The sequence below is a fragment of the Phyllobates terribilis genome, unplaced genomic scaffold (assembly GCF_046119375.1).
Source record: "Phyllobates terribilis strain yellow unplaced genomic scaffold, ASM4611937v1 Scaffold_94__1_contigs__length_6153435, whole genome shotgun sequence".
In the NCBI taxonomy this organism is placed as follows: Eukaryota; Metazoa; Chordata; class Amphibia; order Anura; family Dendrobatidae; genus Phyllobates; species Phyllobates terribilis.
This window is the reverse complement of record NW_027362854.1, coordinates 5,792,606-5,864,694: the sequence shown is the minus strand read 5'-3', so window position 1 is coordinate 5,864,694 and position 72,089 is coordinate 5,792,606.

Below are 72,089 nucleotides of genomic sequence, written 5' to 3'. Positions count from 1 at the left end.
AGGCACTTCAGAATGCTTGCTGCATAGACCCGAGCAGCGGAGAACAAGGAGGAGAGGTGAGTATTTTTTTTTTTAAATCAATGAACACATTGTGGTGGTCATAGTACTGTATAGAGGACTATGAGGAGTGCATTATACTGTATGGACTATATAGGACCATGGGGAGTGCATTATACTATATGGAGGACTATGGGGAGTGTGTTATACAATATGGAGGACTATGGGAGTGCATTATACTATATGGAGGATTATGGGGAGTGCATTATACTACATGGAGGACTATTGGCAGTGCCATATACTGTATGGAGGACTATGGGGAGTGTATTATACTATATGGAGGACTATGAGGAGTGCATCTTACTGTATGGAGCACTGGAGGAGTGCATTATTCTATATGGAGGACTATGAGGAGTGCATTATGCTATTTGGAGAACTATGGGGAGTGCATTATACTGTATGAAGAACTATGGGCAGTGCATTATACTATATGGAGGAGTGCATTACACTATATGGAGGACTATGGGGAGTGCATTATACTATATGGAGGACTATGGGGAGTGCATTATACTGTATGAAGCACTATGAGGAATGCATTTTACTATGGGGAGTGCATTATACTGTATGGAGAACAATGGGGAGTGCATTATACTATATGGAGGACTATGGGGAGTGCATTATACTATATGGAGGATTATGGGAAGTGCATTATAGTATATGGAGGAATATGGGGTGCATTATACTGTATGGAGAACTATGTGGATTGCATTATACTATATGCAGGACTATGGGGAGTGCATTATACTATATGGAAAACTATGGGGAGTGCATGATATTATATGGAGGACTATAGGGTTCAGCACACTATATAGAAGATTATGAGTTTGCATTATACAATATGGAGGAATATGGGGCCCATTATAGTATATAGAGGGCTATGTGGAGGCTATTATAATATTTCGAGGGTTATGTGGGAGCCTTTATACTTTGTGGAGGGCTATGTGAGGGCCAATATACTGTATGCAAGCAATTATACAGTGTGAAGGTTTGTGTGGGGACCATCATACCATGTGGAGGGCCGTGGGGTCATTGCACTGTTTGGTTGTACTGTTTGGAGAGCTAGTGGGGCCATTATACAGCATGGTGAGGTGTGGGGCCATTTTTTTGTTGGGTGGGGGGTAATTAGCCCTTCTGCTATGGGATCCCATGATTTCCATGTACACCCATGTCTATGGGCCTGTTTACATGCAGTGTATTTTCACAGTCTTGGGGCTCATTCACATGTTAGTTTCTGTGCTATCACGTATTGTGCTATTTTTTATTTTTTTCACAGGTAGCATGTGTACCTATGACAGTCTATGGGGATGCTCACATGCCCATGATTTTTCATTGAGATATGTTTTATATTGATTCAAGTGTCAGATCAAATTCATCAATGAAAGTGTCCGGGTCTGTTAAAAGATGGGCCAGAACTCGGATGAAGTTTGTCCGTTTTTGACTGACCGATGGGAAAAGTACTGATGTAATTCTGACCAACCTAAGGTAAAAATCACTGATTAAACTCGCTCCATTTTTCTCGTACATGAAAAAACCTGATGTCTGAATGAGGCCTAAGTGGTCCACACAAAATTATATACAGTATCACCAATGCAAGTCTATTAGTCCGCAAAAACTGTGGACAGCATTTGGATGTCATCTGTGTGCCAGTCATGAAATGGACTGTTGGTTATGAGAAGGGGGAGAAACATTCATCAGTTTTATTTTCAGCTGAGAAAAGCTAATGAACCCTGATCAAACTGTGATGAAACTGATCAAAAACACTCATCACACTTACACCATTTTTGTGAGTAGAAGACATATCACTGTTGTATAATTCAGCACTTTACACACTACAGGGTTAACCCAACAGATTAGCTATGTAGCATCCAGAAGGCGGGAGGAGAAGAGTTAATATAAAGCTCAGTCCCAGGTTTGCCTTTAGAGTAATTAGCTTGGAGGAGCAGAGCAGCATGGAGCAGGGTGATGGCTCCACATTCCCTCTTATCCCTCAAGGAGGAGGATAGGAATTTGTCCTGATCCTCCTCCGCTGCAGCCGGCTGTGCAGGATGGGAAAGCATGAAGATGATGGGAATGTGCACTACACGGAAGGAAGATGTGTAAGGTAACTGGAACAATGAGGCCCACAGGGGAGTTACTGCCCTGTATGGAGGGGAACATACTATAGGTAAAACTGCCACCAATGGATAATGACCGATCAGTAAAGATGAGCAAGACTTTTGAAACTTACATTTGCAGAGTTTTCCCAGGAAATTCCATTCTCTGCAAATGTCTTCCAAAGCCTCTACTTGCCCTGAAAAACATGTATGACGCCATTCCCTTTTTTCCTTAACACACTAATCCCCTTCACTGCATTGATGTCGCCCTCTCTCTCTGTCTGTTTTCTATCATGTTTCATGGCTTTCTCTCCCTATTTCTATGGCTAGGCTGTGAGCTGTGATGTACTTTTCTCTATCCAGGTTCACCACAAAATGGCTGCTTCCTTTCCTGCTTCTGCTTTTATACTTGCTATAATAGTCCTTCTTAATTGTCTGAGCTATACTATGTTAGGCCTCATTCACATGTGCATTGTTTAAACATGTACGTGAAAAAATGGTACCGGTGTCCTCAGTTTTCGATCAGTGTTTTTCACCGATGGATAAAGAAATTACAAAGCTTCTCCTATACAATGTTAAACTTGTACAGGACACTGATGGCACACTGACCGACCCATAGACCACTATTGGACCTCCATGTCATCCGTGCTGCCGGAAAAAAAATGGACATGGCTCTGTGTGTTCTGTATGGACACAAGGGGTGTGTAAAAACACTGGTGTGTGAATAGCACCATACATTGAGTACACGTTCTATCCATTAAAACTGCTACAACTCGTGCGTGCAATGCAGATGAGACCTAATATGATGGCAGCAAGGCATTCTGGGAAAGCCCGTCTTCTCTGACTGATGCAATCTTCTGCAATGTCTCAAAAGGTGACATTCATTTTAGGCACAAAAATTCAACATGAATTTGATTCCCGTTGAATGGATTCGCTCAGATCTAGTCATCAGAAAATGTTTAAATTAGTTTGTTTTCCGTGTGTTTTTTTAATGTTTTCATACTTTCTTCTCACAATCTTGCAGTTCTCACACTGGCCACCAGGGCTATTTTAGACATTTACTTCTGTCCTTTCTGGAAGAATTTTCAGCAAAGCTTTTTATCAGAGGCCGGATTACAATGACCGGTAACATACAGCTGATAACGCAGGTTCCACCAATCACAGTTGATGTCACACCTGACCTTACTCCCCTTCACCCAATGATCTTTGTACAAGCTCATTGGGCGCTTCAATGCAAAACAGAGGCCCTGACTTCAGACCGGTGGTGTTCATGCTAATCTTGATGAGGTCGGTGTGCTAGAGTCATGCAGAGGTCAATGAATCAGGACTATCAGAGAACTAGCGAGCGCCTTGTGTGTCTCCATGTGTGCCTTGCCAATAATCTTACTCCAGTCAGTGACTGGAGTAAGATATGTCGCACAGAGAATGCCACAGCTTATAAAATTTTGCTGGTGCCCACTTTATCAGGGCTGGGTGAAAATGGAGTGTGAACGCTAAAAAGTCACAATTTCAGCCCAGCTTCGAGTTGCGCTAAAACTTTGTGACTTTTCAAAGCTTTTTACACTAGTATTCTGGCTTTGAATGAGGCCCATAGTGTCTAAGTGAGTTTATTGCTGTTAATGTAGATTTCCTGAAAGAACAGGACATATGAACATAGAATAGCCTCAGGGGTCAGTGTAAAAAATTCTAAGATTTCTAATTTTAAATATAAATTTTGATATGGGAAAATATTGCCAATTTTTTTGAATGCATTTAAAGAGAACTTTTTTTTATGATGCCTCCCCTTTAATTTTGCTTATGAAAATTTGGAGCTCTGAATCTGAAAAACTGAGCACCAACTACTATGAGGATTTACTGTTAGAAATGAATGAAAGGCAGATAAATTCAGAATAACATTTAATGTTTTATATGAATTTGACCCCTTTGCATATATGGGCGTAACTGTACGTCCGCGCTGAGGTGACCGCATGTGGAGGCGGCTCAGGAGCTGAACTCCTTCCACACTTGTCTGATGCAGACTGAAATAAAGGGGTTGTCCATTACTCAGACAACCCCTTCTTAATTACGGTTTCAATCATGTGAAATAGCAGCTATGCTTTCCTCTGGTGCGGGCGCCATTCCAGTGATGTCGGCGTCTGGTCTCCTGGAGCATGCATGACATATCACGGGAACCCTGCAGCCGACGCCATTCCAGTGATGTCGGCGTCTGGTCTCCTGGAGCATGCATGACATATCACGGGAACCCTGCAGCCAACGCCATTCCAGTGATGTCTGTGTCTGGTCTCCTGGGGCATGTGTAGCACCCCGAGGGTTCGGTTGCTACAGGGGTATTGCACCTCAACCAGAGGTGTGATATTCCACTCCCAGGTAAGGATGGAGTGTGGACCAGGGCTCAGTTAGCTGCACACGCACACACTCCCCATTTCCGGGGGAAAGCTCGATGGTGCTCCCATTTTTGCAGGCACAACTGACCATGTCCCTGGCTGGAGTGGGGAGGGGGTAGAGAACCCAGTGGTGTAGGAGCAGAAGGGGACGGTTTCTGGAGCATAGAAAGGAGCGCATTGGGTGCAGGTCACCTGAGCTCAGCACAGAGAAGCAGATATAAGGTGGGAGCCATCTCAAGTCTAGGAGAATAGTAGGAGTAGTAAGAGAGAGAGCTGACAGGGAGCAGCAGCTCAGCCTGAGCTCAGCTCCATGAGGCAGGCCTAGAGAGAAGGCCGGGGCCAGAGAGAAGAAGAGAAGAAGGAAGGAAGGAGAAGAGACAGAGGAGTGGAAGGGCTCCAGAAACAAGAAGGCAGGAGGGATCCTAAGAGTGCAGAACGGCCAGCAACCATTGCAAACCCCATTATACCGGGTGAAAGGGTCAGGCCGTGGAAAGGTACCGGATCCCTAAGTTGGTGGAGGCGAATCTACCCTCAGCCAAGAACCGGAGGTTGTGACCATTTATTGGTGCGACCCCCCTGCTAAACCTGCTAGGGAGGCACCATATAGGATAGCGGGAAGTGAAGGCCAATGCTTACCCGACACGGTCCGCGGTAGCCGGACAGAAGTCAGGACACTGGTGGGGCACGAGAGGCCAGAGAAAGGACAGAAGGGGGTCCTGTGCCATACTCCTGAATTGCCTGGGGGTTGACCGAGCTCCTCACCTGGTGGACACAGCACGGCTCGGGCAGTCCTTGCTGACAGAAGTGACTTGGATATCAACTGTGAGTAAAACACCCTGGACTGCATCATTGGACTCTGTGTCATTTATGCTGCGCCTGCACCATCACCCCCAGCATTCACTTTCACTGCCCTGAGGCTACACTTTTCCCATGGGGAGTTATCCTATCCCTGTGCTGCACACTAATACCAGCCTCAGCGGTCTGCCTCGCAGCGGCGGTTATCTCTGACCGCAATCCACGGGTGGCGTAGTCGGACATTCACAAAACTATAAATAGACTGCCACAGCATTTGGTCTGACCACCCTGAGCCACGGGATCGGGTTGCCACTACTACCCCCATCAGCACCGTACACTAGAAGGCCTAGTTCCGGGTACCCCACGGCTCAGGGGGCGAGTCACATGCATGACTAATCATAGGATCCCTGCAGCCAATCAGTGACTGTGACTCACCCCCTGGGCCGTGGGGCACTTGGAACCGGGCTTCAGTGTGATGATGGGGGTAGTAGTGGCAACCTGATCCTGTGGCTCAGGGTGGTCAGACCAAATGTTGTGACAATCTATTTGTAGGGTTTTGAATGTCCGACTACGCCACCTGTGGATTGCGGTCAGGGAGGACCGCCGCTGCAAGGCAGACCGCTGAGGCTGATGTAGATATGCAGCACAGGGATAGGATAACTCCCCACGGGAAGAGTGTAGCCTCAGAGCAGGTAATAGGATGCTGGGGGTGATGGTGCAGGCCGCAATAATAAAGGTCCAGAGTCTACTTCAAACAGTCCAGGGTCTTTATTGTAGGTGGTACTTATGACCCAACAGGAGTACAGGGTAGGAATGGGCCTGGGTGTCTGAGAACATTCAGGCGAGCCCCACTGGTCAGGGTGAGTGGGTAGGCCTACCGTTCTCTCTGCCCTTGCTGACTATCTCCCCCTTTAGTGGTGTGATAGCCCACGTCCCTGAGCTGGCCGTGTACTACGCCTGTATGGCTTGCGACTCGGGCCTTAGGTACCTGTTGCTTCTCTGTGCTGTACCAGTCCCTCTGTGTGGCGGAGCCTCCAGGCTTCTCAGGCCCAGGGATCTAAAATCCCTCGCAGGTAGGTTATCTGCTGCCGGGCTTGCAACCCTGACAGCCTCGGATCCCAGTGTCCGGTTATGTAGTTCTCTCTCTCAGGGTCCCTTCTGCCTTCTTGTTTCTGGAGCCTTTCTACTCCTCTTTCTCTCCACCTTCCTTCTCCTTCTCCTCTTCTCTAGGCCTGCCTCGTGGAGCTGAGCCCAAGCTGAGCCTCAGCTCCCTGTCAGCCCTCTCTGGCTGAACTTCTTCCCTCTCTGAACTAACCGACTGAACACTCTCCTAAGATGGCCCCCACCTTTTATCTGCTTCACTGTGTCTGAGCTCAGGTGACCTGCAACCAATGAGCTCCTTCCTATGCTCCAGAAACCGTCCCCTTCTGCTCCTGCATCACCGGGTTCTCTCCCCCCTCCCCACTCCAGCCAGGGACATGGTCAGTTGTGCCTGCAATAAATGGGAGCATCTGCGAACTGTCCCCCGGAAATGAGGAGTGTGTGTATGCAGCTAACTGAGCCTTGGTCCATACTCCATCCTTACCTGGGAGTGGAATATCACACCTCTGGTTAAGGTGCAATACCCCTGTAGCGACCGAACCCTCTGGGCGCTACAACTGCATCACTCTCTCATCCTTTGAACAGAACTGACAGCCAGAGAGCAGCAGCAGATTACACTTCTTTAGGGTGTCCCTTTCGTCTGAAGGAAGTGAGAGTGAAATGGCTACTGACTGCGTGATATGAGGTCACTCGAGTCCTGGGAGACTAAGCGCAGACTTGGGTAGAACAGCAACAGCACAAAAGGTGATTATAGCTGTTTTATATGTAGGAAATATTGTGATTGAGAGCTGTTTGAGTAGTGGACAACCCTTTCTATATAGCTGACATTTTATCTCTAACAGTCGCAGTCAGAGCTTCGTTTCGGCCGCAGCTGTTAACTATTTAAATGCCGCTGGCTCCCATTGGCGCTCTGGGATGAGGCCGATGAGTTAAAATGAAAGCTGGTGGCATGCTGAAGGTCCCTGTCTCGACTATATTTGAACTGATCTGAATCAGAGCTTTGAAGGAAACTGGTATTTTCACTATATAGCATAATAATGTGGTATTGCACCGTGTCATAGAAAATATTGCAATTTCTGAAGCCACTAGTAAAGGAGCATTCCTTCACCCCTCTCACCTCCTCTTTTGCAATAGGACAAAAGAGGGCAATCTAAGCAGCCCATATGCAGAATGCCCAGTTGACAAGTAGGAAAATTAGATGTAGCTGGATAGTGAACTATGGGGGAAGGCATCGGCGAGATCTTACAATATCCCACCGCTGCCACCAATTTGTCAGGGATTTGCACACACAGACTATCCTGATTACTCACTATGTAGTTACCGGCAAGCAAGCCGTGAGCGTATGGCGTACACGCCTCCGAATTTCAACGCATTGAATGTGTATATGCCCCCATACGATCATTGCCAGCTTCACGATAACCCAATTAATAGTATTCACTGCCACCACCGATCAGTTCTAAATACAGGCCTGATCGGACTCCTGCTTTCTGGTAGCGTATGGCTTCGGGGGAGGAATGATTACAGAACAGAAGAAACAGGACTAATACATTTTATATTTAATCCAAAAGGAGGCAGGGTTTATGAAAAAATATACAAAGGATTTTACAAAGAGGGACAGTACAATACATATACAGTTACACAAAATAAAAGGTATTAATGGAAGAACTTACTAGACAGATCAGAGACTATTCAATTTACCTGGAGGAGAGGTGCTCCAATGGACTGTTATGGAGCAGGACCTGTGCTTACAAATATGTATCTCACGGCATGAGTATAGACCCATATTCAGCTGGATCTTTTATGCTGAAGGGGTGGCCCTGCCCACACACTCCCCTGTGATGACCTCACGTGGGCTCATCTCTGTCCATCATGGTTTTATGAAATCTATAATTTCTGCAATAACTTCTCACTGGTTGATCACAGAAGTTAGCAAGTGATGCCATCTTTTTTTAATGTGATTTTTGCCTTGAGAAGAATATTGAAAATTTAACCCCATGTCAATCATTGTGCCCTGTTTGGCGGGATTATAGAGGTCTACAGCATACAGTTGTAACTGGACACTTCTGCAGCTAAGAAGGGAGGGGGCAGAGAGGCAGCGAGTGACAAATGTCTCACAGCAGCTCTCAGCCAAGAAGCTGCCACAGCAAGACCCCCTTTGGACCCCAGCCATGCAGCATGCCCTTTGTGTCAGATACAGTATTCCCATAACTCGGTATTGAATTATAGCATGTCCTAGTTATTCATAATCTAGATTTTCGAGATCCCAAGAGAATGGGAAATGTCACGGTCATAGAAATATTGAGAATCTTTCTCCCCCTCCGAAATCCCACTCACTCTTCCCTCCTCCCCTATCTACCATTTGTCAAAGGAGCAAGAGCTTACACTCTTCCCAATTGCCCATATGCAAATAGCGGGATCCACCAAGTGTTCAGGCTAATCACCATATAAAATGGAGACAGGAGTGATGAATTGACACCTGGGTGAAAAGGATACAGCTCCTAGAATTCCTTTAAAGCTTAGCTCATCTCCATTTGCACATGTATTCAAGCTGCAGTCTGGTAGGCACTGAAATGAAATATGGAATATCAGAGTTTCTATAACACTGATTGTGATAGGATACATATTTTTAGTGGCAGGGTTAGCTAAGGAACAATATACATATTTTTCCTTATCTGAGAACAGTACGGGTGCGCTATGATGCAAGAAGGCAGGAATGACCAACCGAAGATATGTCATGTCTAGTCTCTAAAGAAAGGTAAATTTGTAATAAGAAATGTGATATTACATGGAAACTTCTGCGATCAACCAGCGCAGAGTTATTGTGGAAGTTAGAGATCTTAATAAAACCATGAAGTGGTGCCAAGCCCACAGTGAAGTCATGACAGGGGAATGTGTGGGCAGGGCCCCTTTCAGCATAAAAGTTCCAGCTGTAGTTGAGAATATAGTCATGCCGGGAATTATATATTTTATAAGCAGAGGTCCCATTGTCTGTGTAGAACTGTACCAATCTGACCTTGCACGTCCTCGAGGGGGTGCGGAATGTCACGATGGTGCAAATGACAGATCCGTACCACGTGCTCCGTCTCACGTAATTGTGACGTCAGGCAGGTGGTGGGGTGTGGATTCATCAGTTCCGGCAGTGGTAGGATTCTGCGGGGTCCCTCCTGCTGCCAATTTCTTTGCATTGGTGGCAAGCGGTGGGATCAAGATAATAGTGTGTGTGTGTGTAACGCATACTCAGACACTTAAGATCAGCTCAGCACTAGACAGTCCGAGTGCAAATACTGTAAGGTGTGTGTGGGTGCATCAGGTGGCAGTTCGGTGTCACTGACCATAGAGTGCAAGGATGGCCAGTGGCACCAGGGCCAAAACCAAGGAGATGGCCAATGTACCGTATGGTGTTGAGGAGGTGGAAGACCACGTCACTCTAAGAGAAGGGGAGTCCAACTTAGGCCCCCCAGAGAGAGATTCACCAGTGGTCGGTCCTGCAGTGGGCTACCCGCCACCTGACCCCCTCATACAAGTTTCCCTAGCGAGTCTCCAGGTTGGAGACAGGGCCACCTATGAGACCCTCATGGCAGAACGTCAGCTGGAGCACGAGCACCAGAAAGATGTGTTCCAGCTCCAACTGCAGGCCCCAGCCAGTCGCAAGTCCCCTGAGATCCGAGTCCCGAAGCTATGGACGAATGACTTCTCCCTTCTGCACAAAGGAGGGGGCTTGGACACTTTCTTGCTGGCATTTGAAAAAAACTGCCATCAGTACCATCTGCCTGAGGAACAGTGGGTCCGGTTCCTAACCCCTCAGCTTAGGGGTAAGGCCCTGGAAATCTTTGGGTACTTGCACAGTGAGACCACCCTGAGCTATGAGGACTTCAAGCAGGCTCTGGTCTGGCAGTACAACTTGACTCCTGAGTCATACCGGAAGAAGCTCCAGAGTATGCAGTGGTGTCCTGCAGACTGCTGGGTCGATCACATGTGGGCCCTAATGAGAGCAGTTGATCCTCGTCCCAGAATCTGTCCACTGTTTTGTGTGTGAGTGGGGGTGGTGGGAGGTCCCTTGACAACTTTCAGACTGTTACCATAGGTCACGCCAGAGCAATGGGACTGTGAGACACCGGTGCTGAGATGACCCTTGTGCGGCCCGAACTGTTGTCACCCTAGGATTTGATACCTGATAAAACTTTCGCCGGCTCCGGGATTGGAGGCATCAAGCCGGCGCTGTCCATCGCCAAGGTGTATGCGATCAATGCTGTATGAAGTTGTATTCAAACGTTCAAGTAAAGTTCTCTTTTATAAAATGGAGTGGAAGTTCCCTAATGTGTGTGCGGTGGTTCCTGAGGTGGAAGAACCGAAGACAGCAGAGATCTGCGACCAAAACGTGAGTGTTACACACCACATACAGAGCACAGGAGAATTGGGACATGTGTCTTTATCAGGGAGCCAGAGTGTGGGAACACAGCAGCCCCTCACCACAACTACCACCCTGAGCCCCTAACACCTCTCTCCCCATGGGGGACGAGATCAATCAAGTCAGCTGTGATGAGGCCTCAGAATGTGGCCATACGGCAGGCTCGAGAAATTTGTCCTGTGAGGTTGTTGCAGAGGGGGCAGACAAGGGGCAAACAGCTGCAGAGGGGGAGCATGCCATGGAGGGCGGGGCAGTTCCAGGAGAGATAGGGCTCCCAGGTAAGGCCGCATGGTAGGGTTACTCCACAACCAGGATGTTAGAGGGCCAGGGTAGTCCTTTTAGACCAGATGCTTGGTCAGAAGCAGAGGAGAAACGGGCGCTACCCGCGGTCTCAGCGGCCGTAGCCACTGTTGCTTGCAGTGGCGGCACCCGGGCCCTAGTGGCCCCTCGGGAGTCCGACGGCTTCTCCCCTTCCGACCAAGTGGCTGCCGGGTCAGACGGAGGCCAGGAGACGTGGCAGGTTTGTCTATTCTGGCCATGTCCAGTCAGGGGTTTCAGGTGGCGCTAGAGACTGACAGCCTGAAGCCTCGTGAGGAGCGGGCGGCACAGCCTCCCTCGAACTCGGTCCTCCAGTGGGTGGTCTGGGACCAAGGATGGCTATACCGGGTAGCAGTCCAGCGAGGCTCACCGGAGGCGTGGCCCAGGGATCGACAGTTAGTGGTACCCTATCCGTTCAGGGTGGAGTTTGTTGCAGTTGGCACACGAAATTCCGATGGCTGGACATCTAGGGATCCATAAGACCAAGGCCAGGCTAGCCCAGCATTTCTAATGGCCAAGGTTGGGGGCTGAGGTAACTGTCTACTGCCGTTCGTGTTACACCTGTCAGAGGGTGGGGAAGGTGGGGCGGTGGCCCAAAGCCCCACTGGTAACTCTGCCCATCATCGAAGAGCCTTTCAGGAGGGTGGCTGTGGATTTGGCTGGCCCGATGGCCACTCCCAGCAGCTCAAGGAAACTCTTCATACTGATGGTAGTAGACTATGCCACCCGGTACCCAGAAGCGGTAGCCTTGTCATCCATTCGGGCAGACAAGGTGGCTATCGCCTTACTGAAGATGTTCTCCCGAGTGTGTTTTCCCCAGGAAATGCTCACCGACCGGGGAACCTAGTTCATGTCGCAGCTGATGGAGACCCTCTGTAAGCAAATACAGGTGCAAAATCTGGTGACCAGCCCATACCACCCAGAGACCAATGGCCTGTGCGAACTGGCACTCTGAAGCAGATGCTTAAGATGTTGGTTGACTCCTAGGGGCACGACTGGGCGCGGTACCTCCCACACCTGCTCCTTGCCTACCGGGAGGTTCCACGGGCCTCAACGGGGTTCTCCCTTTTGAGCTCCTGTACGACTGGCGTGCGCGGGGCGCCTGGCTCTGGTGAAGGAGGTCTGGGAAGGGGACTTGGCCTCCCCTGGAGTGTCAGTCATTGAATGTCTTACGCTTCCATGACAAAATGCAGGCCTTGGCACAGCTGGTGCACGACAATGACGCGAGCCCAGGCCGACCAGAAGTGATAGTACGACCAAAATGCTTGTGAAAGGACCTACCAGCCCTCCATGTGCTCGCCAGAGGTAGCCTGACCGCCATTAGGTACCGAGATGAGATCCTCAGACCCCTTGTGAGACCTTATGCTGGTGCCCTGGGTGAAACCTAATGCAGGACAATGCCAGACCTCATGTGGCTGGAGTGTCAGCAGTTCCTGCAAGATGAAGGCATTGAAGCTATGGACTGGCCCGCTCATTCCCCAGACCGGAATCAGATTGAGCACATCTGTGACATCATGTCTGGCTCCATCCACCAACGTCACGTTGCACCACAGACTGTCCAGGAGTTGGAGGATGCTTTAGTCCAGGTCTGGGAGGAGATCCCACAGGAGACCATTCGCAACCTCATCAGTAGCATGCCCAGGCGTTGTAGGGAGGTCATACAGGCACGTGGAGGCCACACACAATACTGAGCCTCATTTTGACTTGTTTTAAGGACATTACATCAAAGTTGGATCAGACTGTAGTGTGTTTTTCCACTTTAATTTTGGGGGTGACTCCATATCCAGGCCTCTATTGGTTAATAAATTTGATTTCCATTGATGATTTTTGTGTGATTTTGTTGTCAGCACATTCAACTTTGTACAGAACTAAGTATTCAATGAGAATATTTCATTCATTCAGATCTAGGAGGTGTTATTTGAGTGTCTCCTTTATTTTTTTGAGCAGTGTAGTATAAATATGCTCCAAGATAATTCTGCAGTATTTCACAGTCAAATCCAATGGGAGTAAAATATAAAAAATAACCTTTATTCAATATTTTAAAAAGGATTTTTTTTTAAGTGTCCAAAATCCGTGACAAATTTCCTAAAATTATCCTAAACATAGGACTATTGTGAATGGTTTTAATTTATCTCACCGGCTAACCATTAATATATATATTGTCTTGTTGGGAGGCCAGGGATTAGTCACAATTCCTAGGGGTATCTCTTTATTTATATGTATAACTCCCTTTTCAATTTAGCCTCTGGCTATTAGAAATCATGCCATCTCATTTCTCCTCATTGTGAGTCTGCAGTCTGATAATGGCATTAATAATATTCATTTTACCATGTCCTGTGCTATTCTCTTCAGAACGGCTTTATAGTGCTGCCGTCATATACCGGTGCGGTGCTGGTTTCTCCTGACCTAGGAGCTTTATATTGAGGTAGCCTGGCTAATCATCTCTTGTAGGACTTTCTATAGAAATGCTCAGCCCTACGCGTTTCATCATTCTTATATGAGACTCTCATGGTCATCAGGGGCTCACAGTCTTTGATCTTTTTTGGTTTGATAGTACGATAGTTTTGTAATAAACTTATTGGCAGGGTTGCCGGCAGCGTCTGGCGGCTAAACCAGCGTGACTTTATAGGAGAGTTGGTGCCCCCTCTTGTGCGCCCCCCTTCTGTCATCCAATCGAGTGACTCGGGTGCGTTGCAGGCGTATCATGTTGCGATCATATAATCATGCAGGGACTCGTCTCATTCTTCCAGTAGGATCTTTTCTCACAGAGATGTCTTGGCTGCACTGCGATCTCACAGTATTAATATGTCTTTTATATCTAGGGAAGGAGACTGATATATTGCATTGCATCTTATAATGTAGTCTCTACGAGTTTGTTGCGATATGAGTTGTTAATAGTGTTTGTTCGTAGTTTGTCATTTGTTTGGTTTACAGACAGATCTGCCTGTTTCATGTGCTGCCTCGTCCCACCTACACTTAGATCGATGCAGAACTTCCTTTCATCGTGACAAATGCCATCTGGCTATGTCACTGCTTCCGCACCAGCAAACGCTTGCGGACGTCTATTTCCTCAAAGTTCATTTCATTTGATCGTATCAATATGTCCATAATAGACATTGGGATGACTTTTATTCTGATTGTATCGATGTATCTGTATTATTAAGTCTTCAGATGAGTATTTTATAATATAAAAACAAAGGAAGAAATTCTGATGAAATTTGTCCTATTGTTATTAAACTTCAATTTGTTCAAGAGGTCATTTTTAGTGTTGAGCGAGCATGCTCGACACTGCTCAGTACTCGCCCGAGCATCTCACTACTCGGGATGTTCGGCGAGCACCGAGCATTTCCGGGTTACTTGGGCGGGAGCTCGGGTCTCCGCCCTGTATGTTTGGCGCTCTTTACAGAGCCAATGAACATGCAGGGATTGCCAGCCAGTCACTGTAATGCCGCAGCCATGTTGTTTGTGGGCATTACAGTGATTGGTTGGCCGCACAGCGTCACCTCGAGTATTTAAAACCGGGCGCCGCCATCTTGGACACAGTCGCTCCGGATCAGACAGTGCAGAGACAGCGCTGCTGATTTAGGGAGAGATATAAACTGCGAAATAGTTAGTGTAGGGTCTGTAAAGCCAGCAAAAGCAAATAAACAGTCCTTCTCAGGACTAATATCCATCCCAGATACCAGGCAGGCAGGCTGTATAGGAGACACAGTGGTTATACCAGCAAACGCTGCATTACAGTCCTGTGTGCTCCTGTTGCTGAAATTGCTGGACTTAGCTCCAGGTCTCAGGGGACAGGAAAAATCCTTTTTTTTTTTTTTTTCCTCCTTCACACTGTACAAATACCCATCTTATTAACCTTTTGTCGTCCCCCCCCCCCCCCAAAAAAAAAAGCGTGTCTGATTTTTCAGACACAAATATATCTGTTGAAAATAGTCAGGTGTAGGCTAGAGAAACAGAAGTGTTGTTTTGCACTTCCACGGTTCAAACCTCTGTATTATCCACTTTGGCCCATTTGTATCTAAAAAAAAACATGGTTTGAGTGTGTCGCTCACTGTTCAGCCGCAATTATATCTATTTAAAAAAGTCTGGTATACCCCAGTAAACAATAACTGGTTTTGCCATCCCACGGTAAAAAATCTCTATTCAGGTTTTAGTAGTTTTTACGTAAAGAAAAACAGTAATAGTTTCTCCCTGATTGTTCAGATTGTTTAAAAGAGTCGGGTGTAGGCCAGAGAAATAGAACTGTGGTTTTCCTCTTCCACGGATCTAATCTACTTTTTATTACCCTTTTTCCATTGATAGTGTGAGTGTAAGCTATTTTACTTCCTTTACAATGGGCAAGGCGCGTGGCAAGGGACGTGGAACTGGACGTTCTGGTGATGGTTCGTGCAGAGGACGGGGCCGTGGCCAAGGTGAAAACGTGCCACAACCAACGCCACATCTTCTCGCTCCCACTTCTTGACCGAATTATTAGGGAAGCACAGAACAACACCAGTATTGAGAACTGATCAGTGTGCACAGGTTATTAATTGGATAGCAGATAATACTTCCAGTTACATGGGCACCACCACCTCCGCTCTGTCTTCCACACGGTCAGCTTTTAGTAGCCGTGAGTCTCGACCGCATACTCCTCCTCACCCTGATGCTCCTTCCTCCCACCATGCTGAATGTCGTCAGACAGCAATTGATCCCACACTTGGACACTCTGAAGAGCTGTTCACTGGTCCATTTCCATATTTGTGCCCCTTGCCTGATACGCTTGTGGTGGAAGAGGAGATCCCATGTAGCGATGCCCAAATATTTGAACAGCCACGGCCAGAGGAAGTCGACGCTGCCAATTTGTCACAAGAGGTGGACGATGGCGAGACACAATTGCCAGGAAGTGAGGAGGAGCATCGTGGTGCGCAAGTGGAAGAGGAGGAGGTGGTGGATGATCTAGTAACTGACCCAACGTGGCAGGAGGACATGCAGAGTGAGGCCAGCAGCACACAGGGGGAGGGAGGCAGAGTACCTCAACAGGCAGGAAGAAGCAGTGTGGTGGCCGCAGACAGAAGGCGGGCAACCGTTCCCCGTAACACCAACACGAGGGACGTTGCCAGTACAAGCGGTAGGTCTTCCAGAGTCTGGAATTTTTTTAAAGACTCTGCTGATGGCCCCAAAAAGGTCATATGTTCCACCTGCCATGCCAGCATCAGCAGGGGTGACAAAACTACCAGCCTGACCACCACCAGCATGATCAGGCACATGGCAGCAAAGCACCCGACTTTGTGGGGCGAAACCCAGGGTCCACGACCAGTGTCAGCAGGTGTCACCACTGCTTCTTCTACTGTTGTGCGTGCAATAGAACCCCCTGTTGTGTGTGCAAGGCAATCCCTTGTCCATACTGCATGTAAAGATTCCCCCTCCTCTCAGTCTTCACTTGTTATGGCAGTTTCTCAAGAAACAGCGTCCACGTCCCACCGCAGCGTTCAGTTGTCCATATCCCAGACCTTTGAACGAAAGCGGAAATTCGCAGCTAACGCCCCACAGGCCACAGTCCTAAATTCGCACATTTCACGACTGCTTGCGTTGGAAATGCTGCCTTTTAGGCTGGTGGAGACGGAATCCTTCCGTAATCTTATGGCGGTGGCCGTCCCTCGGTACTCTGTCCCCAGCCGACACTATTTTGCCCGGTGTGCCATCCCCGCACTACACAAGCGCGTGTCCCAAAGCATCGGCCGTGCCCTCAACAATGCAGTTACTGGGAGAGTCCACCTGACAACAGACACATGAACAAGTGCTTGTGGCCAGGGACAGTACATCTCTCTGACGGCACACTGGGTAAACATAGTGGAAGCCGGGACCCAGTCGGACCTTGGGACGGAACACATCCTCCCCACACCGAGGATTGCGGGCCCTATGTCAGTCATAGTTGCCCCCATAGTGTATAGCTCCTCCTCCTCCTCCTCCTCCATCTCCTCCTCCTGTTCAGCCTCCTCCTCCATCTCCCATCTCCATCTCCTTCTCCAGCTCCTCCTCCTCCTCCTGTTCAGCCTCCTCCTCCATCTCCATCTCCTCCTCCTGTTCAGCCTCCTCCTCCATCTCCTCCTCCTGTTCAGCCTCCATCTCCATCTCCTCCTCCTGTTCAGCCTCCTCCTCCATCTCCATCTCCTCCTCCTGTTCAGTCTCCTCCTCCATCTCCATCTCCTTCTCCAGCTCCTCCTCCTGTTCAGCCTCCTCCTCCATCTCCAGCTCCTCCTCCTGTTCAACCTCCTCCTCCATCTCCAGCTCCTCCTCCTGTTCAACCTCCTCCTCCATCTCCAGCTCCTCCTCCTGTTCAGCCTCCTCCTGTTCAGCCTCCATCTCCATCTCCTCCTCCATCTCCAGCTCCTCCTCCATCTCCAGCTCCTCCTCCTGTTCAGCCTCCTCCTCCATCTCCTCCTCCTCCATCTCCATCTCCTCCTCCTCCTGTTCAGCCTCCTCCTCCATCTCCATCTCCTCCTCCTGTTCAGCCTCCTCCTCCATCTCCTCCTCCTGTTCAGCCTCCATCTCCATCTCCAGCTCCTCCTCCTGTTCAGCCTCCTCCTCCATCTCCATCTCCTCCTCCTGTTCAGCCTCCATCTCCATCTCCTCCTCCTGTTCAGCCTCCATCTCCATCTCCTTCTCCTGTTCAGCCTCCATCTCCATCTCAGATATCACCACATCAGTTACAAGCTGGAAGCACTGCAGTACTGCCTCCGCCAAGTGGCAACAGGCTGTGCTGAAACTCATAAGCTCAGGTGATAAACCTCACACTGCTTGTGAGTTGTGGACAGCTGTGAAAGAGCAGGCAGATCTGTGGCTGAGACTGCTGAACCTACATCCCGGCATGGTCGTGTGTGACAATTGCCGTAACCTGGTGGCGGCTCTGAGGTGAGATCACACACGTACCATGCCTGGCTCATGTGCTTAACCTCGTGGTTCAGCGGTTTCTTAAATCATACCCCGAGTTGCCAGATCTGCTCGTGAAAGTACGCCGCCTGTCAGCTCATTTTCGCAAGTCTGCTGCAGCTTCCGCCGCCCTTGCTGTGTTGCAGCAGCGTTTGCAGCTTCCAGCACACCGACTGGTGTGTGATGTCCCCACACGTTGGAACTCTACCCTCCACATGTTGCAAAGGATTTGTGAGCAGAAGAGAGCAGTTGTGGTGTACCAGATACAACAAGGCCGTCGATGTTCAGGTCAGACTCCACACATAAGACCTCAGGAGTGGACCTGGATGTCTGACATATGTACCATCCTGACAAACTTTGAGGAGGCCACCAAGATGGTGAGTGGCGATGACGCCATCATTAGTGTCAGCATCCCACTTGTCTGTCTTTTGCAACGCTCTCTGCAGAGAATTAAAGAGGAGGCATTGCAGCCAGAGTATGATGAGATGGATCAAGAAGCTGTAGTGGGCGATTACACACAGCCCAGCCTCATCTCATCCCAACGTGCATTGGGGGACAGAGGGAGAGGAGGAACAGGAGCTGCTATCAAGTGCTGTAGATGGTAGTACCTGTACAAGTGTTATACCGTCGGTTCAGCGTGGGTGGCCTGAGGACAGGGGGGAGGAGGAGAGCATGGTCAGTCGTCATCTTGGTGAGGACAAGGAAATCTTGCCCATTACCAGTCTAGCACGCATGGCTGACTTTATGTTGTGCTGCCTTAACTGTGACCCTCGCGTTGTCAAAATGTTGGGTGACAGTCATTACTGGTTGGTGACACTTGTAGACCCCCGCTACAAGGAGAACTTTCACTGTCTTATTTCTGAGGTGGAGAGGTCTACAAAAATGGGCCTGTACCAGAAGGCCCTTGCTGCAGAACTGTTAAAAAAAAAATTCCCATCTGAACACGCTAGCGGCAGAGGTCACAGTTCGTTGACCAACCAAAGCGTACAAGCGAGAGAGAGGCAACTCCAATCTAGTAGAGGCAGGGGAACACTGTCAACGTTCTGGGACAGTTTTCTCAGACCCTGAGGCGTGGGGTACTCTCACAAGGAGTGGAAAGTTTCAAAAGATGGTGAGGGAGTACCTTGCCGACCGTACCAGCGTCCTTCGTGCCTTTTAATTATTGGGTATCCAAGCTGGACACTTGGAATGAACTCGCTCTGTACGCCTTGGAGGTCCTGGCCTGCCCTGCCGCTAGCATGTTATTGGAGCTTGTTTTTAGTGCCGCTGGGGGAATTATAACTGATGAGCACACTCTCCTGTCAACTAACAATGCTGACAAGCTGACCCTTATCAAAATGAACAAGGGCTAGATTGGGCCAGACTTCTCATTACCACCAAATGACAGCAGAGTAACATAAAGTCAAATCCACGGTGTTATTTCGGGAGGTGTATTCCCATGCACCACTTCACACCCACACATGGGTATACGCTTCCTCATTTCGGCTGTTTTATGTTCTTCTCCTTATCCTCAGCCTCCACCACCACTATACCACCAGGGTGACCGTGGTCCGTGTTGCCATTATTGAAAGTTCCTCCGTCCTTATTTTTGTCAGCTTTTGCTTGGAAGGCATAAGCAAAGACTGTGGGAGACCCACTCCCCAATAATGGGAATACTATTTTTAAGATGCTGTACTGTCTGGCTCTTGTAAGGGGCATTAAAAGCATCTTGTTATACCACTCTAACCTCCACGTCTCTTCTGAGGGGCATTAACAGCATCTTGTTATACCACTCTGACCTCCACGTCTCTTGTAAGGGGCATTAAAACCTTCTTGTTAAGCTACTGGGACCTCCACGAGTCTTTGAACGGGCTCTGCATTTCCTCCTAATTTTTTGAAGCTTTTGCTTGGAAGGCATAAGCAAATACTATGGGAGACCCACTCCCCAATAATGGGACTTATGTTTGTAATATGCTGTGCTGCATGGCTCTTGTAAGGGGCATTGCAAGTACCTCATAATTTTTGGAAAGCCTTCCATTCACTGCTTAGGCTAACAGTGTACAGGAGACCCAGTTGGTATAAATGGAAAAAACTGTTTAGTTAAGGCCCTCTGACCTCCATGTCATTTCCAAGGGGCATTGGAGTGCCTCAAAATTTTTGGTAGGCATTGCACTCACTGTATGCCCTATAACTGTGTAGCCGAACTGCTCCTTTTTGTTACAGAAACATATCCTACAAGACATATGTGGTTGACTGGCCTGATATTGATGTGAATGGTCCCTGTTCCTCCTGCTCCTTCTCCTTTGCCACTACCTCATCCATCATTTATCACCTGAAGCTTTGTTTTAATGGGAGTCATAGAACTGTGATAGTAGCAGGAAAACATCCAGAAATCCTCGGAGGAGGTAGGATATGCGCCAAAACGCTGACCACCTCAGGCCTAGCCGCTACTACATACATGCGCTTGCATTCCAAGAAAACAAAGCAGATGCTAACTTGTATCATCATCATCATGGTCCTCACCTTGGCACTCTCAACTCCCCTGATGGAGAAGCCAGGGCCCACCAGAGGAGTCTGGTTCTCTGGTGGTCTCGTCCAATGCTGCCCTAAAGCAGGCCGGGCTAAGAAAAGTGTGTGGGGGGAAGTTGACAGGAGAAATAGGGGCGGCTGGGGACCGTTTATGCAAGCAAGCAGTATGGTATTGCAGCCTGGGGGTGGGTGGGTGGCAGGTTGCATACTTGCGCTTGCATTGCAAGGAATGGGAGAGGTACAATTGAACACTGCCCTGGGACAAGGACTTGAACGGGTATAGTTGCAAGTCTGCAACGACAGGTGCAGGGTGGGAGGCATCTTCGCATGTACCATGAACAGGGGTTTGGCATGCACACACTACAGCGGAATAGGCTGTCCTTCCCACTAAATGCACTGGGGAGGGCACAGGTAATGTTTTGGTATACGCGCTTAATCTTATGTATAAGGCACAGAGGGACAAATAGGGGCGGCTGGGGACTGAGTTTGAATACCTCGCTGCCGAAGCAGCCATGAGGTAGTGGCCAGCTTCGGCCTCCTCCAAACTAAAAGGCCCCATTTCAAGTGCAAGCTAGCAGTATGGCATTGCAGCCTGGGGGTGGGTGGGTGGCAGGCTGCACACTTATGCTTGCATTCCAAGAAAACAAAGCAGATGCTAACTTTCATCATCATCATGCTCCTCACCTTGGCACTCTCAACTCCCCTGATGGAGAAGCCAGGGCCTACCAGAGGAGTCTGGTTCTCTGGTGGTGTCGTCCAATGCTGCCCTAAAGCAGGCTGGGCTAAGAAAAGTGTGTGGGGGGAAGTTGACAGGAGAAATAGGGGCGGCTGGGGAACGTTTATGGACACCCGGCTGCCCCCAGGCGGCTGGGGACCGTGTGTGGACACCCGGCCGCGGGGCGGCTGGGGACCCAGTGTGGATGCCCGGCTACCTGGCGGCTGGGGACTGAGTATGGATTCCAGGCCGCCAACGCAGCCATGACGTGGTGGCCAGATTTCGCCTCCATATGCCTAAAAGGCCCAATTTCAAGTGAAAGCAAGCAAGCAGTATGGTATTGCAGCCTGGGGGTGGGTGGGTGGCAGGCTGCATACTTGCGCTTGCATTGCAAGGAATGGGGGAGGTACAATTGAACAATACCCTGGGACAAGAACTTGCACGGGGATAGTTGCAAGTCTGCATCTTCTGACGCGGCAAGGATCATTTCTGATGGGCACACTTTTAGGCAGTGACCTGGGTGTCAGAGATGCTTCCAGGGGTATTCCCCATGCTGTTCCCATGTATTTTCAGCACTGTATGCATGTGTCACACAGCACATGGTCAGATAAGGTTGTAAAATGTTAAAATGACATTTCCCGGTGAATGCATTTGTCATGGTTGAAAGCAATACAAAAGTGCAAAAACGTCTAAAAAATGCTACTTGTTAACATAGCCCAAGGTGTGGAGGAGTATTTTTTGGGGGGGGTTATTTATTTTACCTTATACACAAGTCTTTACCCTGGAAAGGAAGTTCCTTAACATATTTCACAGGAAAGCAGTTTCAGTTTCATTTTTGAATGTTTTAAAAGACTGCCGTCAGTGCCGCGCCAAAAATGCTCAGGTCTCCCATAGACTAACATTGGGCTCGTTGCTCGGGTCGAGCACCCGAGTATCACGGCGAGCTCGGCCCGAGATTTGAGCACCCGAGCATTTTAGTGCTCGATCAACACTAGCGTGCACGGCTGCTGGTCCTCAAACCGGGTGGACCAATCGAAGCCCGGCGCGCCGTACACCCACTCAGGTGCCGGAGGTGGAGGCTCCGCGAGGGAACCCAGCAGAAGGTTCCTGACTTCAGTGCCCGGGAGTGGAGGTTCCGGGAGGGCAACAAGTGGAAGGTCCTCAGTCAGTGCCCGGGGGTGGAGGTTCCGGGCTGAGCAGCTGCTCCAGGGAGGGCATGGCGGGGTACGGAGAGTGTTGGTGTAGGAAGCCCAGGAGCAGGTCGGCGCTTGCAGCGCCTGGGACAGGGGATTTCTGCCCACCTGCTCCTGTGCTGCACACGGCCTCCTGGTATTCAGCGGGTTCCGCTGGGTTGCCGCTGCTGGCATCCTGTGCTGCTCTACACCGTGCTGCAAACTTCTCCAACAGCTCGCTCCTCCACTTGGTAACTGCTGCTTGCTGGGCCCGGTCCACTTGTTGGCTCAGCTCCAGAATCTCACTCTGGAGGAACTCCGCGTCCTCCGGGGATAACTTACTGGCTTCTCCCTCCAGGGTGAGGGGGGTCGCTTGCCACGGCAGCAGGCCAGAGGCGGAGGCTTGATCCTGACTTCCGTCCATGTTGTCTGCCGGGTGCGGTCTGTCTAGACTGGTTAAGACCACACCCTGTCTCCATTCCTTCTTTCCTCCTCCTCCTCCTCTTTCGGGGGCGGTCCCATGGCAATCTGCTGTCGGTCACTCCTTGTGACGGCCTCCCTGCCTTGACGGACACATCTATGCGGACAGTCACAGTTGCAAGGGGCAGGGTATGTTTTGGCGCCATTCTGGGACCCGGCCCACGATGGGAGGTTCCATACTGTTGTCTTTGATCACGCACATAATGGCGCCCGTTCTTCTGGGGCGGGCACCATATTCAGTATCCTTACACAGTTCTTTAGGCACACTTCACCCACCGATAACGGGTTGGTCACTTATCTTGTTCATGACTCCAGAGCTGACGCGCCCCCTGGCAGCTGGGCCTATGGATGCCGGTATAGGGGATATCACCGTGGCTGGCCCGGTCCGTGACCCAGGGCGGTCAGTAAAAAGGGGAAGATATTGGAGGATCTGGGGAAAGGGTTTGTGACGCCACCTGTGGAATGCAGCCAAAGAGAGCTGCCGCTGCGGAGCAGTCCTCTGGAGCTGATGTTACGGCAGCAGGGATGGTGTGGCTCTCCACAGGTAGAGCTTGCTCCTGGGCAGTGAAAGTTGCACTGGGCGTTGTAGTGCAGGGAGGGAAAGATGGCGCAGATAAAGAATGGACGGAGGCAGTGCGATGCAGTCATCCGAGTCTTTTCTCACAGTTCTTATGACAGTTCCATTGGTGCACTGTACAGTTGTCAGCCTCCCCACGTCGCGCTGCGTTCACCAGGCATGGGTTCAGCACTTCCTCAGGTAGATTAGGAGCACCTGACAGAACTCCACTTTCTTTGTTCCTAGCTAGACAGTCTTCACACTGGGTCTGTCTCCCTCCTGCCCTGTGCTTCCCACTCTCAATCCCATTTGGGTGCTCTGAAGCCCCTCCTGTACGTTGGAGTTCCCGGACCTGCTTGTCCCTCACGGGGATTAGAATGAGGCTTCAGCAACTGACTATATAAGCCAGAAGCCTCCCAGCCAAGACCTGGAGTTACACGGCTGGACCAGGGGTCCGTCCCCTTCCTGCGGCTTACGATCCCTGTCTTCTGACAGATGCGGGGCATACGGGTGCCGTCCTGCACTCGCCGTACCCCCTAGGATCCCTTCCTTAGATCGGAGCCTACTCCTCTGCTCCCCTCCTGGGCCTCTAGCACTGGGCCCTGCTTGTGGAGCAGAGCTCCTAAAGAGACTCTGATCCCTGACTGTTCTCCACTGACTCCTCTACTGAACTCTCCTGCCACCCTAAAATGGCTCCCCTTTATATACCTACTACTATAGTGCTCCCTTAAACTACTTCCTCCACCCACACCCACTACTGGTTCCCCCTACCTCTGGGTTCCCCCTACTCCAGCCTGGGACAGGGCTCAGCAGTTGCGCTCATGCATGTTGCCCCTCCAGCCGGCCTGGAGCAGTGTAGTGTTGAATGTGGGTGTTGGGGTTCTGGGCAGCACTCCCTCCTTGTTATGTTCTGCTACCAGAGCTAAGGAAAGAGAGGAGATCTGTCCCTACGATAGAACTCAGCTGAATCCCTACGATGTAACAGGGAACCTGATCCTGCGATCAGACCTGCTAAAGTCCTAAGCTAGTCTGTACGGAGACCTATAGATGTGGGGAAGGAATCCCTACAAGTACTAAGGACTGGGAGGAAAATGGGACACCTCCTAACAGAAATAGTAGCAGACAGACGAACAAACAAAATATATGGAACATAGAGGTCCGTAGACCAAGCAAACTAACAGAGTTAGATACAGAGCACAGGCTAGCTAGAAAGTAGTTATACAATGAAGTCCAGCAAAGCCAGAAGGGCGGAGCAGGATAATATAGGCCAACAAGGTCATGTGACCAGCAAAGGAAAAAACCTAAGAGCAAGGTTCTAACAGTACCCCCCCTTCTAAGAGGATCCTCCGGATCCCCTAGGACCAGGCTTATCAGGAAATCTCCTGTGAAACGCTCTGATAAGTCTGGACGCGGAAACATCATCTGACCTCACCCAAGAGTTATCCTCGGGTCCGAAACCTTTCCAGGCCACAAGATACTGCAAGCTACCTCTATACCGTCTAGAGTTAAGGATGCGAGAAATTTCATATTCCCCGTCCTCCACCACCGGAGGAACAGAGGCAGAGGCGTCACCATCCGACACAACAGCTTTTTTTAACAGAGAGACATGAAATACCGGATTAATTCTCCAGGAGGTAGGAACCTCCAACCTAACAGCAGATTGGTTGACAACCTGGAGCACCTTTAAAGGGCCCTACAAACTTGGGACCCAATTTCTTAGAAGGAATCCTCAACCGCAGATTGCTAGAGGACAACCAAACCATGTCACCAACAGCGAACAAAACCTCCTGTCGTTTCCTATCAAAGTAGTCTTTAGATTTTCTGTTGGCCTCCTGAAGATTACCACGCACATCCGTCCAAACTCTCTCCAAATCACCAGAAAAATTCTCCTCCTCAGGCACGGCAGATCCCAACTTGGAGAACGACCCAAACGACGGATGTCTCCCAGAACAACAAAAAAAGGCGAACAACCAGCAGAAGAAGATGTATGATTGTTCAGAGCAAATTCAGCAAGTGGCAGAAACTCAGACCACCCCTCTTGATTGTCTGCCACAAAACAACGCAAGAACTGCTCAACATCCTGGTTTTTCCTTTCTGTCTGGCCATTAGATTCAGGATGATATCCGGACGAGAACGACAAATGAACTCCCAACCTGTCACAAAAGGCACGCCAAAAACGAGCCACGAACTGAGGACCCCTATCAGAAACAATGTCAGTAGGAACGCCATGAAGTCTGACAATTTCCTTGACAAAGGCCTTAGCGAGAGTTTTAGCGCAGGGCAGTTTGACGAAGGGAACCAAGTGACACATCTTGCTAAAACGGTCCACGACCACCCAGATGACAGTAAAACCCTCAGAGGGGGGAAGGTCAGTTATAAAGTCCATAGCCAAATGTGTCCAAGGAGCACTGGGGACCTCCAAAGGACAAAGCAACCCCGCAGCAGGAGTATGTGAGGACTTAGATCTAGCACATATAGTACATTGACGCACCCACTTAATGACTTCCTTCTGCCATCCAGGCCACCAAAAACTGCGACCCACCAGTCTCTTGGTCTCAGAGATTCCGGGATGACCTGCCAACCGAGATTCGTGATACTCAACAAACAAATCTCTCCTAAAGGTCCCAGGCACAAACAACCTCCCATGAGGAGTGTTAGATGGGGCATTCTCCTGTGCTTTAAGAATCTCATCTTCCAAAACGGAGTCCAAAGCAGCTATCACAACACCTTCTTGTAAAATGTTCTCCTCTTTCTCAGCACCGACTATGGGAGAAAAACTGCGAGACAAGGCATCCGCCTTAACATTCTTAGTACCAGGGATGTAAGTAACGGAGAAATTAAACCGCGAGAAAAACAGTGCCCACCTAGCCTGACGGGCATTCAGGCGCTTGGCAGCATCAAGATATATCAGATTTTTATGATCCGTAAGAACCTGAACGGGAAATTCCGCACCTTCCAAGAAGTGGCGCCAGTGTTCAAATGCGAGTTTAATAGCCAATAATTCCCGATTACCAATATCGTAATTCAGTTCAGTCTCCGAAATTTTTTTTGAAAAAAAGGCACAGGGATGTAATCCATCCCCGTTATCCTGAGACAATACTGCGCCAACCCCCACAGAGGAAGCATCAACCTCAACCAAAAACGGCTTAGTCACATCAGGCTGCATAAGGATGGGAGCAGAGGTGAACCTCTCCTTGAGATACACAAAAGCTTCAATGGCCTCAGAAGACCACTGAACCGCATCAGCACCTTTCCTGGTGAGATCGGTCAGAGGTTTGACAATACTAGAAAATTTTTTTTATGAATTTTCTGTAATAATTGGCAAAACCCAAAAACCTCTGTATCGATTTCAAACCAATAGGCCTAGGCCATTCCTGTACAGCTTGAACTTTAACCGGGTCCATCTCAAAACCTTCGCTGGAGATAATGTAACCCAAAAAACTGATTCTCTGTACAGCGATCTCACATTTCTCCAGCTTGGCAAAAAGCGAATTGTCCATTAATAACTGTAATACCTCACGTACGCTCCGCCAATGAGACTCCAGATCCGGCGAATAAATCAAAATGTCATCCAAATACACAACCACATTTTTGCCGATCAAAGGTCTAAGGATGTCATTAATAAGATTCTGAAAAAATCCAGGAGCATTAGTAAGACCAAAAGGCATAACCAGATTCTCAAAATGACCCACAGGAGTGTTAAAAGCAGTCTTCCATTCGTCACCCTCCTTCATGCGCAACAGATTGTATGCCCCCTTAAGGTCAATTTTAGAGAACCACTTGGCCCCCATTAACTGGTTAAACAGATCAGGAATCAATGGCAGTGGGTAAGGATTGCGTACAGTAATTTTTTTAATCTCACGAAAATCCAGACAAGGACGTAAACCGCCGTCCTTTTTTTTTACAAAAAAAAATCCAACCGCCACAGGAGACTTAGAGGGCCTAATGTGACCGGCGGCCAAACTTGTCTGTATGTATTCCTCCAAAGCCTTCCTCTCAGGAATAGTAAGGTTAAATAAACGACTTTTAGGAAGAGTCGCTCCAGGGACAAATTCAATAGAACAATCATAGTCTCTATGGGGAGGCAAAACCTGCGATTCCTTCTCAGAAAAAACTCTCCAAAAATCCTGAATAGGAACAGGCAATTCTCCCCTATCCAAAGCTGCAATACGCCCGTTACAACACTTGTCATAACATTTATGGCTCCAGGATTTAATTTCATTGGTAGACCAATCCAGTACAGGATTGTGAAATTTTAACCAGGGCAATCCCAATATTACTGGAGAAGGCAAGTTATTCAAAACTACCAAATCCAATTTCTCATGGTGAACACCATTAATAGTGAGAGGAAATTCACAGACCTTGAGAGTAATATTCTTCAAAGGGGAACCATCCACAGAAACCACAGCAATGGGGGATGATAAAGGTTCGGGTTTTAAATTGAGTCTTTCCAAGAATCCCCCATCAATTACATTCAGAGTAGACCCACAATCAACAAACACCCGAAATTCCATTAATTTTTCCTGAGCAATCGTGGAAGCAGCTAAAAATACACCCTTGGAATTTAAACAGGCAATACGGGCATGACTGACCATTTTTTTTTCTTTCTTCATACGAAGCTCACAGCCTTTAATCAAATGACCAGATTTTCCGCAATAGAAACACAAGCCTTCAGAAAATCGACGGTCTTTTTCTTGAGAGCGAGGTGCCACCGATCCAATCTCCATCGGTTCACCACTGTTAGTACACACATTCTCATAACCAGAAACTGACATAGCAGAGGATTTGCTCTCATTAACCCTTGCACGCAGTCTCCTATCCACCCGTATAGCTAATTGCATAGCCTGTTGCAAATCTTCAGGTGTAGGATAAGCAATTAGCAGGTCTTTAACCCTTTCATTGAGCCCAGCAAGAAATAGACTTTTCAGAGCAGAATCGTTCCACCCTGTTTGAGTAGACCATCGACGGAAATGAGTACAATATTTTTCCACATTACCTGATCCCTGTTTCAAACGTCTCAACTCAGTCTCAGCTGATGCGACACGGTCAGGATCATCATATAATAGTTTTTTTTCTGCTTTGGGACTATCCACTGATCTGAAGCATGTATCACTAGGTTGCAAAGAAAAGGCCCACTCCTGAGGCTCTGTGCGCAAAAGTGACATTATGAACCCTATGCGCTGGGATTCATCCCCAGAGGACTTGGGTCTCAAACGAAAATACAATAAGCAAGCATTTTTAAATGAAAAAAATTCTCGGTGTTCACCAAAAAATAAATCCGGCAAACATACCTTAGGCTCCAAGAAATGTGCTCCAGGACAGTTACTCACGTGCTGACGGAGCTCGGCCACCTCCAGAGAGAGTCCCTGCAGGTGATTAGCCAAATCCTGAACCGACACCATGATGGAACAGAAAAATCTTTCCTTAGAGAATTTGCAGGCTGGACTTACTGTTATGTTCTGCTACCAGAGCTAAGGAAAGAGAGGAGATCTGTCCCTACGATAGAACTCAGCTGAATCCCTACGATGTAACAGGGAACCTGATCCTGCGATCAGACCTGCTAAAGTCCTAAGCTAGTCTGTACGGAGACCTATAGATGTGGGGAAGGAATCCCTACAAGTACTAAGGACTGGGAGGAAAATGGGACACCTCCTAACAGAAATAGTAGCAGACAGACGAACAAACAAAATATATAGAACATAGAGGTCCGTCGACCAAGGAAACTGAGTTAGATACAGAGCACAGGCTAGCTAGAAAGTAGTTATACAATGAAGTCCAGCAAAGCCAGAAGGGCGAAGCAGGATAATATAGGCCAACAAGGTCATGTGACCAGCAAAGGAAAAAACCTAAGAGCAAGGTTCTAACACTCCTCACCTGAGAGGAGACTCCACACCTCTGGGTGAGGTGCACTATCTCTGTGGTGACTGAACCATCAGGGGCACCACAATTACAAGTCCCATTGTTTTCTGTTTGATTAAAGTGGGCTAATATCTGGCTAATCTAGATGCCCTAACAAATGTTCAGTTCAAATACCCGCTCCTTGTTCTCTAGGCACAAATTGCTTAGAGGCAGGCGATTACCCTCCTCCCCACAGAACACATGAGAACTCATCTGTATGTTGGGAGAGATGGCTGCTAGCCAAATAGTGTATGGCCAGGCCACAGCTATGCCACAAGGACTTGGCTGACTCCTTTTCAGTAGAGAGGAGCGGTGTTCGACTCGAACTGTTCGCCAATCTCAACTTCGAGCTGTTTTGGGCGGTGTTCGAGCCGTTCGGCGAACACGAACAATTTGAGAAAAATTCGCCTGTTCGAGGTTATGTTCGATAACTGTTCGTGCACCAAAATCATAACTGGATTTTTTCTCAGTAATGCTGAAAATTAATGTTAATACACAGTTTGAGTGTACAGCGGGGTGGGGGGAGGGGCAGGGGATGGATCTCTGCATAAATAATGAAGATCTCCATTTTTTTTTCTCTTTCCCGCATTTACAGTAGGGAGGTGCAATCTGTCAGCCTATCAGCAGCGCACACACGGAGCGAACTGCTTTTTTTCACACAAGCAAGGGCATGTGTCATTGGCAGTGTATGTCACATGTCCTTGCCCTATAAGACCCAGCCATTTTCCCCGTCACCACCATTTTCTCACTGCTGCAGCTGCGTGTTAGACGGCACTGCTGTTGCTGTGTGTGCTATACTTTGTGTTAATTTCAAGCCAATTTTCGCACAAATCTACAGATAGCTTGGGAGTAGGGAATAGTTGTGATTGCAGTCCTTTTGAGGACTAGGTTACATCAGTTCCTATCACTTTTTGCCAGGCAGGTCTGTACTAGTGCTGTGCAAGTTTTTTTCACAGCATTTGGCTAAATCTAGCAAAGCAAATCCTTTTTGGCCTCTTGCAGTGTGTGTTAGTCAGTGGAGTAGCCTATCTGTGGTGCAAGCTACACCACCTGTGTATAGAATGCAAATTTTTTTACTGCACCTAGTGAAGGAAAACCTTTTGGGCATAGCATCATTCTATTAGTCCATCTATACTTGCCTACACCAGGTTGGAAATTCAAAATAATTTTTATCTGCATCTAGCTCTGAAAAAAATGTTTGGCTTCGGCTTGTAGCAGCGTGTGGGACTTGTTCTATTAGTCCATCTATACTAACCTCCACCAGGTTGCAAATTCAATATAATTTTTTTCTGCATCTAACCCAGCCAATACTTTTGGGCTAATACCACAGTTTGGCCACTCAGCTCTGCTCGGTTCCCATTCATTGTTTTTTGTGCAAACAACTCCAGAGTTGTCAATTAGTTAACCACCAAAATGAGTGGAAAAAGGCCTGCTGCTTGTGGAAAGGGGAATAGGCATGTTGGGAAGGGAAAGAAAGGTTGTATCCATGGGGTAGGTGTTAAAGCAACAGTAACATCTGCTGAAGAAAGACAATCTTCCAGCCAAACTAAGATGTCTACTTCTTTTAGCGAACAATGTGAGAAGATCCCTTTCTTACGGCCACGCCAATCGCTACAAATTCCAGATGAGGCACAAAAACAGCAGGTGCTTCAACGGATATCAAGTGCTCCTTTAAGTGGGCTCTCCTCCACCTCAACTTCAACATCACAAATACTCCAGTCCTCAGAGGTGTCACCCCAATCGCACTTGCTTCCTCACAGCTCCCAAGTCTCCAGCTGCCCGTCTTAGTATGGGGTAACACAGATGGTGGAGTCTGCAGAGCTGTTTACTCATACTATAGCCTGGGAATCAGAGGTCGGCTCCAGAGCTTCTGTGAATCCAGACGAGGAAATGATCTGCACTGATGCCCAGAATCTTTGAGTCGGATCCAGGACCAGAGGCAGAAGGTTCTGACCATAATGTAGACCCTCATTCCCAAACTGTAACTCCTGTTGGTGGAGACAATGAGGAAGACGATGATGAGACTCGTATACCTGATTGGAGCGACAACTTTAGTTTTTTGTCAGGGCAGGAAGAGGTTGGCTCTGAGGACGACGGGTGTGATAACGCACAGGGTGATGATGATGAGGTTGGAGATCCCACTTACTGTCAACCCACAGTTAGCCAGTCGATGAGGTCAGCAGAGGAGGTGGAGGAGGATGCTAGTGACGACGAGGTCAGGTTGCGCCTTCCTGGACAGACGTAGTACTGGAAGCACGTCAACAACTGCATCCTCAAACACAACTCTGCCTCTGACCACAAGTCGTGGTGGCTCTTCAGGTCGCATGGGTGCTAAGCCTTGCATAGCCTGGGCATTTTTTCAGATCGATAAGGATGACCCAACTTGTGTTATCTGTAACATTTGTCAGCAAAAGCTAAGTAGAGGCCAAAAAATACATAGTTTGAGCACTTCATGCATGAACCGGCACATGGATATGAAGCATAAATTGCAGTGGGAAGCTCACTGTGCTACAATGCGGCCTAGCCGGCCGGGCCAACCGCCGTCTGCCACATCTTGTGCATCCGCGGCCTCTTCATCCTCTGTGACTGGGGGGACAGCAGTCACACCTGTTTTGGGACGCAGACCTGCCACCTCTTTACCTGCAACAGCCAGCGTGATTGGCAGGTCATCATTTTCTTTGGAGGTGGAAACACCAGCTGGTGTTCAGCGCTGTCCGACATCGATAGCACCACCTTTGGATCAAGGCAACATAACATGTCCGCCTGCATCTTCCTCACGGACCGGCAGTTTGCCGGGGACACCCTTCTTAACCTCGTCTAAGCACAACAGCCAGCCCTCGGTCCCTCAGATGTGGACAAGTAAAAGACCATTTCCTCCTAGCCATGAGAAAGCTAAGAGGTTGAATTTCACCATCTGCAAGCTTTTGGCTACAGAAATGCTGCCTTTCCGCCTGGTGGACACAGAGGATTTTCGAGACCTTATGTCTGTCGCAGTGACCCAGTACCAGATGCCCAGTCGGCACTACTTCTCAAAGAAAGGTGTGCCTGCGCTCCTCCACCAGCATGTCGCACACAACATCACCGCTTCTTTGAGAAACTGTGTGTGTGACAGGGTGCATTTCACCATAGACACTTGGACGAGTAGGCATGGACAGGGGCGTTACATGTCGCTGACTGGGCTCTGGGTAACTATGGTGACAGCAGGACAAGGGGCTGCTGTCCAAGTCTTGCCGTCCCCATGAGTTGTGCGTCAATCCTATTTATCTCGAAGTTCCTCCACTGCTTCTGCCTCCTCAACCTCCTCTCGGTCCTCCACCTGCACCCAAAGCCTGTCTGGTCATTCCACAAGCTTTCTAACTGCGCAGAAGGGATCCTGCACACCTCCTTACTATGCTGGCAGCAGGGCTCAACGTCATCAGGCGGTTTTTACTTTGAAATGTCTGGGAAATGTGAGTCATACAGCTGAGGAGTTGTGGTCAGCTCTGGAGAACCAATTTCATGAATGGTTGTCTCCACTGGACCTGAAACCAGGGAAAGTCGTGTGCGACAATGCTGCAAACCTGGGTGCGGCCCTTTGCCGAGGCAATGTCACACGCGTGCCTTGTATGGCTCACATGTTGAACCTGGTTGTCGAGCAACTTTTAGCCCACTATCCCGGACTAGATGGCCTTCTGCAGAGGGCACGGTCGCTGTGTGCTCACTTCCGCCATTCGCATCCCGCAGCTCAGCGACTTACATCTCTACAGAAGTCGTTGGGCCTGCCACTTCACCGGCTAAAATGTGATGTGCCTACCCGGTGGAATTCAACTCTGCACATGTCGCAGCGACTGTGGCAGCACCGACAAGCCCTGGTGCAATACGTTCTGACGTATAGCCTGGGCCAACGAGATCCAGAGGTGGGGCAAATCACGCTGGAGGAGTGGTCTCAGATCAGGGACCTATGCACCCTTCTGCACAGTTTTGAAATGGCGAAGATGTTTATTGCTGACGATGCCATTATCAGCATGACTATTCCGGTGATTTATATGCTGGAGCACATGTTAAACAGAATTCGGAGTCAGGTGGTGGCAGAAGAGGAGGTGGAGGAAGTAGAGGAGGAGGAGTTGCATGAGGAAGGGCTAACATCTGCAAGGTCCAGATGGTCGGCAGCACCAAGGCGGCAGGCATGTGAGGGTGGGGGAGATGGTTTTACCAGGGCGCATGGTAGCAGCCAAACTAGTGAGGGAGGTGCAGGAGTGGAGGACGAACTGATGGAAGACTCATCAGATGAGGGAGACCTTGATCACATTTCTGTTGTGCGAGGTTGGGGTGAGAGGGCAGAGGAAGGAAGCATGATTGTTACCTCGCCACCAACACAACAGGGACTTGGTGCTCCTGGATGCGCAAGACACATGAGTGCCTTCTTGCTGCACTACCTGCAACATGACCCTCGAATTGTGAGAATTAGAAATAATCCTGACTACTGGGTTGCCACACTCTTAGATCCCCGGTACAAAAGTAAATTTGCAGAAATTATTCCTGCCATAGAAAGAGATGCACGCATGCTGGAGTATCAGCAGAGACTGTTTCAGAATCTTACATGTGCTTTTCCACAAAACACTAGTGGTGCACGTAGTGAGTCTCACAGTTCCAACTTGCCAACCGTGGGACCGTCGAGTGTTCAGCACTCAAAACTTAACATAAACACAGTATCTGCTGGTAACATCAATTTTGCGGAATCATTTCACCACTTTTTTAGCCCATCCTTTGCAAGGCCACAGGAGACAAGAAGTCTGACATAGTCAATGCCTAGAGACGATGGTACAGGAGTATCTCCAAGTAAACATTGAAGCCATGACTGTGTCACTGGACCCTTGCTCTTTTTGGGCTTCCAATCTGGATAAATAGCCGGAGCTTGCCACTTACGCCTTGGAGATCTTGTCATGCCCCGCAGCCAGCGTTCTGTCTGAACGTGTGTTCAGCGCTGCTGGTGGTGTGCTGACAGATAAGCGCACGGGGCTCTCCACTGATAATGTAGACAGACTCGCGTTCATAAAGATGAACAAATCATGGATCCGAAACGACTTTTCTACCCCTGTGTCATGCTTGGGAGAGTAAAAGCTTGATGATTTGTTAAAATCACCTCACCAACCGTTATAAGCTTTCAAATTACTAATCATGTTTATCTGTATCTTGGCTGGAAAATAATTTGGGCCTTGTAGCAGTTTACAGCACTGATTCTATTAGACCATCTATACTAAACTCCACCAGCTTTCAAATTAATAATAATTTTTTGCTGCATCTAGCCCGGAAAATAATTTTGGGGCTCCGAGATGCGCAAGACACATGAGTGCCTTCTTGCTGCACTACCTGCAACATGACCCTCAGATTGTCAGAATTCGAAATAATCCTGACTACTGGGTTGCCACACTCTTAGATCCCCCACACTCTACGATCAACCTTTTCATTTTAATAAAGAGCAAAAAAATGGTCATTTTTGAAATTATAAGCATTAGCCGGTTATTACAAACTGTAATCAAACAGTTTTCAACTCAAAACTTTATTCTAGGTGATGTTACATTTGCACATAGGACCCCTTGTTCGAAAGGAGCTTCTGAACTCTCTCGTCCATTGAATTTGTCAGGTTTTGGATGGTTTCTGCTTCAATTGTTTTGCATGAGGACAGAATACCCTCCCAGAGCTGTTGCTTAGATGTGAACTGCCTCCCGCCATCATAGACACTCCTTTTGATGATGCTCCAGAGGTTCTCAATGGGGTTGAGGTCAGGGGAGCATGGGGGTCACACCATAAGTTTGTCCCCTTTTATGCCCATATCAGCCAGAGATGCAGATGTTATGTGCAGCATGAGACGGTGCATTATCATGCATGAAAATGATCTTGCTGCGGAATACACGGTTCTTCTTCTTGAACCATGGCAGGAAGTGCTGTTTGAGAAACTCCACATACATTATGGAGTTCATATTTACCCCTTCAGGGATCCTAAAGGGGCCGACAATCTCTCTCCCCATGATTCCAGCCCAAAACATTACTCCACCTCCTCCTTGTTGGCGCTGTAGCCGTGTTTGCATGGGGTGTCCATCAACCAGCCATCCTCCACTCCATCCATCTGGACCATCGAGCGTTGCACGGCACTCATCGGTGAACAAAACAGTTTTGAAGTCAGTCTTCATGTATTGTTTGGCCCACTGCAGCCCTTTCTGCTTGTGTACATTAGATAGAGGAGGTCGACAGGATAACTTGCGCACAGCTGCAAACCTCTGAAGGACCCTGCATCTTGTTGTTCGGGGGACGTTGGAGGCACCAGCAGCTTCAAAAACTTGTCTGCTGCTATGACAAGGCTTTTTTGCCGCTGCTCTTTTAACCTGACGTAATTGCCTGTAGGAAAGAGTCCTCAATTTTCCCTTATCAGCACGCACACATGTGTACTGTGAATCAGCTACATACTTCTTGATTATGCGATGATCAGGATGAAGTGTCTTGGCAATGTTGATTGTAGTCATGCCTTGACCTAAACAATCCACAATTTGTTGCTTCTCAGCAGCCGACACATCCTTTTTCTTTCCCATTTTGGCAGAAAATGTAGGCTGCTTAATAATGTGGGACAGCCTTCTTAAGAAGTCTTGCCTTTCATTGGACACCCCTGCCAAACTAATTAGCACAGGTGTCTGCAATTGCTTACAGTGATATAAAGAGCCCTGACACACATCACCATCAATGAGTTTAACTGACAAACAAACAAATTCTTCCCTTATCACTCCTAAACACTTTTTGCATAATAATTTGGAACAGTGTACATGTGCTTTTCCACAAAACACCAGTGGTTCACGTAGTGAATCTTACAGTTCTAACTTGCCAACCGTGGTCTGTATGGAGTTGTTCAATAAAGGGCCCAAAATTAAGATAACATAGACGGGAGAGGTCTCTATGAATACGAATTCCTAAGTATTTGATACCCTGTGAGGGACAGGCAAAGGGAAAGTTGGACTGGATGGAATCCTGTATGAATTTGAGGAGGGAGACATCGAGGGCCTCAGACTTCGCTGCATTGATTTTAAAATTTGACCATGTAACAAAGTGATCTATTTCAGCCATAACAGCAGGGATGGATATATGTGATTGAGTGCTATATACTAGGACATCATGAACAAATGCAGAGCACTTGTACTCTGTGCCTGCCACCTCAATCCACCTAATATTGGGGTTATGGCGAATTGATGAGAGCAGGTGCTCCATCACTAGGATGTATAAGAGAGGGGACAGAGGACATCCCTGCCTTGTCCCATTGGTGATTATGAAAGGTGATGAAAATGTTCCATTCATCTTCAGCCTAGGTGACGTATTGCGATACCGGGCTGTGATTTTGCCTATGAAAGGGTCCCCTAGATCCCTACCCCAAGCTTTTTAAGAGAATAATATATGGCGTGCCAGGAGACTCTATGGAATGCTTTCTCAGCATCCAACGAGAGTATCTAATTACAAATTTTTAACTGTATCTAGCCCAGGAAATACTTTGGACCTAGTAGCAGTGTCTGCTAGTCAGCGGATTATCCCAACTGTTAAGCAAGCTGCACCACCTGTAGTTTGGACGCTTAATTTTTTCAAAGGAAATGCCTCGGGCCCCCGGGACACTCAGTGAAGAGCATCGGGGAGGCACCCCAAGGCACAGGGCCTGGGACTGGCGGTAGGACGCCTTGCGGTGGACCGCCGAGCTCGATCTTATAAAAGCTTTTTAACTGCAGCAGCTTTAGTGGACGCTACTAGAGCTGGAATTCCCGCGGCTGCTGGCATCAGACTTGCCCTCCAATAGATCCTTGTAAAAGGATTTAAAGTGTACTCATTCAAATTAGAGAGACAATTTAAATTAAAAAGCTTAGACCTGCCTCCACCGCAGGGGGGCTCGCTCGACCCACCAGCGGACAGGCACCAGTATTGGGAGAGGGTGCTAGCCGTCAGGGTCCACCGCAGCTCTGGCACAAACCCGGCGACACGGAGGTCGCACGGGCAGGAACGGACTGGCCGTGTTAGCTTCGCATTTTTTTGGCTTTAGAAGGGCATGACATGCCTATATCTGTGTCTCCCCCTCCTTTTACTCCTCCACCTCTTTTTCTTTTCGCATGACTATTTGTACTTGTCACTTTTCCATGTGTGTGTTGTGTCTACTGAGCAGTTTGTCAGCTTTTGGACACCTTTTGAAGGTGTTTTCTATGTGTTTTTGTTTGCCTGCCATTGGTTTTAACAGTGTTCGAAGGTGTTCGGCGAACATACGGGTGTTCGACGAACCGAACTCGAACACTACGGGGGTGGCTCAACACTACTTTTCAGATCCTATATGGAGAACCTAATGGTAAACCCTGGATAAATGAAGCTTGTGACCTGGTTCCTGTTCCCCACTAGGTTTCTGGCACTTCTGATAAGACAGACGAGTAGCAGTACTCCGACACTGAGAAGTTTGTTCCCTACAATCCTGCAGGTAACTTTTCCACACTTTGCTGTACCTATTGCCTGCCATTAGCCACTGGCCATTACATTTAATTTTGAGCATCAGAATCAATTCTAATACTTGCATCTGAAGCTGGATGGGGTTAGTGAATTTGTCACCAGGATTTTGCTGCCCCATCTGAGAGCAGGGTGATTTAGGGGCAGAGACCCTGATTACAGTGATGGATCGCTTGGTGCAGTTCAGAGTAAGGCTATGTTCCCATGCTGTGGAAATGAAGCAGAAATTTTCTGCTTCATTTCTGCATGTCCTCTCCCGGATAAACGCATGCGGAATTGCCTTGAGTTTTTAATTGCACTGCAAAGGCAATTCCGCTTGCGGAAACGCAAAATTAATGAGCGTGCTGCGGATTTTTCCCTGCCGGAAAAACGCTGCGGAAAAAAACGCAGCATGGGCATTGAACTTGCGTAATCACATTGGGGACCATGGGGGGCGGATAACATAGCGCTAAAAAAGCCTTTACGCTGCGGAAATTCTGCAGCATATCCTCTTGAAAAACGCTTCGTGGGCACATACTCTAACTGTGTCTGCTGCAGATCTAATTCTCTGAATGCTGGGCTCTGTATAACCCCACCCACACCACTGATAGGCAGAAAGCTACCAATGCACAGTGTACAGAGCTATTCATCAGTTGTGGGGACAGGGTTGGACTACATGGCAGCAGCTTTACTAGTCCTCTGGTGGCAGTCTCCTGCTGGTGGAGGATCACTTATCAAAACTACATCAGTCAGCCCAGAGAGCAACACGTCGCTGGAATTGGGGATCTTTGTCCACACGTTGTGCTGTGCTCAGATCAGGTGGCAATAAACCTAGTGACATTCCCTTTGTCAGGCAAAATGTATTTTTATCCTAGTTTTAAAAATGTTGAAAGGACAGCCAGAGATGTCTTAAATCTCCGTCCTCTGTTCACTTGGAAGGGACCTCCATAGAACTCTACTCTTGCTTCCCCCAAACAAGGAATTTTTATAACCGCCATAAACCTCAGCCCAGGGCAAGCATACTGGTTTACACTGGATTTCCCCTCCAAAGCCCTATTGTGTAACTGTACAAACTTTTAATGTCAAGTTTAATAATGCACATGACTGTCACAAACACATGGACCACATTTTTGGGATGCTCGCCTTTTTCCAGTTATGATGGTGTATCTTTCATAACTGGGAAACCACCAGAAACCTAGGAAATGGTTTCTTAGCTTCTGAACGTCATAGAAATATTATATTTGGTATCAATCTCCGTCAATATTGGTGACGGCAAACTTGCCTTTGGAAGTGCATTGAGGTGAAGGGTGTATTGCTGGAAAAGGGGAAAAAACAAAACCTCTTTAAATCTCTTAATTTGCGAGTGTGAACGAGCGGAGTGCGACCAGAGCGTAAGTGTGTGACTTATTTTTCAGTGACTTGGATTCAGGAAGTTTGGAAGGGAGGACTTTGGACTGAATTGCTGTCTGTATTTCATTAATTCTTTGCTTTTCTTTTTACTTAACATTCTGTCTATTGCAATCCCCATTAGGAAATGAGCTCCATCATTGACAATGCTATCCAGTGTACATCTTGCCACATGTATGCAATCCTGAACAGCCGGTCGTGGTTGCTTACTGCTGCGCGAGATGTGAGCACGTTGTGCGTTTGGAAGCCCAGATACTGGATCTAAATGAGCAGCTGGCAACACTGAGATCCATTGACAACATGGAAAGGAGTCTGCTGCTCACGGAGCAGCCGCTCACTGGGGTAGATGTGGGGGAGGGTGGTAGTCTGGAGCTGCAGGACAGGCCGTTAGTTGGGTGACAGTTAGAAGAAGGGGTAGAGGGAAGAGTGCAAGGGAGGCTAGTCCTGATCTGGCACACCCCAATAAGTTTGCAAAGTTGGCAGATGAGGGGAGTGATGGTACAGGGGTAGCACTGCTGCAGCAAGGCATGTATCCTGAAAGCCGGAGGAGTGTCAGCTCCAGTAAAGAGGGAAATAGGAGAGTAGGGCAGGCCAGGCAGGTGCTGGTAGTGGGCGACTCAATTATTAGGGGAACAGATAGGGCAATCTGTCACAAAGACAGGGATCATCAAACAGTGTGCTGCCTAGCTGGCGCTCAAGTCCGGCACATCGCTGATCGGGTTGACAGATTACTGGGAGGGGCTGGTGAGGACCCAGCGGTCATGGTGCACATTGGCACAAACGACAAAGTTAGAGGTAGGTGGAAGGTCCTTAAAGATGACTTCAGGGAATTAGGCTGCAAGCTGAAAGCAAGGACCTCCAAGGTGGTATTCTCTGAAATACTACCGGTACCACGTGCCACGCCAGCGAGGCAACGGGAGATTAGGGAGATAAATAAGTGGCTCAAGAACTGGTGTAGGAAGGAGGGATTTGAGTTCCTGGAGAACTGGGCCGACTTCTCAGTTGGCTACAGACTCTACGCTAGGGACCGACTGCACCTTAATGGGGAGGGTGCAGCTGTGCTGGGGGAGAAAATGGCTAGAAGGTTGGAGGAGTGTTTAAACTAGGGATTGGGGGGGGTATTCATTTTATAGGTGGGGAAGATAGTGCAGATAGTGACCTGGGCACAAATAAATTGGGGGTGGGGTTAGAACAGCCAATAAAGTAAGAAGGAATAGAGGTACAGAGAGATACATAAAATGCATGTACACTAATGCCAGAAGCCTCACCAACAAAATGGAGGAATTAGAATTAATTTTGTTGGAAAATAATTATGACATGGTAGGAATATCTGACACGTGGCTGGACGAGAGCCATGACTGGGCAGCTAATTTACAGGGCTATAGTCTGTTCAGAAATGACCGTACAAACAAGCGAGGGGGGGGGTGTTTATATGTAAAATCATCCTTAAAACCTGTCTTGCGGGAGGATATATGTGAATCTAATGAAAATGTAGAGTCCCTGTGGGTGGAGATAAGGGGAGGGGGGAAAAATAATAAATTACTGATAGGGGTTTGTTATAAGTCTCCAAAAATAATGGAAGTAGCGGAGAATATCCTCGTAAAGCAAATAGATGAAGCAGCGACTCAAGGAGAAGTCATTATTATGGGAGACTTCAACTACCCTGAAATACGTTGGGGGACAGAAACATGTACTTCAAGCAAAGGTAATAGGTTTTGACAACTATGAGAGACAATTACCTTTCACAACTGGTTCAGGACCCAACAAGAAGGGGGGCACTGCTAGACCTAATATTAACCAATAGGCCAGACCGCATATCAAATATACGAGTTGGGGGTCACTTGGGTAATAGTGATCACAAAATAATACATTTTCATGTAACCTTTAATAAGATGTGTAGTAGAGGGGTTACAAGGACACTAAACTTCAGGAAGGCTAATTTCCAACGGTTGAGAGATGATCTTAGTGCAATAAACTGGGACGATATCCTGAGACATAAAGCTGCACAAAGCAAATGGGAGACATTTATTAGCATCCTGAATAGGACCTGTGCACAATATATACCCTTTGGGAATAAACATGCTAGAAATGGGAGGAAACCACTATGGCTAAATAGAGCTGTAAGGGGCACTAAGTGACAAAAAGAAAGCATTTAGAGAACTAAAGCAAGTAGGTAGTGATGAGGCATTAAATAAATATAGAAAATTAAATTATGTAAAAAGCAAATCAAGGCGGCAAAGATTGAGGCAGAGAGAATCATTGCCAGAGAAAGTAAAAATAACCCCAAAATATTCTTTAACTACATAAATAGTAAACAACTAAAAAATAATAGTGTTTGGCCCCCTTAAAAATAGTCTGGGTGAAATGGTGGATGAGGATGAGGAAAAAGCCAATATGCTAAATGATTTTTTTTTTCAACCGTATTTACACAAGAAAATCGCATGACAGAAAACATGATTAGTGATAACAAAAATTCTCCATTAAATGTCACTTGCTTAACCCAGCAGGAAGTACGGCGGCGTCTAAAAATCACTAAAGTTGACAAATCCCCGGGCCCAGGTGGGATACACCCACGAGTACTGCAGGAATTAAGTAACGTCATAGATAGACCATTATTTTTAATCTTTAAAGATTCAATAATAACAGGGTCCACACGACTGGCGTATAGGAAATGTGGTGCCAATATTCAAAAAGGGGACAAACTGAACTTGGAAATTTATAGGCCAGTAAGCTTAACCTCTACTGTGTGTAAAATCCTGGAGGGTTTCCTAAGAGGTGCTATAATAGAGTATCTGAAGAAGAATAACCTCATGACCCAATATCAACATGGATTTACGAGGAACCGTTCCTGTCAAACTAATCTGATCAGTTTTTGAGGAGGCAAGTTCGGGACTGGACCAAGGAAATGCAGTGGATGTTGTGTATATGGACTCTTCAAAAGCTTTTGATATGGTTCCACACAAAAGGTTGATACATAAAATGAGAACAATGGGGATAGGGGAAAATATATGTATGTGGGTTAAGAATTGGCTCAGTGATAGGAAACAAAGGGTGGTTATTAATGGAAAACACTCAGACTGGGTCTCAGTTAACAGTGGGGTACCACAGGGGTCAGTATTGGGCCCCCTTCTTTTTAACATTTATTAATGACCTTGTAGGGGGCATACAGAGTAATATTTCAATATTTGCAGATGACACTAAACTCTGCAGGGTAATCAATACAGAGGAGGACAATTTTATATTACAGGAGGATCTATGTAAACTAGAAGCTTGGGCTGATAAATGGCAAATGAGCTTTAATGGGGATAAATGTAAGGTAATGCACTTGGGCAGAGGAAATAAAATGTATAATTATATGCTTAATTGTAAAACACTGGGCAAAACTGTAACTGAAAAAGACCTGGGTGTATTGGTGGACGACAAGCTCACGTTTAGTGGCCAGTGTCAGGCAGCTGCTGCAAAGGCAAATAAAATAATGGGATGCATTAAAAGAGGCATAGATGCTCATGAGGAGAACATAATTTTACCTCTATACAAGTCACTAGTGCGACCACACTTAGAATACTGTGTACAGTTCTGGTCTCCGGTGTATAAGAAAGACATGGCTGAACTAGAGCGGGTGCAGAGAAGAGCGACCAAGGTTATTAGAGGACTGGGGGGTCTGCAATACCAAGACAAGTTATTACACTTGGGGTTATTTACTGTGGAAAAAAGAAGGCTTAGAGGTGATCTTATTACTATGTACAAGTATATGAGGGGACAGTACAAAGACCTTTCTACTGATCTTTTTACTCTGAGGCCTGAGACGGGGACAAGGGGGCATCTTCTACGTCTGGAGGAAAGAAGGTTTAATCATAATCACAGACGGGGATTCTTTACTGTAAGAGCAGTGAGACTATGGAACTCTCTGCCGCATGATGTTGAAACGAGTGATTCACTTTTTAAATTTAAGAAGGGCATGGATGCCTTTCTTGAAAAGTATAATATTATAGGTTATAAATACTAGATTCCTTGATAGGGCGTTGATCCAGGGAACTAGTCTGATTGTCGTATGGAGTCGGGAAGGAATTTTTTTCCCCAATGTGGAGCTTAGTGTTTTCCACATGGTTTTTTTTTGCCTTCCTCTGGATCAACATGTTAGGCTATGGGTTGAACTAGATGGACTTAGTCTTCCTTCAACCTTAAAAAAAAAAAAAAAAAAAAAAAATGATGTATTCATCTTGGATGTGGGCCCCCCCCCCCATACTAAGATATGGAAGATGAAGGATTTTTGTCTTGTGCAGCTGGGTGGGTTCACAAAACAGAGCCCCGTGTGAGGTAAACAACATGGGTGTGTCCTAGTGTTTTGCCTCCTTACTAAAAACCAGAACGTCCATGTTGGCTCATTCCAACCCAGGGACGTCAGATGCAAGCACTCCTCGTTGCGTGGAGGAATCACACCTAATTTCCGGGGAGCCGTCCCCGCCACAGAATCTGAGACCATCACCTCGTGGCGCAGGTTTTGCTATTATTTACCCCTTTTATTTTAATAACTGTTTTATGCATATATGTAAATTGTCTCTTTTATAATATCTTGTATATCTTTTGTAAACACTGCCAACTTTCGGGAGTAAATTATTATTTACCAGCTTCGTTCTTCTTGTCCTATGTCGAGCAAACACGTTCCTCACCCGCTAATTCACGTTACCTAACGGGTACCCAATCCACCTGTTAAGAGATCGGTGGTGGCAGCATACGGTGTATTTATGTGATATTGTGGTTGAGGGTGGTGGGATTTAGGTATATATACGTTCCTGGACTGAACTGGTGGTATATATACGTCCTGTCACATCACGAGCCACAATAGTCGACATAAATGAGAGCAGCTGCGCCCTGTTGCTTATCCTCAGTCAATACCGTGTTTGACCAGCAGGATAAGGGGGCGCCAGAGGGCTGCAAAGTCTGACTAAGTTTTCCTGACACCCTTTAAATGCAGTTTAGGGCCATCTCTGTTGCACTCTTACTCTCTATTAGCTGCAGTGTCCCATCTGCCTAATGCTGCCACAGATCTCATGGCTGCAGTATCCAGATCTTCAGCAACTTGCTGACATCGTGTCAGTTAATCCAATGAGTGTTTGCAGTGACAGCAATGTCTGTTAGCTGGGTTTCTGATGCTGCTCAGTTGTGGAGGAGAGCAGACAGATGTCAGTGTGGTGTTCGGAGGCTCCTGAGGCCCCTGCACATGACCTCACGAGTGCCAGAGATCCAGCATGTGATCTTGTGATCTTGTGGTCTTGGGCTCCAGTATACAGGTGGGACTTTGCAGCTATTTGGGGGGGCGGGGGAGAAGGGCACAACACTGACGTGTGCAGTGAAGGTGGTTAAAGTTCATTGACGCTAGATGACTCATTTTGGTGCATTGACCCCATAGGCAAACTAGGAATGTCAAAGAACCAATCAAGAACAACCGAACAAAATTGTCAAATTATGCATAAATAGGAAATTAAAAAACCTATAATAAATACACGGTTAAGTAAGACACCATAGAGACAGGCACTCACACCAATGTACATACAATAGTTAAAATAGAAAAATATAGAATAGATGTATACTACCAGGAGTAGTTCTAGAACCGCCCACCAGGGGTAGTTCTAGAAGCGCCCACCAGGAGCAGTATTAGAACCGCACACTAGAAGAAGTTCTAGAACCGATCATGGCACCAGGGGTAGTTCTAGAACCGCCCTCCAGGGGGTAGTTATAGAAGCGCATAACGGCATCAGGGGTAGTTCTAGTACTGCACACTAGGAGGACTGCTAGAACCGCCCACCAAGGGTAGTTCTAAAAGCGCCCACCGGAAGTTCTAGAATCGCTCACGGCACTGGGGGTGGTTCTAGAACTGGACACTAGGAGTAGTTCTAGTAGCGCCCACGAGGGTAGTTCTAGTAGCGCCCACGAGGGTAGTTCTAGTAGCGCCCACCAGGGGTAGTTCTAGTAGCGCCCACCAGGGGTAGTTCTAGTAGCGCCCACCAGGGGTAGTTCTAGTAGCGCCCACCAGGGGTAGTTCTAGTAGCGCCCACCAGGGGTAGTTCTAGTAGCGCCCACCAGGGGTAGTTCTAGTAGCGCCCACCAGGGGTAGTTCTAGTAGCGCCCACCAGGGGTAGCTCTAGAACCGCACACTAAGAGTACTTCTAGAAGTGCCCACAAGGAACAGTATTAGAAACGCACACTACACTGCGGGTAGTTTTATAATCGCCCACCAGGGGTAGTTCTAGTAGCGCCCACCAGGGGTAGTTCTAGTAGCGCCCACCAGGGGTAGTTCTAGTAGCGCCCACCAGGGGTAGTTCTAGTAGCGCCCACCAGGGGTAGCTCTAGAACCGCACACTAAGAGTACTTCTAGAAGTGCCCACAAGATGTAGTTCCAGAAGCGCCCACATGGAACAGTATTAGAAACGCACACTACACTGCGGGTAGTTTTATAATCGCCCACCAGGGGTAGTTCTAGAAGCGTCCGCCGGGGTTAGGTCTAGAAGCGCCCACCAGGAGCAGTATTAGAACCGCCCACCACGGGTAGTTCTAAAAGCGCCCACCAGGAGCAGTATTAGAACCGCCCTCCAGGGGTAGTTCTAGAAGCGCCCACCTGGAGTCGTTCTAGAAGTGCACTCTGGCACCAGGGGTAGTTCTAGAACTGCATACTAGGAGTACTTCTAGAACCGCCCACCAGTGTTAGTGCTAAAAGCGCCCACCAGAAGCAGTATTAGAACCGCTCATGGCGCCAGGGGTGGTTCTAGAACTGCCCGCCAGGGGTGGTTCTAGAACTGCCCGCCAGGGGTGGTTCTAGAACTGCCCGCCAGGGGTGGTTCTAGAACTGCCCGCCAGGGGTGGTTCTAGAACTGCCCGCCAGGGGTGGTTCTAGAACTGCCCGCCAGGGGTGGTTCTAGAACTGCCCGCCAGGGGTGGTTCTAGAACTGCCCGTCAGGGGTGGTTCTAGAACTGCCCGCCAGGGGTGGTTCTAGAACTGCCCGCCAGCACAATGGGTAGTATTAGAACCGCAATCTAGAAGAATTTCTAGAACCGATCATGGCACCAGGGGTAGTTCTAGAAACGCACACCGACACCAGGGGTAGTTCTAGTACTGCACACTAGGAGCACTTCTAGAACCGCCCACCAAGGGTAGGTCTAAAAGCGCCCACTAGGAGCAGTATTAGAACCGCACACTAGAAGTTCTAGAACCGCTCACGGCACTGGGGGTAGTTCTAGAACGGAACACTAAGAGTACTTCTAGAAGCGCCCACAAGATGTAGCTCTAGAAGCGCCCACCTGGAACAGTATTAGAACCGTACACTACACTGCGGGTAGTTCTATGACTGGCCACCAGGGGTAGTTCTATGACTGGCCACCAGGGGTAGTTCTATGACTGGCCACCAGGGGTAGTTCTATGACTGGCCACCAGGGGTAGTTCTATGACTGGCCACCAGGGGTAGTTCTATGACTGGCCACCAGGGGTAGTTCTAGAAGCGCCCATCGGCACCAGTAGTTTCAGAACCACCCACCAGGGGTAGTACTAGAAGTGCCCACCAGTACAATGGGTAGTACTAGAAGTGCCCACCAGTACAATGGGTAGTACTAGAAGTGCCCACCAGTACAATGGGTAGTACTAGAAGTGCCCACCAGTACAATGGGTAGTACTAGAAGTGCCCACCAGTACAATGGGTAGTACTAGAAGTGCCCACCAGTACAATGGGTAGTACTAGAAGTGCCCACCAGTACAATGGGTAGTACTAGAAGTGCCCACCAGTACAATGGGTAGTACTAGAAGTGCCCACCAGTACAATGGGTAGTACTAGAAGTGCCCACCAGTACAATGGGTAGTACTAGAAGTGCCCACCAGTACAATGGGTAGTACTAGAAGTGCCCACCAGTACAATGGGTAGTACTAGAAGTGCCCACCAGTACAATGGGTAGTACTAGAAGTGCCCACCAGTACAATGGGTAGTACTAGAAGTGCCCACCAGTACAATGGGTAGTACTAGAAGTGCCCACCAGTACAATGGGTAGTACTAGAAGTGCCCACCAGTACAATGGGTAGTACTAGAAGTGCCCACCAGTACAATGGGTAGTACTAGAAGTGCCCACCAGTACAATGGGTAGTACTAGAAGTGCCCACCAGTACAATGGGTAGTACTAGAAGTGCCCACCAGTACAATGGGTAGTACTAGAAGTGCCCACCAGTACAATGGGTAGTACTAGAAGTGCCCACCAGTACAATGGGTAGTACTAGAAGTGCCCACCAGTACAATGGGTAGTACTAGAAGTGCCCACCAGTACAATGGGTAGTACTAGAAGTGCCCACCAGTACAATGGGTAGTACTAGAAGTGCCCACCAGTACAATGGGTAGTACTAGAAGTGCCCACCAGTACAATGGGTAGTACTAGAAGTGCCCACCAGTACAATGGGTAGTACTAGAAGTGCCCACCAGTACAATGGGTAGTACTAGAAGTGCCCACCAGTACAATGGGTAGTACTAGAAGTGCCCACCAGTACAATGGGTAGTACTAGAAGTGCCCACCAGTACAATGGGTAGTACTAGAAGTGCCCACCAGTACAATGGGTAGTACTAGAAGTGCCCACCAGTACAATGGGTAGTACTAGAAGTGCCCACCAGTACAATGGGTAGTACTAGAAGTGCCCACCAGTACAATGGGTAGTACTAGAAGTGCCCACCAGTACAATGGGTAGTACTAGAAGTGCCCACCAGCACAATGGGTAGTACTAGAAGTGCCCACCAGCACAATGGGTAGTACTAGAAGTGCCCACCAGCACAATGGGTAGTACTAGAAGTGCCCACCAGCACAATGGGTAGTACTAGAAGTGCCCACCAGCACAATGGGTAGTACTAGAAGTGCCCACCAGCACAATGGGTAGTACTAGAAGTGCCCACCAGCACAATGGGTAGTACTAGAAGTGCCCACCAGCACAATGGGTAGTACTAGAAGTGCCCACCAGCACAATGGGTAGTACTAGAAGTGCCCACCAGCACAATGGGTAGTACTAGAAGTGCCCACCAGCACAATGGGTAGTACTAGAAGTGCCCACCAGCACAATGGGTAGTACTAGAAGTGCCCACCAGCACAATGGGTAGTACTAGAAGTGCCCACCAGCACAATGGGTAGTACTAGAAGTGCCCACCAGCACAATGGGTAGTACTAGAAGTGCCCACCAGCACAATGGGTAGTACTAGAAGTGCCCACCAGCACAATGGGTAGTACTAGAAGTGCCCACCAGCACAATGGGTAGTACTAGAAGTGCCCACCAGCACAATGGGTAGTACTAGAAGTGCCCACCAGCACAATGGGTAGTACTAGAAGTGCCCACCAGCACAATGGGTAGTACTAGAAGTGCCCACCAGCACAATGGGTAGTACTAGAAGTGCCCACCAGCACAATGGGTAGTACTAGAAGTGCCCACCAGCACAATGGGTAGTACTAGAAGTGCCCACCAGCACAATGGGTAGTACTAGAAGTGCCCACCAGCACAATGGGTAGTACTAGAAGTGCCCACCAGCACAATGGGTAGTACTAGAAGTGCCCACCAGCACAATGGGTAGTACTAGAAGTGCCCACCAGCACAATGGGTAGTACTAGAAGTGCCCACCAGCACAATGGGTAGTACTAGAAGTGCCCACCAGCACAATGGGTAGTACTAGAAGTGCCCACCAGCACAATGGGTAGTACTAGAAGTGCCCACCAGCACAATGGGTAGTACTAGAAGTGCCCACCAGCACAATGGGTAGTACTAGAAGTGCCCACCAGCACAATGGGTAGTACTAGAAGTGCCCACCAGCACAATGGGTAGTACTAGAAGTGCCCACCAGCACAATGGGTAGTACTAGAAGTGCCCACCAGCACAATGGGTAGTACTAGAAGTGCCCACCAGCACAATGGGTAGTACTAGAAGTGCCCACCAGCACAATGGGTAGTACTAGAAGTGCCCACCAGCACAATGGGTAGTACTAGAAGTGCCCACCAGCACAATGGGTAGTACTAGAAGTGCCCACCAGCACAATGGGTAGTACTAGAAGTGCCCACCAGCACAATGGGTAGTACTAGAAGTGCCCACCAGCACAATGGGTAGTACTAGAAGTGCCCACCAGCACAATGGGTAGTACTAGAAGTGCCCACCAGCACAATGGGTAGTACTAGAAGTGCCCACCAGCACAATGGGTAGTACTAGAAGTGCCCACCAGCACAATGGGTAGTACTAGAAGTGCCCACCAGCACAATGGGTAGTACTAGAAGTGCCCACCAGCACAATGGGTAGTACTAGAAGTGCCCACCAGCACAATGGGTAGTACTAGAAGTGCCCACCAGCACAATGGGTAGTACTAGAAGTGCCCACCAGCACAATGGGTAGTACTAGAAGTGCCCACCAGCACAATGGGTAGTATTAGAAGCGCCCACCAGGAGCAGTATTAGAACCGCAATCTAGAAGAAGTTCTACAACCGATCATGGCACCAGGGGTAGTTCTAGTACTGCACAGTAGGAGTACTTCTAGAACCGCCCACCAAGGGTAGGTCTAAAAGCGCCCACCGGGGGTAGTTCTAGAAGCGCCCACCGGGGGTAGTTCTAGAAGCGCCCATCGGCACCGGGGGTAGTTCTAAAAGTGCCCACCAGGAGCAGTATTAGAACTGCACACTAGAAGTTCTAGAACTGCTCACGGCACTGCGGGTAGTTCTAGAACTGCACATTAGGAGTACTTCTAGAAGCGCCCACCGGGGGTAGTTCTAGAAGCGCCCACCGGGGGTAGTTCTAGAGCTGCACACTAGGAGTGGTTCTAGAAGAGCCCACCGGCACCAGGGATATTTCTAGAACTGCTCACTAGAGTACTTCTAGAACCACCTACCAGGAGCATTATTAGAACTGCACACTAGTAGAAGTTCTAGAACCACTCACAGCACCAGGGGTAGTTTCAGAACCACCCACCAGGGGATAGTTCTAGAACCGTTCACCGACACCAGGTGTAGATCTAGAACTGCCCACCGGCACCAGGGGTAGTTCTAGAACTGCATACTAGGAGTACTTCTAGAACCGCCCACCAGGGGAAGTTCTAAAAGCGCCCACCAGGAGCAGTATTAGAACCGCACACTAAAAAGTTCTAGAACTGCTCACGGCACCAGGGGTAGTTCTATAACCGCCCACCAGATGTAGCTCTAGAACCGCCCACAGACACCAGGTGTAGTTCTAGAACTGCACACTAAGAGTACTTCTAAAAGCGCCCACCAGGGGTAGTTCTAGAAGCGCCCACCGGAGGTAGCTTCAGAACCGCTCACCGGCACTAGGTGTAGTTCTAGAAGCACCCCCTAGGGGGAAGTTCTAGAACTGCACACTAGAAGTAGTTCTAGAAGAGCCCACCGGCACCAGGGATATTTCTAGAACTGCTCACTAGAGTACTTCTAGAACCACCTACCAGGAGCATTATTAGAACTGCACACTAGTAGAAGTTCTAGAACCACTCACAGCACCAGGGGTAGTTTCAGAACCACCCACCAGGGGTAGTTCCAGAAGCACCCTCCGGCACCAGGGGTAGTTCTAGAACTGCATACTAGGAGTACTTCTAGAACCGCCCACCAGGGGAAGTTCTAAAAGCGCCCACCAGGAGCAGTATTAGAACCGCACACTAGAAGAAGTTCTAGAACTGCCCACCAGGACTAGTTCTAGTACCGCTCACGGTACCGGGGTAGTTCTAGAACTGCACACGGAGTACTTCTAGAACCACCTACCAGGAGCATTATTAGAACTGCACACTAGTTGAAGTTCTAGAACCACTCACGGCACCAGGGGTAGTTTCAGAACCACCCAACGGCACCAGGGGTAGTTCTAGAACTGCATACTAGGAGTACTTCTAGAACCGCCCACCAGGTGTAGTTCTAGTAGCGCCCACCAGGGGTAGCTCTAGAACCCCCCACGGGCACCAGGGGTAGTTCTAGAACTGCATGTTAGCAGTAGTTCGAGAACTGCACACTAGAGGTAGTACTAGAACCGCACACTGAGTACTTATAGAAGCACCCACAAGATGTAGTTCTAGAAGCGCCCACCTGGAACAGTATTGGAACCACACACTACGGGTAGTTCTAGAAGCGCCCACCAGGGGTTTTCTAGAAGTGCCCATCGGCACCAGTAGTTTCAGAACCACCCACCAGGGGTAGTTCTAGAAGTGCCCACCAGCACAATGAGTAGTACTAGAACTGCCCACCAGTGATAGTATTAGAAGCGCAATCTAGAAGAAGTTCTACAACCGATCATGGCACCAGGGGTAGTTCTAGAAGCGCACACCGGCACCAGGGGTAGTTCTAGTACTGCACACTAGGAGTACTTCTAGAACCGCCCACCAAGGGTAGGTCTAAAAGCGCTCACCAGGAGCAGTATTAGAACCGCACACTAGAAGTGCTAGAACCGCTCACGGCACCAGGGGTAGCTCTAGAAGCGCCCATCGGCACCGGGGGTAGTTCTAGAACCGTCCATCGGCACCGGGAGTAGTTCTAGAACTGCACACTAAGAGTACTTCTAGAAGCGCCCAGCGGGGGTAGTTTCAGAACCGCTCACCGGCACTAGGTGTAGTTCTAGAAGCGCCCACCGGGGGTAGTTCTAGAAGCGCCCACCGGTGGTAGTTCTAGAACTGCACACTAGAAGTTCTAGAACTGCTCACGGCACTGCGGGTAGTTCTAGAGCTGCACACTAGGAGTGGTTCTAGAACCGTCCACCGGCAGCAGGTGTAGATCTAGAACTGCATACTAGGAGTACTTCTAGAACCGCCCACCAGGGGAAGTTCTAAAAGCACCCACCAGGAGCAGTATTAGAACCGCACACTAAAAAGTTCTAGAACTGCTCACGGCACCAGGGGTAGTTCTATAACCGCCCACCAGATGTAGCTCTAGAACTGCCCAGACACCAGGTGTAGTTCTAGAACTGCCCACCAGGAGTAGTTCTAGTACCGCTCACGGCACCGGGAGTAGGTCTAGAACTGCCCACCAGGGGTAGTTCTAAAAGCGCCCACCAGGGGTAGTTCTAGAAGCGCCCACCAGAGGTAGCTTCAGAACCGCTCACCGGCACTAGGTGTAGTTCTCGAAGCGCCCACGAGGGAGTAGTTCTAGAAGAGCCCACCGGCACCAGGGGTATTTCTAGAAGAGCCCACCGGCACCAGGGGTATTTCTAGAACTGCTCACTAGAGTACTTCTAGAACCACCTACCAGGAGCATTATTAGAACTGCACACTAGTTGAAGTTCTAGAACCACTCACGGCACCAGGGGTAGTTTCAGAACCACCCAACGGCACCAGGGGTAGTTCTAGAACTGCATACTAGGAGTACTTCTAGAACCGCCCACCAGGGGAAGTTCTAAAAGCGCCCACCAGGGGTAGCTCTAGAACCCCCCACGGGCACCAGGGGTAGTTCTAGAACTGCATGTTAGCAGTAGTTCGAGAACTGCACACTAGAGGTAGTACTAGAACCGCCCACCTGCACCAGGGGTAGTTCTAGAACCGCACACTGAGTACATATAGAAGCACCCACAAGATGTAGTTCTAGAAGCGCCCACCTGGAACAGTATTAGAACCGCACACTACACTGCGGGTAGTTCTAGAAGCGCCCACCAGGGGTAGTTCTAGAACTGCATATTAGCAGTAGTTCTAGAACCGCCCACCTGTATCAGGGGTAGTTCTAGAACCGCACACTAAGAGTACTTCTAGAAGTGCCCAAGAGATGTAGTTCTAGAAGCGCCCACCTGGAACAGTATTAGAACCACACACTACACTGTGGGTAGTTCTAGAAGCGCCCGCCAGGGGTAGCTCTAGAAGCGCCCACCTGGAACAGTATTAGAACCGCACACTACACTGCGGTTAGTTCTAGAAGCGCCCACCAGGGGTAGTTCTAGAAGCGCCCACCAGCACCAGAGGTAGTTCTATGACTGCCCACCAGGGGTATTTCTAGAAGCGTCCATTGGCACCAGTAGTTTCAGAACCACCCACCAGGGGTAGTTCTAGAAGTGCCCACCAGCACAATGAGTAGTACTAGAACTGCCCACCAGTGATAGTATTAGAAGCGCCCACCAGGAGCAGTATTAGAACCGCAATATAGAAGTTCTGCAACCGATCACGGCACCAGGGGTAGTTCTAGAAGCGCACACCGGCACCAGGGGTAGTTCTAGTACTGCACACTAGGAGTACTTCTAGAACCGCCCACCAAGGGTAGGTCTAAAACCGCTCACCAGGAGCAGTATTAGAACCGCTCACGGCACCAGGGGTAGTTCTAGAACGGGACACTAGGAGTACTTCTAGAAGCGCCCACCAGGGGTAGCTCTAGAAGCGCTCATCGGCACCGGGGGTAGTTCTAGAACCGTCCATCGGCACCGGGAGTAGTTCTAGAACTGCACACTAAGAGTACTTCTAGAAGCGCCCAGCGGGGGTAGTTTCAGAACCGCTCACCGGCACTAGGTGTAGTTCTAGAAGCGCCCACGAGGGGTAGTTCTAGAAGCGCCCGACGGCACCGGGGGTAGTTCTAAAAGCGCCCACCAGGAGCAGTATTACAACTGCACACTAGAAGTTCTAGAACTGCACACTAGGAGTACTTCTAGAAGCGCCCGTGAGGAGTAGTTCTAGAAGCGCTCCCAGGGGCAGTTCTAGAGCTGCACACTAGGAGTGGTTCTAGAACCGTCCACCGGCACCAGGTGTAGATCTAGAACCGCCCACCAGGGGTAGTTCTAGAAGCGCCCACCGGCACCAGGGGTAGTTCTAGAACTGCATACTAGGAGTACTTCTAGAACCGCCCACCAGGGGAAGTTCTAAAAGCGCCCACCAGGAGCAGTATTAGAACCGCACACTAAAAGAAGTTCTAGAACTGCTCACGGCACCAGGTGTAGTTCTATAACCGCCCACCAGGAGTAGGTATAGAACTGCACACTAAGAGTACTTCTAAAAGCGCCCACCAGGGGTAGTTCTAGAAGCGCCCACCAGAGGTAGCTTCAGAACCGCTCACCGGCACTATGTGTAGTTCTAGAAGCGCCCACGAGGGATAGTTCTAGAAGAGCCCACCGGCACCAGGGGTATTTCTAGAACTGCTCACTAGAGTACTTCTAGAACCACCTACCAGGAGCATTATTAGAACTGCACACTAGTTGAAGTTCTAGAACCACTCACGGCACCAGGGGTAGTTTCAGAACCACCCACCAGGGGTAGTTCCAGAAGTACCCACCGGCACCAGGGGTAGTTCTAGAACTGCTCACGGCACCAGGGGTAGTTCTATAACCGCCCACCAGATGTAGCTCTAGAACCACCCACAGACACCAGGTGTAGTTCTAGAACTGCACACTAAGAGTACTTCTAAAAGCGCCCACCAGGGGTAGTTCTAGAAGCGCCCACCGGCACCAGGGGTAGTTCTAAAGCGCCCACCGGGGGTAGTTCTAAAGCGCCCACCGGGGGTAGTTCTAAAGCGCCCACCGGGGGTAGTTCTAAAGCGCCCACCGGGGGTAGTTCTAAAGCGCCCACCGGGGGTAGTTCTAAAGCGCCCACCGGGGGTAGTTCTAAAGCGCCCACCGGGGTTAGTTCTAGAAGCGCCCACCGGGGTTAGTTCTAGAGCTGCACACTAGGAGTTCTAGAACTGCTCACGGCACTGCGGGTAGTTCTAGAACTGCACACTAGGAGTAGTTCTAGAAGCGCCCATCGGGGGGTAGTTCTAGAAGCGCCCATCGGGGGGTAGTTCTAGAAGCTTCCATCGGCACCGGGAGTAGTTCTAGAACTGCACACTAAGAGTACTTCTAGAAGCGCCCACCGGGGGTAGTTTCAGAACCGCTCACCGGCACTAGATGTAGTTCTAGAAGCACCCACGAGGGGTAGTTCTAGAAGCACCCCCAGGGGTAGTTCTAGAGCTGCACACTAGGAGTGGTTCTAGAACCGTCCACCGGCAGCAGGTGTAGATCTAGAACTGCATACTAGGAGTAATTCTAGAACCGCCCACCAGGGGAAGTTCTAAAAGCACCCACCAGGAGCAGTATTAGAACCGCACACTAAAAGAAGTTCTAGAACTGCTCACGGCACCAGGGGTAGTTCTATAACCGCCCACCACATGTAGCTCTAGAACCGCCCACAGACACCAGGTGTAGTTCTAGAACTGCACACTAAGAGTACTTCTAAAAGCGCCCACCAGGGGTAGTTCTAGAAGCGCCCACCGGAGGTAGCTTCAGAACCGCTCACCGGCACTAGGTGTAGTTCTAGAAGCACCCCCTAGGGGGGAAGTTCTAGAACTGCACCCACAGACACCAGGTGTAGTTCTAGAACTGCACACTAAGAGTACTTCTAAAAGCGCCCACCAGGGGTAGCTCTAGAACCCCCCACGGGCACCAGGGGTAGTTCTAGAACTGCATGTTAGCAGTAGTTCGAGAACTGCACACTAGAGGTAGTACTAGAACCACCCACCTGCACCAGGGGTAGTTCTAGAACCGCACACTGAGTACTTATAGAAGCACCCACAAGATGTAGTTCTAGAAGCGCCCACCTGGAACAGTATTGGAACCACACACTACGGGTAGTTCTAGAAGCGCCCACCAGGGGTTTTCTAGAAGCGCCCATCGGCACCAGTAGTTTCAGAACCACCCACCAGGGGTAGTTCTAGAAGTGCCCACCAGCACAATGAGTAGTACTAGAACTGCCCACCAGTGATAGTATTAGAAGCACAATCTAGAAGAAGTTCTACAACCGATCATGGCACCAGGGGTAGTTCTAGAAGCGCACACCGGCACCAGGGGTAGTTCTAGTACTGCACACTAGGAGTACTTCTAGAACCGCCCACCAAGGGTAGGTCTAAAAGCGCTCACCAGGAGCAGTATTAGAACCGCACACTAGAAGTGCTAGAACCGCTCACGGCACCAGGGGTAGCTCTAGAAGCGCCCATCGGCACCGGGGGTAGTTCTAGAACCGTCCATCGGCACCGGGAGTAGTTCTAGAACTGCACACTAAGAGTACTTCTAGAAGCGCCCAGCGGGGGTAGTTTCAGAACCGCTCACCGGCACTAGGTGTAGTTCTAGAAGCGCCCACCGGGGGTAGTTCTAGAAGCGCCCACCGGTGGTAGTTCTAGAACTGCACACTAGAAGTTCTAGAACTGCTCACGGCACTGCGGGTAGTTCTAGAACTGCACACTAGGAGTACTTCTAGAAGCGCCCGTGAGGGGTAGTTCTAGAAGCGCCCATCGGGGGGTAGTTCTAGGAGCTTCCATCGGCACCGGGAGTAGTTCTAGAACTGCACACTAAGAGTACTTCTAGAAGCGCCCACCGGGGGTAGTTTCAGAACCGCTCACCGGCACTAGATGTAGTTCTAGAAGCACCCCCAGGGGTAGTTCTAGAGCTGCACACTAGGAGTGGTTCTAGAACCGTCCACCGGCAGCAGGTGTAGATCTAGAACTGCATACTAGGAGTACTTCTAGAACCGCCCACCAGGGGAAGTTCTAAAAGCACCCACCAGGAGCAGTATTAGAACCGCACACTAAAAGAAGTTCTAGAACTGCTCGCGGCACCAGGGGTAGTTCTATAACCGCCCACCAGATGTAGCTCTAGAACTGCCCAGACACCAGGTGTAGTTCTAGAACTGCCCACCAGGGGTAGTTCTAGAAGCGCCCACCAGAGGTAGTTCTAGAAGCGCCCACCAGAGGTAGCTTCAGAACCGCTCACCGGCACGATGTGTAGTTCTCGAAGCGCCCACGAGGGAGTAGTTCTAGAAGCGCCCACGAGGGAGTATTTCTAGAAGAGCCCACCGGCACCAGGGGTATTTCTAGAACTGCTCACTAGAGTACTTCTAGAACCACCTACCAGGAGCATTATTAGAACTGCACACTAGTTGAAGTTCTAGAACCACTCACGGCACCAGGGGTAGTTTCAGAACCACCCAACGGCACCAGGGGTAGTTCTAGAACTGCATACTAGGAGTACTTCTAGAACCGCCCACCAGGGGAAGTTCTAAAAGCGCCCACCAGGGGTAGCTCTAGAACCCCCCACGGGCACCAGGGGTAGTTCTAGAACTGCATGTTAGCAGTAGTTCGAGAACTGCACACTAGAGGTAGTACTAGAACCGCCCACCTGCACCAGGGGTAGTTCTAGAACCGCACACTGAGTACATATAGAAGCACCCACAAGATGTAGCTCTAGAAGCGCCCACCTGGAACAGTATTAGAACCGCACACTACACTGCGGGCAGTTCTAGAAGCGCCCACCAGGGGTAGTTCTAGAAGCGCCCACCAGCACCAGAGGTAGTTCTATGACTGCCCACCAGGGGTATTTCTAGAAGAGTCCATCGGCACCAGTAGTTTCAGAACCACCCACCAGGGGTAGTTCTAGAAGTGCCCACCAGCACAATGAGTAGTACTAGAACTGCCCACCAGTGATAGTATTAGAAGCGCCCACCAGGAGCAGTATTAGAACCGCAATCTAGAAGAAGTTCTACAACCGATCATGGCACCAGGGGTAGTTCTAGAAGCGCACACCGGCACCAGGGATAGTTCTAGTACTGCACACTAGGAGTACTTCTAGAACCGCCCACCAAGGGTAGGTCTAAAACCGCTCACCAGGAGCAGTATTAGAACCGCTCACGGCACCAGGGGTAGTTCTAGAACGGGACACTAGGAGTACTTCTAGAAGCGCCCACCAGGGGTAGCTCTAGAAGCGCTCATCGGCACCGGGGGTAGTTCTAGAACCGTCCATCGGCACCGGGAGTAGTTCTAGAACTGCACACTAAGAGTACTTCTAGAAGCGCCCAGCGGGGGTAGTTTCAGAACCGCTCACTGGCACTAGGTGTAGTTCTAGAAGTGCCCACGAGGGGTAGTTCTAGAAGTGCCCACGAGGGGTAGTTCTAGAAGTGCCCACGAGGGGTAGTTCTAGAAGCGCCCGACGGCACCGGGGGTAGTTCTAAAAGCGCCCACCAGGAGCAGTATTAGAACTGCACACTAGAAGTTCTAGAACTGCTCACGGCACTGCGGGTAGTTCTAGAACTGCACACTAGGAGTACTTCTAGAAGCGCCCGTGAGGGGTAGTTCTAGAAGCGCTCCCAGGGGCAGTTCTAGAGCTGCACACTAGGAGTGGTTCTAGAACCGTCCACCGGCACCAGGTGTAGATCTAGAACCGCCCACCAGGGGTAGTTCTAGAACTGCATACTAGGAGTACTTCTAGAACCGCCCACCAGGGGAAGTTCTAAAAGCGCCCACCAGGAGCAGTATTAGAACCGCACACTAAAAGAAGTTCTAGAACTGCTCACGGCACCAGGTGTAGTTCTATAACCGCCCACCAGGAGTAGGTATAGAACTGCACACTAAGAGTACTTCTAAAAGCGCCCACCAGGGGTAGTTCTAGAAGCGCCCACCAGAGGTAGCTTCAGAACCGCTCACCGGCACTATGTGTAGTTCTAGAAGCGCCCACGAGGGATAGTTCTAGAAGAGCCCACCGGCACCAGGGGTATTTCTAGAACTGCTCACTAGAGTACTTCTAGAACCACCTACCAGGAGCATTATTAGAACTGCACACTAGTTGAAGTTCTAGAACCACTCACGGCACCAGGGGTAGTTCTAGAACTGCATACTAGGAGTACTTCTAGAACCGCCCACCAGGGGAAGTTCTAAAAGCGCCCACCAGGGGTAGCTCTAGAACCCCCCACGGGCACCAGGGGTAGTTCTAGAACTGCATGTTAGCAGTAGTTCGAGAACTGCACACTAGAGGTAGTACTAGAACCGCCCACCTGCACCAGGGGTAGTTCTAGAACCGCACACTGAGTACATATAGAAGCACCCACAAGATGTAGTTCTAGAAGCGCCCACCTGGAACAGTATTAGAACCGCACACTACACTGCGGGTAGTTCTAGAAGCGCCCACCAGGGGTAGTTCTAGAACTGCATATTAGCAGTAGTTCTAGAACCGCCCACCTGTATCAGGGGTAGTTCTAGAACCGCACACTAAGAGTACTTCTAGAAGTGCCCAAGAGATGTAGTTCTAGAAGCGCCCACCTGGAACAGTATTAGAACCACACACTACACTGCGGGTAGTTCTAGAAGCGCCCGCCAGGGGTAGCTCTAGAAGCGCCCACCTGGAACAGTATTAGAACCGCACACTACACTGCAGTTAGTTCTAGAAGCGCCCACCAGGGGTAGTTCTAGAAGCGCCCACCAGCACCAGAGGTAGTTCTATGACTGCCCACCAGGGGTATTTCTAGAAGAGTCCATCGGCACCAGTAGTTTCAGAACCACCCACCAGGGGTAGTTCTAGAAGTGCCCACCAGGAGCAGTATTAGAACCGCAATCTAGAAGAAGTTCTACAACCGATCATGGCACCAGGGTTAGTTCTAGAAGCGCACACCGGCACCAGGGGTAGTTCTAGTACTGCACACTAGGAGTACTTCTAGAACCGCCCACCAAGGGTAGGTCTAAAACCGCTCACCAGGAGCAGTATTAGAACCGCTCACGGCACCAGGGGTAGTTCTAGAACGGGACACTAGGAGTACTTCTAGAAGCGCCCACCAGGGGTAGCTCTAGAAGCGCTCATCGGCACTGGGGGTAGTTCTAGAACCGTCCATCGGCACCGGGAGTAGTTCTAGAACTGCACACTAAGAGTACTTCTAGAAGCGCCCAGCGGGGGTAGTTTCAGAACCGCTCACCGGCACGAGGGGTAGTTCTAGAAGCGCCCACGAGGGGTAGTTCTAGAAGCGCCCATGAGGGGTAGTTCTAGAAGCGCCAGACTGCACCGGGGGTAGTTCTAAAAGCGCCCACCAGGAGCAGTATTAGAACTGCACACTAGAAGTTCTAGAACTGCACACTAGGAGTACTTCTAGAAGCGCCCGTGAGGGGTAGTTCTAGAGCTGCACACTAGGAGTGGTTCTAGAACCGTCCACCGGCACCAGGTGTAGATCTAGAAGCGCCCACCAGGGGTAGTTCTAGAAGCGCCCACCAGGGGTAGTTCTAGAAGCGCCCACCAGGGGTAGTTCTAGAAGCGCCCACCGGGGGTAGTTCTAGAAGCGCCCACCGGGGGTAGTTCTAGAAGCGCCCACCGGGGGTAGTTCTAGAAGCGCCCACCGGGGGTAGTTCTAGAAGCGCCCCAATCACCTGTCCCGGTGGGCAGACGGGCCCCGATCCGATTTCAAAGGTATAAAAATTTAAGACGCGGAAGTAGCATTTAATCCGCCATATAAAACGTTAAATTATTGAACCCATAATATTAGCACCATAACAAGTATTTACCCCTTTAATAACCATATAACATACCCAAATAATGATTTTAAAAAAGAATCAAAATCTTCTTTGTTCTCCAAACTTTTGTCAATAAAAACATGAGCTTCACTCACACAAACTAAATCCTCATTTTGCTTTACCAATAGGAAAATATTTGGCCACAGAAAATATTGGGAAACGAGTTATTTTCTTTGTTGCAAAATGAAACAAAATAAAATGTTTTCACCACTAAGATAAAAACAAACTATACAACTATATATTTATCATATGTCTGAAATGTGGAGAGAAACAAAATCTGTGTTGGGATGAAATAATGAGATAAAAGCAATTCCACTATTGTCTTTTAAGGATTTGTTTTTAGATTATAATATAATTCTCCAGGTCATTGAGATAACCGCAATACCAAACTCAAGGTGTTTTATCTCCCACGGTGGTTAAACAACTATGTAACAACACTAAAGAAATTGGTTTGGGTCACCATATTCTGAGACCTTTTACATTTTTTTTTCTGTTGATGGACCTTTGTGAGGGCGTGATTTTGCGTAGCTTTTATTGATACAATTTTGGGGTATATTAAAAGGTTTGCCCAGGTTTGGGGCGCCATCTGCAGTCAGACTTGTGGCTCCTTAAAGTGCACAGTGTGCGAGCGGACAGAATTTCTCTAGTACTGGCGCCGCAAGATTGCAATTTGCATACACGCTATCACGTGCCGACTGGATGTGTTCGGCCTCTCTCAATACAAGTGAATTGACCCGTTTTTGATACCTTTTTGGGTTGCATTAAATGTCATTGCTTTTGATTGTGTTTTTTTGTGAAGAAGAGCATTTCATTTTATGTTTTGGGGGGTATTTTAACATAACGGTTGAAGTATAATTTAAACGTTCATATTTTTCAAAACTTTTTCAATTTTTACTTTATTTTTAAGTTAACTTAGTGGACTTATGTGATCATTTAACCCCTTATACTATATTTTGTAATTTTGTATTATTGCAGTATATGTATGTAGTTTAATTGACATTCTCTTGTGAAGCCGAGCTTTATAGGAGTACTAAGATGGCAGTGATTGAATCCTTCTTTAAGGCCCCTGACTGCCATGGTAAATCTTCGGCAATCACTTCTATGGGGCGATGGGAAGAGGTACATGAGTGAAGTAGCTACCAGGACACTTAAATGCCTCTGTTAGTGATTAGCCATGGTATTGACTGAACGGCAGCATTTAATGCTCCCTCCCTCCTGCATCTGACACAGCGGGCACGATGATGACACTTCATCGCACTCCATGCTGTGTCAGATAGTGTAGCTGCTGAGGTGAGTATATGCGCTGCAGAGACTGAAGCAGTGGGGGAACAAGGAGCGGTGAGTATTGTATTTTTCTTAAAAAAAAATCAGTGAGTACGTGGTGCCCATAATACTGGAAAACTGTGGGCTGCGTTTTACCCTATGGGGGGTGGGGTTGTGTTTTACCCTATGGGCGGGGGTTTGCGTTTCACCCTATGGGGGGGTTGTATTTCACCCTATGGAGGGGGGGGTTGAGTTTTATCTTATGGGCGGGGGGGTTGAGTTTTACCCTATGGGCGGGTGCATATTACTGTGTGGAGGACCATGGGGAGTGTATTATTCTGTGAGGAGGACCATGGGGAAGTGAATTATGCTCTGTGGAGCACTATAGTGAGTATTTTATTGTATGGAGGATTATGGTGGCGTGTTATACTATGGGGGGCCATTATAATATTTGAAGGGTTGTGTGGGGCCATTATACAGTATGCAAGCAATTATACAGTGTTAAGGTTTGTGTGGGGTCCATCATGCTTGGATTGAAGTGAATATCCAGCTCCAGTAAAAAAACAAATGGATTGTTGTGACACCATTTAGCTGTAGTTGGGGGTTTGGAAGGTGTAGAAAATGTGCAACACCGAACGCGTTTCAAACACTCAGCATGTTCTCACTCATATTTTGTGCACCTTCCAAACCCCCAACTACACCTAAATGGTGTGTCACAACAATGCCATTGTTTCAATCGTTCTTATAAAGACTTTTTTTGTACTGGATTTGGATGCACCTTGCTTCTACATCTGGCAGAGACTGGATCCTGTGCTTCGTTATATGGAACCCACTGGGAATCCTTCAAGGGTGAGCTGAATATTACTCTGACCTATGTGGTGTCCATCATACTGTTTGGAGGGCTAGTGCAGACTATTATACAGTGTGGGGCCATTATACTGTATGTAGGCCCATTACTCTACATGGAGGGCTGTGTGGGGGTCACAGTTGGGGGATTACGGTGTTGTGGTCACCTTACTTTGCCTTGGGAGTTGAGGGGGGGCATAGTTTGATGACCCTACTGTACATGTGGAGGCTAAGGTAGAGGAATTCACCATGGGGGGTATCATACTGTGTTTGGGGGGCACTTTTGTTGGCATCATACGTTATAGTGGCAATGAGAGGGGAATCTAGGACTTCAGCAGGGGGAAAATTACTATGTAAAGGCTGGAAAGTTGGGACACTGACAAATATAATTTTTTAAAAAATATCTTTTGAAGGGGGAGGCCTCAACTCAAACTTCTGCTATGGGCCCGATGATTTCTATGTACGCCCCTGCCCCACGGCATCAATATACGCGCACAGCACTGCTACAGCAATACACAGAATTAACAAAATGAAGGTGAGTGACCCCCTAACCTATTAGCCCCCTGTGCAGCTGCACTGGTAGCACCAATGATATCCACTTAGTCTAGTAAAATCTGTCATCCCTTATCAAAGCTGAGCAACAAACTCTCCTAGTTACCCATAGCAATCAGAGATTAAAAGGGTATTCCCATCTCCAAGATCCTATCCCAATATGTAGTAGGTGTAATAATAATATTAGAAAAAACCTCAATTAGAAATGTAGAATAGTTTTTCTGCTTCGCTGTGTCTCTTTCCTCATGTGCAGGCATTGCAGGACCTTAGGTATCCATGGTTACGACCACTAGCAACTAGATAACTGGTGGTTGTAAGCATGGATATCTAATATTATTATTATTACACCTACTACATATTGGTAGAGGATTTTGGAGATGGGAATACCCCTTTAATAAAAGCTGAGCTCTGACTGGTTGCTATGGGTAACGAGAATAGTTGTAATGCTGCTACATAATCTACATAATTTCTCCCCTTTCTCATCAGTCAGGTGGATGTGACGGGGTCCTGGGTCTCCTCCTCCGCTTCCATCCGCTCAGTCTTGTCATGGCTCAGTGAAGGCTAAGAAGCGGGTTATTCTGTTCTTCTTGGCTTCTCCTGTCCCTGTTCTCCAATCGATGCTTCTTGCCTTCCTTGTGGTTTGTGAGCTCCCGTGTGTCTCCTCTCACCTGCGCTCCTGTGTATATAGGCGCCTGCCATTGTGATGTCATCGCTATGTCATAGATTCCACATTCCGGCACCAGCCATTGTGATGTCATCGCTATGTCATAGATTCCACATTCCGGCACCTCCCATTGTGATGTCATCGCTATGTCATAGATTCCACATTCCGGCACCTGCCATTGTGATGTCATCGCTATGTCATAGAATCCACATTCCGACACCTGCCATTGTGATGTCATCGCTATGTCGCCATGCTTCCACATGCTGGTATGTGCCTCTGTGATATCACAGCTTTGGCCAATATGGCTGTAGTCCTGGGGCAGCATAAGTCACATGACTGGTACAAGTCGTATGGTTCAGGACATTGCAGTCCAATTGAAGACATCATTGCTTGATTACAATCCGGTTTTCCACACCATTTACCTCACACACGTTATTTACACCAGTGCATTATTAATGGCCGTACAGAACTAGGCCTCAAAAAGGCTGGGTTTATTGAGGTCCTGACAAGACCAGGTAATGAAGGGTTTATTACAGGGTTTGATATGGAGGTTGGATGTGGAACTAGGAATGTGATAGGCTGGTGGTGGAGTTCTAGTGAGATTTATATAATAGGAGGGCAGCCATCTTTGGCGTGACATTCAGCGCTGGCTTCACTTTCCTCTCCTACAGACATCATTGACATCTGGAGGAAGTGGGAGAGCAGCTGCAGCGGTCAATTCCTCCAAAGTACGAGAGAGTGAAGACACCTCTGATTGGCCGCAGGGATCGCGGACCCCGGGAGAGCCAGTGCTGACACTGCTGGAATGGCACAGAGTAGAATAGTTATTATTTTACTCAGGGGAAACAGTGATTGAGAAGTTGTCTGAATAGTGGAAAAGCCTTTTAAGTTTGGGGGTGGCGCGTTCTCATGAAGCCTCAGCACCTCCTGATGGTGTTTAGGTTTTCTACAATAGGGGGCTAGTTAATGTTGTGACTTCGTTGCCACCTGCTGGTCATTCGGTGCAATGCAGCGTTTACTTTTTTATTATTATTATTTTTCATTATTGCAGACTTCATCAGAGGTCGTTAGTCCAGAAGATACTTTGCATCAGGTCCTCAAAATGCCCAGAGTCAGTTAGGATGGACCATTAGTGGGTTGTGGTGATGACCTCCGGTGAGACATGCCAGTTACACGCTTTCACACCTCACGTACGGTAACCTGGGTACATCTTTTAGGCCACCGGGTGTTGCAGTTGGGACCACAGTGTGAGGGGCCTGTAGCAGCATGGTCTGTTAGGGTTGATGATGCGGAAGGATGTGTTGGGACTTGGCCAGTGGCAGCAGAGACTGTTACCAAAAATAGGCTTGTCCGTCTGCAACAAAGTCTGACTTGGGAGCGTGTGTGTATGCTTTCAAGGACCATTAGGGCCTCATTTAAAAAATGGAAGTTAAAAATATTTGGAAAAGGAAAACTGCAGCTATATCTACTTTACTGCCACTTGAGTGTTTAGTCACTGAAATGTAGGAGCAGGGAAAAAGCATAGGGAGGTGGAGGGTGAGCAATGTAGGAGGGACTTTTGGAAATTGGCTACAGGCATTTATTATTCTCGGCAGGGTGCTAGGTGAGGAGAATCCTGAGCACTGTTCAGATCTGTTCTGTAGTGATAAGCTAACGTGCTCCGATAAGGCGTTATCCGAGTATTCTCGGGTGCTAAGAGTATCTTCGGCGTGCTTGAAAAATATGTTTGCGTCACCGCGGCTGCATGTCTCACGGCTGTTAGACCGCCGCAATACATGCAGGGCTTGCCAGTTTGTGTGGAGCCGCGGCGGTGTGAACATATTATTAGAGCACGCAAAAGATAATCTGTTAGCACCCGAGCATGCTCAGATGACACCTTATCCAAGCACGTCTGCGCAACACTACTGTTCTGTTATCTTGATGCCAATTGGGAGGCTTATAGTGTGTATAATAATGATACTGGCTACTGGATGCCATACCATAATGATACTGGCCACTGGATGCCATGCCATAATGCTACTGGCCACTGGATGCCATACCATAATGCTACTGGCCACTGGATGCCATACCATAATGCTACTGGCCACTGGATGCCGTACCATAATGATACTGGCCACTGGATGCCATACCATAATGATACTGGCCGCTGGATGCCATACCATAATGATACTGGCCGCTGGATGCCATACCATAACGATACTGGCCGCTGGATGCCATACCATAATGATACTGGCCGCTGGATGCCATACCATAATGATACTGGCCGCTGGATGCCATACCATAATGATACTGGCCGCTGGATGCCATACCATAATGATACTGGCCGCTGGATGCCATACCATAATGATACTGGCCGCTGGATGCCATACCATAACGATACTGGCCGCTGGATGCCATACCATAACGATACTGGCCGCTGGATGCCATACCATAACGATACTGGCCGCTGGATGCCATACCATAATGATACTGGCCGCTGGATGCCATACCATAATGATACTGGCCGCTGGATGCCATACCATAATGATACTGGCCGCTGGATGCCATACCATAATGATACTGGCCGCTGGATGCCATACCATAATGATACTGGCCGCTGGATGCCATACCATAATGATACTGGCCGCTGGATGCCATACCATAACGATACTGGCCGCTGGATGCCATACCATAATGATACTGGCCACTGGATGCCATACCATAACGATACTGGCCACTGGATGCTGTACCATAACGATACTGGCCGCTGGATGCCATACCATAACGATACTGGCCGCTGGATGCCATACCATAATGATACCGGCCGCTGGATGAGCTTGAGAGCAGAAGTCGGTGCAGACTTCTGGACAAACCAGGTCTTCATAGGTAATTGAATAAAATGGAGGTTAATTTAGAATAAACTTACAATTAAGAAAGGTATAGATAAGGCTAAGATATAAAAACACTTCTACAGAAACCTCTAGGAATGAGGAGTGGGTCGGCCTTCTTGCAAAAGGATGAAATATTTAAATGTAAATTTCTCTCCTGCATGGAGTTTCCACGCACGCCCAGACAATATAATGAAATGACATGGAAATCTGTATTCCAAGCAAAACATCCATATTCACAGGTGATTAGAATGAGAGAAAAATGTATTTTGAATAATAGTTACAGTTCAGAGATGGAGATGAGACATAAATTGTGTATACAGGACCCCTATGAATGAGAGAGGGACCTACTCTGTTACAGAAGAGTGCAGTATCTAAACCAAAGTTCTGGCTCACAGTAACAAAGTTTCCATGCATGTTCAGATTAAACATTACAATTCTTAGTTCTCAAGGATAAGTCTGTTGCAGGAGACCTCCAGACGCCTGGTTTCTGTGAGTACATTTTATCCATAGAATAACATGGTACAGAACTTTCTAACAATATCTGCAGGCTCAGCCTCGATTTCCTTTACAGAAACAAAACATGATTTAATAAAGCTAGACTATATCAGACGTATCACAAGTAATATAACATATTGGAATATTATGGATTATAATTACTGTATTGATTATTTTCTTTATTAGAAATATTTAAAGTAAAATATAATTAGTTCTTAAGCATAAATCTGACAAGGAGGCTTCCAGGCGGTTTGTTTCTGGAAGAATATCTGATCTATAGTGCAATGTCTTACAGAACCTTCTGACCATATCTGCAAGCTTAGCACAGAGGCAGATCTGTTTTCCGGCACCCGGAGCAGGAATTCAGTTTGGCGCCCCCCACACACACCGCTCATGCAGTTTGAATAGTAGTCATGTGACCGCTCATATACGATTTGCTTTTTGACAGTCACGTGACTAGCTACTCTTCCTAATTCTCTCAATTTCAGTCAAAAACTACAGCCCCTATTTCATGAAGAGAAGCAGGATTAAAGGCTAGTTGTCACATAACCGTAAGTATGAAAATCACATACGAGTGGTCATGTGGTGTCTGCTGGACCCAGCTAGCAGAGCTGAATCCTGACATTGAGTATATTACACGCTCTTAGGATTGGGCATGCTACAGTACTTAATTGTATAATTAAAAGGGTTGTCCAGGTTTGTGATTAAAGTCGGAAGAACTCTAGGTGACTGCAGACTTCTGAATACTCGCAGCGCATGCACTGCACACTTTCACCTTTCCTCCAGTACAGGAGAATCCTGAAAGGTCATGTGCGTGCAAGTATGAGATTTTCATACTTCTGGCCACATTCCAACTAAACGTGACCAGCCTCACTCAAGTAATTTGTATAGAATGAGGCCATGCATGTCTAGTCGGCATTTGATCATGTGTATGCAATTCGCATAATTGTGGTTTCAAGACTTCCTGCTCTCACCACTAGCACCAGAGAATCCTGACCGCATGCAGTGCACATGCGCACGATGAGAATTCAGAGGTGTGCTGTCAGTGATTGCAGACTTTCATCACAAACTTGATCTAACCCTTTAATTTTCCTAAAACAAATAAAAACAGTAACTCTTCTCAGACAGCACAACACTTTATTAACATGGCCATGTATCATGTAATCTTACAAGTTATGGACTGTTCCATGTGTACAGGATCAGAACCAATAGCTGCACAAAAAGACATCAATAGAACTACCAGCAGTATGCAGAAATACAGCATCACAACCCTCATCAGTACAGTACAACATCACCAGAACCACCATCAGTACATGTACTGTCTCCTCTTTGGTATGCCCTCACACTGTCTCTTCATGTTACCCCTTTCTCCACATTACCCAGTCTCTATTATGTGCCCGCACAAACTTTTCTCCCCCTACTCTGTCTCCTGACACATCACCCCCCTGTTCCTTATATTTCCACACACACATTCCCCCTTGCTCCTCACCCCCGCTCACTATGCTGGGGGTAAGGAAAGGGCAGCAGTGTTTACCTGGCCTGATCTTCAAAGCCAAATGCACTACTAGGATGCAGCAGGCCCACATAAAGATAGCAGATGTGTGACGCTGGAAGCCCTACCCTGGGGGATGGGGGACTCGGAGCCGGGTCCTATGTTGTCGATGGGGTGCAGCCATGGCCCAGACCCGCTCCGTGCCCAGGGCCGGATACTGTGCACTACCCTAGTGTGAACAGCACCCTATACAAGCCTATCTTTGTGCAATTCTAATACTAGGCAGTCACCCCCTCCATGAAATTGTAGGTTGTGAGTGATTGTTTCATCAGTATTTTGCACCTGTGTATCCGCCATCTTAAAATGGGGGACCCAAAAAAAAATGACGTGGGTTCCCCCTATTTTAATAGCTAGCAAAGGCTAGGCAGACAGCTGGGGGCTGATATTAATAGCCCAGGAAGGGTGCCATGAATATTGGCCGCCTCACAGGCTAGAAACACCAGCCGTCAGCCGCCCGAGAAATGACACATCCATAGGATACGCCAATTCTGGCACTTAGCCTCGCTCTCCCACTGCCCTGTAGCGGTGGCACTGGAGTAATAGGGCTGGGGTTGATGTCAGCTTATAATGCCAGCTGACATCAAGCCCAGGTTAGTAATGAGGAGGTGTCTATAAGACGCGCCCATTACTAACCCCATAGTGAAAGTGAATAAAACACCAACACCCAGAATAAAATCTTTTAATTGAAATAAACACACAATACTTTAATATCCTAAATTAAACCATACTTACCATCACGCCCATTCCAGCTGAAGCCAATGTCTCCTGCAATAGAAGTAAAATAATTAACAAACCTCATCTTTACCTTTCCATGGTTCCTACGACGGCTCCAGCTCTGCTACATTGAGATGGCAGGCTGGATCGTAGCAGAACGCTGCCATCCAGCCTGCCATGCCGCAGACACTGAGAAGCCTATCCAGAGTAATATGGAAACTACTAAACCAATATTGACCCCTCACTGTTTTATATAGTATAAATATGCTCCAAGATAATTCTGCAGTATTTCACAGTCAAATCCAATGGGAGTAAAATATAAAAAATAACCTTTATTCAATATTTTAAAAAGGATTTTTTTTTAAGTGTCCAAAATCCGTGACAAATTTCCTAAAATTATCCTAAACATAGGACTATTGTGTATGGTTTTAATTTATCTCACCAGCTAACCATTTATATATATTGTCTTGTTGGGAGGCCAGGGATTAGTCACAATTCCTAGGGGTATCTCTTTATTTATATTTATAACCCCCTTTTCAATTTCGCCTCTGGCTATTAGAAATCATGCCATCTCATCTCTCCTCATTGTGAGTCTGCAGTCTGATAATGGCATTAATAATATTCATTTTACCATGTCCTGTGCTATTCTCTTCAGAACGGCTTTATAGTGCTGCCGTCATATACCGGTGCGGTGCTTGTTTCTCCTGATCTAGGAGCTTTATATTGAGGTAGCCTGGCTAATCATCTCTTGTAGGACTTTCTATAGAAATGCTCAGCCCTACGCGTTTCATCATTCTTATATGAGACTCTCATGGTCATCAGGGGCTCACAGTCTATGATCTTTTTTGGTTTGATAGTACGATGGTTTTGTAATAAACTTATCGGCAGGGTTGCCGGCAGCGTCTGGCGGCTAAACCAGCGTGACTTTATAGGAAAGTTGGTGCCCCCTCTTGTGCGCCCCCCTTCTGTCATCCAATCGAGTGACTCGGGTGCGTTGCAGGCGTATCATGTTGCGATCATATAATCATGCAGGGACTCGTCTCATTCTTCCAGTAGGATCTTTTCTCACAGATGTCTTGGCTGCACTGCGATCTCACAGTATTAATATGTCTTTTATATCTAGGGAAGGAGACTGGTATATTGCATTGCATCTTATAATGTCGTCTCTACGAGTTTGTTGCGATATGAGTTGTTAATAGTGTTTGTTCGTAGTTTGTCATTTGTTTACAGACAGATCTGCCTGTTTCATGTGCTACCTCGTCCCACCTACACTTACATCGATGCAGAACTTCCTTTCATCGTGACAAATGCCATCTGGCTATGTCACTGCTTCCGCACCAGCAAACGCTTGCGGACGTCTCTTTCCTCAAAGTTCATTTCATTTGATCGTATCAATATGTCCATAATAATAGACATTGGGATGACTTTTATTCTGATTGTATCAGTGTGTCTGATTGTATCGATGTATCTGTATTATTAAGTCTTCAGATGAGTATTTTATAATCTAAAAACAAAGGAAGAAATTCTGATGAAATTTGTCCAATTGTTATCAAAGTTCAATTTGTTCAAGAGGTCATTTTGTGATTTTAAAGTATAATAACTTTAATAGTTTTGGTCCTATAAGGCGCTGATTTGATAGTTATGTGGACCAATATCCATTATGAAGAACATGGACTGGATTCTACATATTATATTTTAGAGAGTTTTTAGGTCTAGCGAGGTTCAAGAGGTTTCATAGGGGGTGAAAATGTTATTATGTGTCAATGAAACATGAGAAGGACAATGTTTCATTTGTGTAGTGTGGGTTATAGGATTTCATTCTATGGATCCATCTACTTTCTTTCTGAAGCAGCAGTTGGTCCCAATTACCTCCTCTCGGGGGGGCGTACTACTTCAATGGCTTGAAAGTATAAAGAAAACGGGTCCAAGGTGTGTTTCTCACGCATGTGTCTCGAGAGAGTTGTGTCCTCCCTACGTCTGACATAACCGATATGGTGCAATATCCGTCTCCGGAGCTCTTTGGTTTTGCCGATGTAGTTCATCGGACATTGGCGAGTTGCCATATAGATTACTCCTTGCGTCTTGCAGTTTGCGAATTCGTGATTTTGGTCTTCTAGTTTGGTTGTGGCACTGATACATTTCTTGCTTTTACAGATGTATTTGCAGGCTTTGCAGTCACCACATCTATAAGTCCCCGTGGTGTCACTGCTCAGCCACGTTGTTTTGCCCGTGTTGTCCTCCACAAAGTGGCTGCGCACAAGGTGATCTCTAAGGTTCCTGCCTCTCCTGTATGTGACCCTGGGGCTCTCAGGGACCACATCTTGCAGATCTTTATCTGATCTCAAAATTGCCCAAAGATCATGGAGTATGTTCATCACCCCCTGATTTCGGTCGTCGTAGGTTCCTATTAGATGGATCTCATTATCTTGTTGTTCTCGTGCTTTAGGGGTCAATAGAGAATTTCTGTCTCTTGTAAGGGCGTTGGCCTAGCACTTTTTTAGGACATCCCTTTTGTAGGAAGCGTTTTTGTAATTCCCTCGATTTTATCATGTACTCATTCACCGTTGAGCAATTTCTCCTTAGGCGTATATATTGGCTTTTCGGTATTCCT